At 33.4% G+C, this 72,089-nt stretch overlaps 2 protein-coding genes across 10 annotated transcripts in view; one reads left to right on the plus strand and one right to left on the minus strand.

The window, feature by feature from the left end:
* Window positions 1–354: 354 nt before the first annotated feature.
* Smu1 (Smu1 spliceosomal factor) lies at window positions 355–26,038 on the plus strand. Its single transcript, XM_075374968.1, has 11 exons — window positions 355–503; window positions 1,054–1,120; window positions 3,145–3,288; window positions 5,462–5,576; window positions 8,687–8,875; window positions 11,977–12,206; window positions 15,676–15,899; window positions 17,351–17,452; window positions 19,285–19,468; window positions 21,292–21,444; window positions 25,850–26,038. Exons 1-11 carry the CDS (start codon window positions 478–480, stop codon window positions 25,946–25,948), a joined length of 1,533 nt encoding a protein of 510 aa, XP_075231083.1. The 5' UTR covers window positions 355–477; the 3' UTR covers window positions 25,949–26,038.
* An 11,450-nt stretch (window positions 26,039–37,488) lies between these two features.
* The window catches only part of LOC142330108 (uncharacterized), a 68,730-nt gene continuing 34,129 nt past the window's right edge, over window positions 37,489–72,089 (minus strand). For 7 of the 9 annotated variants that reach the window (XM_075375181.1, XM_075375180.1, XM_075375176.1 and 4 more), the window contains 7 exons: window positions 67,318–67,359; window positions 64,206–64,241; window positions 59,519–59,554; window positions 49,432–49,476; window positions 42,440–42,599; window positions 40,094–40,246; window positions 37,489–37,666 (listed from right to left, as the gene is read on the minus strand). In XM_075375181.1, the coding sequence (XP_075231296.1) occupies window positions 37,652–37,666; window positions 40,094–40,246; window positions 42,440–42,599; window positions 49,432–49,476; window positions 59,519–59,554; window positions 64,206–64,241; window positions 67,318–67,359 (487 nt within the window). In that variant the 3' untranslated portion in view covers window positions 37,489–37,651. The remainder of the gene's footprint in view (window positions 37,667–40,093; window positions 40,247–42,439; window positions 42,600–49,431; window positions 49,477–59,518; window positions 59,555–64,205; window positions 64,242–67,317; window positions 67,360–72,089) is intronic. The other 2 variants (XM_075375178.1, XM_075375173.1) reach the window with 1 other exon arrangement.

Here is a 72,089-nt window from a genome sequence, read left to right on the forward strand (position 1 = left end):
TCTCTCTATCATAGTATCAACATAAAATTAAGTCCTGAAAGAATAATGCGACCAGGAATCAGTGCGTACGATTGTCATTTTGCTCTCTGAATGATAAAAAAAATACTCTAAAAATTTCGATAGCACAGTAAAGAGAAAAATATTAAGGAAAAACAATATAAATAATCGAGTTTCAGGCTTTAACTATTATTTGTTAAAAGATAATTATAAATAATATTCGAATGATTAACTAATTTTAAGCTGAAAGAAATTTCATTCATTACTGAATAATTGAAGTAATTAATTTTCATGTTAAATTTTACACCGTTTGTTTTTTAATCTTTTATGTTGGTATGTCTAACAGCTGTTTGCTGAGGTTTACTTTGTGTTTGTTGTGGGTAACGTGTATAGGTTACGTAAAGATTATTTCTTTATTACTTATCAGTAAAGGGTTCGCTACTGATTTCAATAAAATAGCGTTTTTTATTCTAATCTACAATGTCTATTGAAATCGAGTCGGCAGAGTAAGTTTTGCAATTATACATTATTTTGGTCTAGTTTGAGGAGTAGTATGGGTATTATAATCTATATTTTTATGGTCTTAACTGAATGAGTTGCTATTGTTTATTGACTGATGAATTAATTCTGATTTGAAAAATTATAAACATTTTATGGGTTTATTCACTATTTCCCAAGGTTAGTAATTTTGTAAATCCATGATATATTCTGCTTGTTAATCCATGATATATTCTGATTACTTTTTAACTTGCAGATCAGTTTTAAATTAGTTTTTGATCTCTTGAAAAGTTAGTATGTTACTGAAACTTACAATTATATGACCCAAATTTGTGTATCACCAATCGTCGTATTATGGAACAATTATTGGCAATGCCAGAGGCTTATCTTGGTAACATCCAGAAATATGGTTATTAATTTTAAATTAATAACCATAATCTAATAAAGCTAACCATACTAATTTAACCAAAAATTAATCATGGCAAAATTTAGTAAGTATTATTTTTTTAAATTTATTTTCCATTGTGTTGCATAATTAAAGTATTATTTATTTTACAGTGTAGTTCGTCTAATCCAGCAGTATTTAAAGGAATCAAATTTAATAAAAACTCTTCAAACACTACAGGTAATTCAGATAAAAAATTCTGTAAATATATTTTAATTGTCTTGTAATTATTATATTATTTTTATTCATGTTTGTATTAATAAAAAGTGTAACAAGTAGCATCTGAACTTCAAAATAATTGTTTGTAAAAATAAATTCTCATTTATTTACAGCCAGTTATTATTAATTTTGAACTCTTCTTTTCATATGTTGAGCCCTTTCATAGAGATCTCTGCTTCATTAGAATATATACATTTTGGATTAAAAACATTTTTTTTTGTGAAAAAAATTTTTAATATTTTTTTGGTACCAAATCAACGGGAAATAATAATTATTTTTTGTATATTGCTTTGACTGGCAGTAAATAAACATAATAATAGTATCAAATGATAATTGTGTATCTTGTAACCATGTATTATTGCGTAAACCAATATTTGATTACAAGTTTGTTTTTTTCATAGCCACCTATCACGTCCATTTAAATTCAATATCGTTAGATGTACTCATTCAATATAACCATTTATATGTAATTATTTTATTAATATAATTTAACATAACCTACACTCGCTTTGCTTGATAATCATAACTAATTTAATGTTTTGAGTATTTAAATAATAAATTCAGTAATTATTGCAATTATTTATTATTTTAATAATCAAAACATTACTGTTAATTAGTCAAGGTTAGTGAGCAAAGCGAGCATAGGTTAAGTTTTATTCATTTATCTGTAATTATAAGCAATAATGTTTATAAAATTTTAGTTGATTTGGGCAAGAATTTTTGGGTAGCATAAATTAAAAGGTTTCATCGTAGTCACCAACATAGAATGAAATATTCTGCTGCTGTTATTGCAGTCTCTAGCAGATAATATGGCATTTTTCAAGAAAATGTCCGCAGCCTGTCTGTAGTTAGTCAATTGTCACAGTTAATTATTAGATGGCGCCACTGAAAGGAGAAAATAAATAGTATTTATTTATTTTTTTAATACATACATAGTACACTGTTATCGTTAAAATAATACAGCGATATTGTAATAATAAAATAGTAAAATAAAATTTAGTATTTTTTGAGTACAGTAATTTACATATAATTATCATTTACTATATAACCTAACCTGTATTTCTGCTTTAAATGTGATTCTTAATTTACATGATTCCCAGAACACAGTAGCCATACACTTTCTGTTGGAGAAGGTTTGCTTGAACTTCTTTGGTTTACTGGGAGAATGAGAATGCATCCACTGTTTGGATTGTTCTTTTGTTTGTTCAGTTTCAAAATGGACCCATGTCTCGTCCCCTGTGACAATTTTGTTCAAAAAATCTTCTCCTTCATTGTGGTAGCGCTGGAGAAACGTTAGGGAGGCATCCATTCTCATTGTTTTGTGATGGTCGGACAGCATCATGGGAACCATACAGCATCTCGCATACAGTTTGCGGTACTGAAGTCTCTCATTCACAATGGTGTAGAGAGCTGACCTTGAAATTTCAGGAAACGAATCACTCAATACAGAAATTGTGAACCGACGATTTTCTCTAATTGCCTCATCCACTCGCTCAACGAGATCATCGGTTGACACTCGCTTCCTTCCCTGACTGCCTGCATCATGAACATCTGTACGTCCTGCTTTAAAGTTCCTGCACCATTGTCGCACTTTGCTGTCACTCATTGAAGTTTCACCATACACATTACTTATTCGTCAATGAATTTGAGTTGCATTACACCCCTCAGCCTGAAGAAATCGAATTACCGCACGCACTTCACACTTGGCGAGAGATGCTATTGCTGTAGACATGTTTACATGCCAGCTGCGTGTTCAGAACTAAACGAAGTGATGCGATGTGATTGAAGGCCATACTAGAGATGCTGCGCAACATATATGCGCAAAGGTTCATCCGATTTTTGCGCCGGTTTTTATTTCCCGACCGATAGAACCGTGAAAAAAATAACCCTCATAGTATGATTAAGTGTATATATGCGCATTTGTGAATGTTGTTTGTGTGTTTTTGTTTTAAAAAGTTTGTTAACATTTTTCCTTTTTTTTTTAGGAGGAGACTGGTGTATCATTGAATACAGTAGATAGTGTTGATGGGTTTGTATCTGATATTAATAACGGACACTGGGATACTGTACTTAAAGCTATACAATCGCTGAAATTACCTGATAAAAAACTGATTGATCTTTATGAGCAGGTAAATATTATGAAAATATAATTTTATTGTTTATATGTCTTAGGATAATTAAAAAAAAAAAAAAATCAGATTAGTTTATTTTGTTTCAATTCATGGCATTTTCTTCTTTTCATAATGAAAAGAAGAAAATACCATAACTTTGAGGTTTAAAAACAAGATGATTCATGCTTAATAATTCATTAATTCTTTAAGTAATGTACTGTTACTGATTGTGGCGGAGACATTTTGCAGCTTAAATTCTGCAATCTGTGTATTATTGCAAGCAGACTGTGTGAAAATAATGTCCAAATTGATTTCATATGGACCATATTATTTTCATATTCTGCATTCATAACTCATTAGTTCTTATAATTGGTATATTAATCAATCAACTGCAAAGTAATTTAATCAACAAAGTATGTTTTAGGAAAATAAGCAGGATAAAATTGGTTTTAGGTGTTCTGTGCTCAGTGAATCATGATGAGCCAAGGGGAAAGTGTTTATTAATGTTGGTACTGCAGTTATTCTTGTTTTGTGGTCATATTTTTGCTATTGATGACTTAAAACTGATTAAGTTGTAAAACACATATTTCAATTTGCCAATTTGTGTGATTAGATTGCTACTATATTACCCTAATAGATAAGATTACCCAGCCCTACAGAATATAATGGGAACAATCTGTATACATACACTCTAGAGGGAAAATCTGTAAATGATATTGTATTGCACATATAAGTACATTCTTTAGATTCTATTGTTTACAAACTATTCCACAAAAATATTTAAAAATATAAAAGATTTTTTTTCCACAAAAAAATTATTAACTAAGTATGGTTACTTCCATGTGATGTTAGAATTTGAAGTAGAAGAAACACAACTGGACCTTTTTCTGCTAGCAGGTACCACTTTTTTTTCTCAACAATAACAATAAAACATGAATTTTTACATTTATATAACAATAACCAAATAACATTTTTACTGAAAAAGGACCAATTTTCCATATTAACAATCAATCTTGGATTAGTCTTCTATATTTTTTTATTTCTACTCATTGATTTTATTCAAACATGGGTTTTCCAAATGTACCTGAGAGAGGTCCAATATAAGCATTATTGCTTATAATTATAAATATAATTTACCAAAGTTAACTTATGCTTGCTTCGCTCATTAACCTTGACTTGTGACCAAAGTGAGCATAGGTTAAGTTTGGTTAATTATATTTATAATTTCTCTGCAAATAACCAATGATTTAGAAATAAAAAAGAGGTACCTACCTGCTTACCTAAAAAGGTCCACATAACCAATCAACAGTCACTTTCCTCTTTCAGAAAAGATCGGGTTTACATAAATCACTGAAAGTCTACTTCATTTTATCTTCATCGACACAACTTTATTCTCTAATGCAAAGAAAATTTGAGATAATTTTGACCTGCACTGATTTAAATAAAGCAGAATTCAGAAAACAGGAATTTTATTTGCATATAAAAGTAATGTATTATAGCAAAATTATTGTCTGAATTTCTTAAAACCAGCCGTCAAATACTGAAGTAATTCGTATATAGAAAGTGTACCATAAAGTACTGCTAATAACTTTTCAATGTGTAACTGAAGGTTATCATTTTTAATTTTTCTCAATTCTTATTGGTAATCATGTTTTTATTGCATATTTGTTTAACTAATATTAATAGTTGATCTTGAACAGTGGTTTAATAAAAAAATTTAACTTGATTTTTTAAGTTTTTGTACTATATTGATTAAAATTAACCAGCTAAAAAAATATCTATGGTGGAAAAAATTGTACAAAAAACTAACCCCAAATGTAAAAATTATTAAACTCATATCACTATCTAAAATAGGCTTAGTCCCTGCTTAGCAGATGAAAGTTTTTTGCTATTGAAAAAACCTTTCTGCTAGTAGAAAATATTACTAGCTAAAAGGTGTAGTGTTTTGGGCTCCTTTTCAGGATCAGATTTTGTCATCTACATTTTATTATTTTTATTTAATAATTTGATTGTTGGCTTGTATAAAATTTTATTGCTTCATGTACTTTTATGGTTTTCATTATATTGTTGACCTTGAATCGTTTGAGTGTAGATTGTGAAAGCTAATAAAAATAATTGTTACTTATTATATTAATATAGCTATTAGTTTTGTAGATTTACCTACTGTATACAAATATTTGTTTATTTAAAGGTTGTATTGGAATTAATTGAATTGAGAGAGTTAGGTGCTGCCCGTTCCTTACTGAGACAGACAGATCCTATGATTGTCATGAAACAACAAGAGCCTGAACGTTATATTCATCTGGGTAGGTGATTTACTTATTCATTGTAATTAGCTTCATATATTAATCTATGAAATATGACACTTTTCATAATTGTGTTAATCATATCTGTGGAAGCATGTGTAGGAATTTTTTATACTCAGAATATAGCCATTCAAATTGTGAATATATTAGTTAGCGCAACTAAACTGTTGTTTTTGATCAGATCTGAGACACTCCTTAAAATAAAATACCTATTCTCAAGAATAGCAAGCATCCCTTGTCATAATTTTCCCTTTATGTTTTTCACTTGGTGGCAAGTTGATTTGCAAAAATGTATTCAACTAATCGAAAAACGTAATGGGAAAATTATGACAAGGGTTGCTTGTTATTCTGAAAGTAATATTCAGCTCTGAAAGTGACACTTTTGTTTTGTTTACCATTCAGATTAGCAGTATATTAAATCATTACACTTAGAAAAGCCAATTGTATCTTAGTAGTGTTACATTACACATGTCATAAAATAAAGCAAGTAAACTCTTGGTTTATTAAAAAAAGAAACTATGTATTTAGAGTTTTTTCTGTTTTATTATTTACGTGAAAACCTGTTTCATATATTGACATAAGTCAACTTTTCAGAAAAATTTAAAAAATTTTAATTTTAAAATAAAAAAAAAAGAGTTTAAAAAAGTGTTTATATGATTCAGTTTTATTAGCCTCAAATCTTTAACAGTCAATTTAAAGTTTTGACTTTGTTTAGATTGGCATTCTCAGACCCCTATTTCTAGTTTTACTAAATATATTAAATTTATTTTTCAAGTTTAAATAATTGTTTGTGATTTGCTTGAGTAATTTGAATGTTTATAGATAACTTGTGTACTAGTTGATTAATATTTTTACTAAAAGTTGTTAGAATTTGAAATAAATTGAGTGATTTGGCTATCTTGGGGAGGAGTGGATGTAGTAGAATATGGAGATAGAATGGTATGGTGAGCTATCATGTAGGGACAGAGCTAATAAAGGGCTATTGTAATCAAACAAAAAAGAAGAAAAATTACTTTTATTATTCTGTTTTGGAAGCTATTTTACTTACTTCATAAATTGTGTAATAGTTCATAGTATAGAATTAATAAATCACAAGATTAAATTTTCTATAAATAAATTTTATTCTGAAAAGTTGATATTTTTATGAAATAGGTGAGAACTCTTGATTATTTACATAATATATCATTTTTTTCCTCAGTGCTATTTACATAGTATCAATTGTTATTTTTCACTGGTTACTAGTTTTTGATGTCTTGTCATACAGCATGACAAAATTGCTGATTTCAAATTCAATAAATCAGAAATGGTGATAAAAATATGTATAGTTGAGTAAGTAATGCTTTGTGGCATATCTAACAATGCAAGGATAAAAAACAACTTGCTGCATTGAGTATGAGAGAATAAAAATTAATAAGCTGGCAATGGAAATCTCCATCCTGATATGATCTGATGTTCTGCAATACTTTTAACATCTCGGGGAGTTGCATCCTAGAAATTAAAGGTTATTAAGTAAAAAAAAAAGGCCAGTGATGAAAATCAAAACACTTCTAAATCATTTTAGGTAAACAAGATCAGGTGTAATTCAGTTGTATGTTGTTGGTATGTATGAGTGGCTAATCTGAATGCAGTAGTTAGTGTCTCTTAAAATTTATATTAAAAAAAACCTGTCATAATTTTATAATATGTCAGAAGTAACAGTATTACAAATGCTGTTAATGTACTCTACAATAATACCATCCATGTGGTTAACTTTCATAGGTATACTTAAAATGCAAAAATGAATCTCATTTATTTTTTGACAAATAACACTCATTTCATTTACATCTCTTAGTGTTATTTATCAGTGATACTTAATGACTTTATTTTCTATTTCAAAAGGTAATATTATAACTACTGTACTATTAATAGGTAATAATTACATAGAAAAAATCTGAATAAATTTAAAGATCCAGGAAGAGTAGATATATAAGAAATCACTTGCCTTTATTTTTATTGTTAGCAACATTTGATATTAGTGGTATAAACAAAAAGCAGTCACTTAAATAAATAATTAAACTATTGGGTTTTTGTCTGATTCTTTACTGGATCTGAAGTAATATCCGGTAAGTGTAAAATTTTTGCCCTTTTCCGAAGGACACTAATAAGATGCCCTTTACAAAAAGTGCATGAATGTCGTGTCCAAAATTATTTTTATAGGGTAATTAATTTTGTAACGGGCAAAATAGCCAAAATAATGGACATCATAAAATTTTTACTGAGAAGAAAATTATTTTTAATTGTGATATTATCCTTTTCCAAAAAACAAACTTTAAATTTACTCTTTGGATTTTTAACGTTTATCTTAGTTTGGTACGTGCTATAATCAAATTAAGATTGAATGATTAGAATTGTCAGTGATCAGTTTTGTTATTACAAATATTCTGTAATGCTAAACCAGCTCATTTGTTAAAAGATGTACAGTGGGAATAATTTACGTCAACCAGTGGATATTTAACAAGCAAAATTTAAACTTACAATTATGGAAGACTTTTGCAAAGCGGTGTAAATATCATACTGAAAAAATTAGTTATTGGATGATAATAAAAATAACATCAATCAAAGAAATGAGTGCAATATGGCAGTCTTATTCACTCAGTCTGATATTTATTATGTTGTTTTATATATGGCATTTGTTGTGACAGGAGTTAGTTGGCTGTTTGCAGCAGTCATAACTGGTCAGCCTACATTATTATGTATAGGTATTTGTTACTAGATTGAAATGACTTCATTTCTGGTACACTTTGGTTTTTGATTTCACTAACACTGTCATAATGTCAACTTAGGACAGAAAAGAAAAATTAGTCGCCGTGTAGTTATTTCACTATTCTATGAATATTTCATTCATGAAAGTAATTTTAAAACTTTTGAATAATTATTGAGTATTTGACTGTGGAAGTGAATTTTTTTTTAATAATTGTGTGTATAAAATACTGTAATCAGGATGGGTTAGGAGTTATATAAAATACTAAAAATCCTATTTGTTCGCAGCTAGGTTTGAGATCAGTTTTCAAGTGAAAATCTATTTGAAATAGTTCAGACTTGTTTGTCAAATAATTTTTATTTTGTTATAGAAAATTTGTTGGCGCGTTCGTATTTTGATCCTCGTGAAGCATACCCAGAAGGTGTTAGTAAAGAAAAGAGACGTGCTGCTATAGCACAAGCATTGTCAGGAGAAGTGTCTGTAGTACCATCTTCCCGTTTACTTGCTCTTTTGGGACAAGCTCTTAAATGGCAGCAGTATCAGGGTTTACTACCACCTGGTGAGTTGAAGAAGATTAATAATGTACACTACAGTTCATTGTATTAAAGCCCTCTGTTAAATGTTTGGAGTTTTGTTGTAAATTGTGTCATTTTTTAATTTATATGGTGTTATATATATAACAAGAGTTGTCTTCAGTTCAAACAATTGTTGATTATTATTGAATGTGTATGTTTAACTTGCAAATGCAGTGGTTGGGAAAGACAGCTGCTAAACTCTTCCCATGTATTTTCCAGTGTTATAATCATGTTGAACTATGCTTGAAGTATTAAAATTATATATATATATATATGTTAATTAGCTATAAAGATTATGTATCTTAAATGATGTTACATGTACATTTATTTGAATATGGATCTTGTAGATGTCTATATGTCATATAATACAAAAAAAAAACTGAAAAGTTAGGTAATTTATGAGAAAGTATTTATTTTACCTGCAATTAATTGGGTACAAAAAAATTGAAGAATAAACAAAAATGTTTGAGATTTACTATTTTGACTTTAATTACATTTTTAAAAATAGTAAATTTAAAAAAAAAATTTAAATAAATGAGAATTTGTAGTCAAATTAATTCATTTTTCTTTATTTTTCAACTAGGATACCTGTAATATAAATAATTATAATTATTTTACATTGATCAGTTGGTTGGAATAATTAATATACATGAATGACCAACATCTTAAAAAGGAGAAAATAGAAACAGGTAGAATGAAAATTAATTACTTTTTTAGCTACTATTTAACTAGTCTTCCCATAAGAAATTCACACAATTTAGAAATCCATTATTTATATTATATCATATGCATTGGAAACAGATGAAATAATTTTTCTATGTTTGACTTATGTCTTGTCAATAAAACACTCCGATTACACTTGAGTATTCCCACTACTTAGGATTTTATTACCGTTTTGGATAAAGCCAATCAAGATCTCTGGAACTCCTGTGCTATCATTGATCAGTTTATTAATTTCAGCATATACTAATTCCACATGCTGTTTGACCTAATAAGCATAGTCAAATTGCCCTTTTTGCCCAAAATAAATCCTTTCATTTTCTTTAAAATTCACTGCATTTCATAACAAAATGAATAATGTGATTACAGGTTATGTTCTTTCCATCACATATAGCATTGAGCCTTGTTATGTGATGTAGTTACAAATATGCATTTAATAATTCTTGTTTATAAAGTCATTCAATAGAATGATGGCAAGAGTTTTTTCACACCAAAAGACTTATTTACTCTGACCAACTTGCAAATTGACATTTAAAATTGTTTAAAATATAAAAAAATATATATATATGTATTTTGATGAAATAAAGCTACATATCATCACAGAAATGGATGTTCTTAATGGATATAGGCCTTTTTTTCAATAAATATGTGATAGTAATTTCATGTTTTTTAATTTGAAAATGTGAAATTTTTGTTCCTCTAACCCTGGTTTTTTTCTCCTAACCCATTTACGTATTATGCCGCTAGATAGCAATATTGATAGTACTAGTATACAAGCAATATTGATACAAAACTTGATAATGTATACTTGAAATAATAAAATTTAAAAGAAAATATACTACAGCTTGTTTTAATGGTAAATACTCTTACGTAAATGAAAGTACTGAAGATGAAACAATTTATTTAACTCTTCACTTCATTAAAAGATAATAAAAGCATTAATTTACAGGTGATTATACTAGTTTTATTAAAAAAGGAATAAATAAAACAGAAATAAATTGATAACATTTGTATTCTAAAATTACAACTATTTGGTGGCACTGGGGTCGTGATATTTTGAAAAATTGTATTTATGGTCCGTTTTAGCTCACATTTGGAATAAAGACGTATTTTACAAAAAAAAAAAATGGACCCGCTAGGTGATGCTGGGATTGTGATATTTTGAAAAATTGTACATATAATGAATATTTATATATATATATATATATATATATATATATATATATATATATATATATACACACACACACACACACACACACACACACACACACATTACATATACATACACATATACACAAACAAATAACATGTATGCAAACATGTCTATACAAACATATATATTATTTATTCATTGCCTTATATTTATTTGGAATTAATATTTAACTGTTGTACCGTTTTGATACCTTTATTTTTTGATAATTTTGAATTAACACTATTAAAACATTTTTTTTTTTTTATTAGTGCTGAATGTTTTCACATTATTATTGCAATTGCTCAAATCAATGAAAATAAAAACTCAAATACTAATAGATGATTAGAAAAACTGATCAGTATTAATTTCATTTTTACTGCAGTGAAAAAAAAAAAGAAGATTTTCATTCATGAAGATCAATTGCTTCATTTGATGAGAATTTTGAAGTTGTTTTTTCATAAAAATAAGAAGAATCTTCTTTTTATTAATAGATGACTAGTTATTGACTAGACTTGATATATCGTCTAAAATTTCACAGAATTTAACAAATGAAAAGAAAGAAAAAAACAAATGTTACAAAACTCCCAAAACAATAAAATTGTTAAGGTTTTTGTGAGAGTTTGCCATGAAATGAAAACATCAAAAATTAAAATTCACCAATTTATTTATTTATAATTTTTCAGAAAGACTGTCCGAATTAAAAAAGTACAGATATGTATGAAAGATGAAATAACAATTGATATATTTTTCCTACTTCATTTTCTCAAACACAAAAATATACTCTGTTAAATATTTTCTTTCTGCTCTACTAATATTATAACTAAATGATAGAACATTTTTAATATAAAACAAATACGAAATCATGGAGAAATAATTGGAGATAAACAATTTTTTTATATACTTGTATATGTGCTTAATTAACACAAATCATAATAAAAAATTCATCAAATATGTTGATTGAAAATGCAAAAACTCTTGCTGGCCCAATTTCATACTTTAAACAACTTCATAAATCCTAATAATTATGATTCAACTTAATGAATTAATTTATCAAGGTAAGCTTGTTAATTAAGCTCCCCATTCAGGATTATATCTAGTTATTTATGACTTTTGACAACCATTCATAGTGAAACACTAAAATTAATAAAGTTTACTTCACATTTTCTATAGGTACAACGATTGATTTGTTCAGAGGTAAAGCAGCTATAAGAGATCAAGAAGAAGAAAAATATCCTACCCAATTATCAAAACAAATAAAATTTGGACAGAAATCACATATTGAGTGCGCTCGATTCTCACCAGATGGTCAGTTTCTTGTGTCTGGTAGTGTTGATGGTTTTATTGAAGTATGGAATTTTACTACGGGTAAAATAAGAAAAGATCTTAAATATCAAGCTCAGGTAAGATGATTGATTACTATGTTAAATATTTATTGTGTTTCACTCTTTCTATTAAATCAGTGTAAAAATTATAAGTGTAATGCTAATTCTTTTATTGTTTCTATTTATTTGCAGTTTTACCTAAACTTATTTTGAAAAGTTACAAAAAAATTAAAGTTTACAGGTTTAGTTTTTTAACATACTCTCATCTCTGTTTCATAAAGCTAGTTGAAACATCTTCTTTTGGCAAACATTGTCACATAATCTTAATTTTCTTTGTGATTTTTTATCCCCCCACTCACCTGAGCAGGACCAACAATTATGTAAAACTCAGCCCAGGAGAGTGTCTTAATGAGCCTTCCCACCTGCCGGCAGTATGTCCAACATGACAGGTAAATCGTTGTGCCCAACTCAGATGAGGATATACCATAAATGACTTCCCCATCACCAGTACCGGGTCTTTTCTTCAATTTCCCCACACCTACTCTCTGGAGTCTCCAGTTGATCATTGGAACCGATATGTCCAGTAAAATAAGCAAAGGCATCCCTCTGGTACGCCAGGTACCTCTCCTGATTGCTGCAGCTCACTTGACCACTCTCAAAACAGCTTAGGTGGTAGATCGACCTCTCCAGAATCCAAATTGATTCACATGAATGCTGGTTCTTGCATTCAGTTCATCAATTATGCGAGACGCCAGCATTCTCGACATTAACCATGTCAATCGTGCACTTCATGTGAGGTGGCAAGATGACTGGATTGCCTCAGTAGATAACAAACTGTGACATGTCAAAGATACTGTGTTGCCATGGGATTCCTCCTACAGGAAGGTTTGCTGAGAGGAAGTGGTCCTCTGTTGATTGTGAATAGGACATACGACAGCTACTCATGGGTGTCTGATGTCACCAGAAAATGCACCGATATGCATATGATGCAAGTGCCACTTGACTATGCACCACATCCTTGTGGATTGCATACATTATGTGGCCTTCCGTTGTAAATTTAAATTGCCGAGGAATATTTGTCAAATCCTGGGCAATAATAAAGAAGTTTTGGAGTTGATATTTTTATTTCTTCGAGCTATTAGTATTTCAAACTTTTTAATATTGTTCTTACATTTTTTTGTACGGTAGTTGTATATTTTTGTTTAACATTTAATTTAAGTTTTTTATTTTGTCCTTGCTTTTAGTATTTTAATTTGACTTTAATCATGTTTTTAAATTTCTACTTTATGCTTTTATTTTATTTTAGTTTTTTATTCTATTAGGTTTTGTATTTATGTTTTATGTTTTGTTTTCCAGGCATTTTTATATAATTTTTAATTGTGAATTTGTTAAATTTAGTTCCTTAAAACACACGCATTGTGTTTGGGCAATGATAATGCCGAAGTGTTTTAGCATCTTCTCCACAGCCTTCCCCATGGTATTGAGCATACAAAATGGCTGATATTCAGGAACTGTGTTTCCACCTTTGCCCTTTGGTATGAAAACCAAACGAGAGTCCTAGCATTTGGGAAAAGTGCCATTCTCCATGCTGTGGTTATCTATGTCCACCATCTCCCGTGGTACCTGCCTAATTAATCCTTTTAGGATGGATGCCAGGATACCATCTGGGCCAGGGCTTCTCCTTTTGCCCAGCCTGAGGATCACAGAATTCACCTCATCCAATAAGAATTGCCTCCTCTCCACTGATGATGTTGATATGTCTCTGATCAACGAAAGGAAATAACCTGGCCATCTGGCTGCGCACTTAATCCTCCGTAAGAATGGACAGGCATCTCCCAAACCTTTTAGTTACGATCTGGTATGCCCGCCACCAGCGATTGTTATCTAAGTCCTCTAAAAGGTCACACCATTTCAAAATTGAAATGGAAATCTCTTGATTTCAAAATTAATGGCCTTCCTGTAGTCAACATATCGTTGGGTGGCTGCTTCATATTCCTCCATGCCTTTCCGCCTGAGTTCTGTTTAACTCTTCTTAGTGGTTGGAGTTCCCAGCACATCTGAGCAATTATGGGGTCCACCAGTACACCGGTGTATAACTTCGGGTACTAGTCGGGAGCAGGGCCATCTCCTACCCAATTACCTCTTGCAACAACTTCAGTGTCAGTCTGAGCCTTCTCTTATCCTGGTTACTATTTCAGACTGCCGATGCGAAAGTTTTTGTGGTGCCCTGCTGTCTAGCGATCCAAATGTTGGATCCTTGTCTCAAGGAATGTTGCAAAATGGTCACTGGCAGTTTCATCAGCCAGCATCCTCCACTCACATAAATTGTGATCCCAATTACAATCCAGAATTGTAAGATCTAAGACCAGCACATGTCCTCTGTGGTATCTTCGTGATTATTGGATAAATTCCTTGCAGTGAATTAAAACTTACTTTTTGTTGACTATTTCAATTTTTAGAACATAAACTAACTCAAAAATTTGATGAACAGCAAGGATTATGGTTTATATCATGATCTTTTGCTACTAAATATTTGTTAACTAGGGATTTTTTGTTAAATAAATAAAAAATACCTAGTTATTCTCATAAAGTCAATGTAGTATGGAGAGATAAATAGCGGCTTCTGAGACAATATTTATGTATACTAATATTTTCTAAAAACAAATCTTTTGACTCGTAGGACTCTAGGTGTATTCTAGGAAGAGTTTAAAGGCCTGGTTTCAACCATTAGTTTATTGCTAAACAGAAAACAAATTTACCATACAAAAAGTCATACCAAAGACAAACTGGCTCTGTAGTTCTTCATCTGCCCAGTATGGACTGATCTAGAGCCATTAGATCCAAAGTGAAAATGAAATGGGAAGCAGGCAAGGTGCTTATCCCACCCACAACCCCCGACAAATCATTTATGTTCAAAGTAGCAACAGTTCATTGGTGATTGGGTGGTCAATGATTAGCTTAAATATATGCCAAGAAAAATTTCTGTTCTAATAGAAAATAAAGAGCTATACAAGAACAAGTTTAAACTTTTTAAATTTCTTTGTATATCTTGGAATGGTATGGTATATGTAAATATTCAGTTGAACGTAAATTGTTCATCCAGATACTCTATGAAGAGTCTCGGATCTATATGACTGAGATCTATGTAAATCCAGTAAAGAGATTTCTAGAACCATCATATCAACTTTATTTTATATAATTTATCCATAAAAAAATTCAGAATATGGATTTTTTAATTTCAGTGATACATTTTAAAATAAGAACATACTTTAAGTATCATTTGATCGGTAGTTGTTATTAACAATAAAAGAAAATAGAATAATAAAAAAGTAATTGATGAAATTAAATTTGTATATCGGTATAATAAATTGTCAAATTGAGGTTATTAAAACTAATCTCTCTATTGATTTACAGTTGTTTAAAAAGCTAAGAGTAATTTTGTTTTTAGCCATCTATTAATTTCAGTTTAAGTAATATTACTTTAACTGAAATTATTTATAGTATGAATATAATTATTTAATGATGGTTATTACTAATTTTGTTTCAGGATAACTTCATGATGATGGAAGAAGCAGTTTTATGTTTAGCATTTAGCAGAGATTCTGAAATGTTAGCTAGTGGATCACAGGATGGTAAAATTAAAGTATGGAAAATTGCTACTGGTCAATGTCTTCGTAAATTTGAGAAAGCTCATTCTAAAGGTGTTACATGTTTACAGTTTTCAAGAGATAACAGCCAAGTTCTTAGTGCATCATTTGATACTACTATACGGTATGTATTTGTTGTATGCATGAAGTGTGTTCTTAAAGTAAGTTCTGTTTTGAATTTCCACCAATTTACACAATGTAGACAGATGGCACTTGCTTAGCTCAGTTATTTCAATCAATAATCAGCAGTTTAGAACTATAGTTTAGTCATTTTGTTGTTAATTGTTAATATTCATTCATTTTTTTTAAATGCTACAATTTGTGATCCCATAAAGTATAAATTACTAGGAGTAATCCTAGTTTTGACAGTAATAAACAGTTCTGCACCTGAAATTCACAGGTTAATTTGTGATGTTTATTGGGTGAATATTATGAATGCTGCTAAAAGTAAGTCAGTGATGTTCATTTCAAGAAGGGCGAACAAACATTCATGATGAATAGTTGCTGGCTGTCAGTAATAATGGATGAATTGATGGAAAATGTATGTGAAAAAATTTAAGAAACTAGTGCTTCATTGTGTCACATACATGTGTCTTTGATGCTTCTTGATCTTTCATTTATTAAGTTTTGACTGAAAGATTGGGCAATAAAAAATTATCTGCCAGATGGCAAGATCTTAACTAACACCATACAAGGAAATGTCTTGCTGCAGGGAATGTATTTTTGCAGCATTATGAAAATGAAGGAGATGAATTTTTTGATCACATTTTTATCAGAGATGAAATTTGGACTTCAAAGCAGCTTTATTGAAACTGTTTAATAGCTGAGAGGGCTACAAATTAGAGTAGATGATCAAAAACATTTTGGAAGAAGTCTACAGTGAAGTCGGTAATAAAGTTCAGTTAAATACCGATCAAAATGTGTACTAATGCATTTGCATCGGTAGCATCCTGAAAAAGGCCAAACTGATGACAGTTATATGTATTCAGATTTAGAGGGTCTACAAGACAACCTCTGATAAAGCCCAAGATGTTTTAGTAGCTGATGGATGTTTTTAATCTAAACATATCCTGTAAATCCAAAACTCTGATTATTTTTTTAGTTTGATCTGGTACAGCAACAGTACTTGAAGCTCACTTTAGTGAAAACATTTGTTTTCAAAAATTTGAGTTTTTGCTCAGTACATTTAACTACATAGTATTCATTTTATATAAATTATTAGAAATACTGTATATGTACCCTTAACTATAATTTCTTCCAACCATTATCTTTGCTGACCAATAATTAATCATTATTCTGGTGAAAACATGTTAAAGATATGTACATGTGTTGCTTGCATTTTTATTCTGTTAATTTACTATTGTTTAATCAGTAATCTTAGGAAAAGGAACTGGATACATCTCACTACTCTTAGGTACGCATCTCTGTGTAGTGATCCAGACTTTAAATAGCAGCTGATGTTAGCATTGTAACAGATAGTTGAATATAGTCTTTTGGTGAATGGCTTTTTTATTCATATATTAGATATTTTTGTAAATTTATTAAAAACAATTGTATTTTAAACCTTTTTTTCAGAATTCATGGTTTGAAGTCTGGAAAAACTCTTAAAGAATTTAGAGGACATAATTCATTTGTTAATGAAGTAGTTTTTACAAATGATGGTCATAGCTTACTAAGGTAATATTAAATACAATTTTTTTATTAAGTTTATTATAAAGACTAAGTTTATTTCACTTTAAGTTTGTGTAATGTAACTTTTTTTAAATAGTTTTTAAAAAACTTAATGAGAAAAAAACATGCTGAGCTTTGCAAGTTTAGCAATGATGTATGAATTGATAGGTCAAAAAGAAATTGGGAAATAAACACATGAAACCTTGTTCTTGCCATACATTTCATATAACACTTTAGAAGTTCTTTTTTTTATTTGTTTTAAAACTTTTATTTTTTCCAATATCTATTCAGAATTAGAGGTTCTATTTCCTGTAATTGAAATAAAGATGGATTTTGTAAAATTGTAGAATAGATTTCTGATATATAATTTGTCATCTCAAAAATAATGTTACAGTTTAAATATGGAGGCATATTGGAGATTATTCAAGATTAAGAGATATAATTTACAATTTTGCTGACATGTGGAATTGTACTTCTAATGAACAACTCAATTAAAATCTAAATAAAACTATGTCATGCAGTGGCATCCAATTTAAGTTTATTATTTTTGCTTATTTTATGTTATATTTATTTATGCTTATATTATTTTTTGTTTATTCTTGTAATTTATCAACCAACAGTCCCTGACTTGACATATTAGCAAATTTTTATTATATTGTTTGTTTAAATAACTAAACAAATTATAACATTTATATCTCATAGCTGTTGTAGTCATTCATTTTAATTTTAGCATAAATACTAACTATAAATTTGAATTCTGTTCGTGCCAATTATAAAAAATTACTTATACATAAATTTGAAGAAACGAAAACCAGAAACTTAATTATTATTGATTTTAATATAAATTTATCTTGATTTTAATTAAATTTATCTTGAGTTAACATTAAAATTTAAAAGAAAACATTTTTTGATTTCTGCAAAATAAGCTTCATTAAGAGTGTGATATGTGATAGAAATTTTAAAAATCTGAACTTTGTAACCTAGATTTAAATGGTTCACTCACATTTTTATTGTCACTACTTTATATGAATATAAATGTCTTTTAAAAAGGGTACAAATGTTATTTGGAAAGGAAAAGTACAAAGCAAATAATTGCAAAAGAAATTGTATTTGCCATTTGCAGTGCCTTAGATGGTTTTATATTAATCCAGGCTTTTACCTAAGCAATGCTGTGTTCGTAGTGTGTGTTTAAAATGGCTATGCCAATTCAAATTGCAAGATATAAGGTACGTTCAATCACTCACTCACATTGTGCAATAGGAGTAATTGCTGCTAAAATTCTATGCCAGAATGAAATAAATAAGCAAAATGTGGTTAATGATTTCATGAATTAAAGCCTTAAAGAATTATTAGAAAAATTAAACTGTATATAAATATTGTCCAGAAGTCATAATATCTGTTCTTCATGAAACCATTTACAAGCAGATTATGCTTTGAGAAATTATGCATACATCGGGTGCCAAAAATAGTGACAGATGGTGATAATATTAAAAATGAAGTGACTACAACACAAATATTTCTCATGTTTTATGAGGATGGAAGAAATAATGTTAGGACTTATGAAACATATCACCATACTCAACATAAAGAAAACAACATACAAATTAAAAACAAACATGATTTTTTAACTATAATAAGAAAACAAAGTAGTAATTCAAATTCACAACACTTATACTAAATCTCAAGTGTATAGTTAAATAAATTGATGTGTGTATGTAAAAAGATTTTTCAACAGTTTTTACCTTATTTCATAATTCAGTATTCCTGAAATCCTTATTTAATTATCAAAATTCTATTAGTAAATAAAAAATTTATTTTATTTTTTTTTTTATTTACAGTGCATCATCGGATGGTACAGTTAAAGTATGGAGCGTTAAATCAACAGAATGTACAAACACATTTAAATCACTTGGTGCTGGAGATGTTGCTGTAAACAGTGTGCATGTGTTACCAAAAAATCAGGAACACTTTGTTGTTTGTAATCGAACAAACACTGTTGTTATTATGAATATGCAAGGACAGGTAATATTATTACTTTTACAAGCATAAAAGTGAATTTAATTTTTACATATTAATTATACACATATATATATATATATATATATATATATATATATATATATATATATATATGTTTCAATTCAATTAAATCACCTACTACGGAATATTGAGATAAGACATGTCTCAATGAATCATGATTCATTATTTCGATAAAGACTGAGTATATGGGATTCCACGAAAGTACTATCATGAAAAATTAAAGTAAGGCATGTCTTATGTCAGTATTCTGTACTAGGTGTTTAATTTAATAGAATTTAGATTGCAATATTATTTATGTTTTTATTTTGTTTATATTTGAATGTAGAGTGATTTGTAATTGTACAGCTTACATGAAGTCAAAGAAAACTTACACAGAAGAAGAATTATTAATATAAAATTCCAGTATGTTGAAAAAATTGATGTAGAAGGTGTTGGATGACAAATGTAAACCTATTTTACTATAACTATTTTAAATAATGTATTTAATGTAATAACTATTTTAAATTTTAAATAAATGTCGATACTTTTTTACAAAAAAAAAATAGTAGTCTTGATAAAAGATTTTAACATTACAAAGATTTTAACATTTTTCAACCATTTATGCAACAAAATTTAAAACAATTTATCATACTATGTGCTGAATTATTATATGGGATGAAATTTCATTCTGTCATATTTTGAATTGATTGAAAATAAAACAGTTTAGTTATGAAAGCAAATTTAGTAATGAGAATGAGTGGCAATTTTTTAATGATCAAAAATATAATTTTATTAACTATTATTTTACAGTGTTAAATGTAATTTGTGGTCATGTATTTTTTTAACATAAAAAAAAAGTCTAACTTAATGTTGTTCGTATTTATAGAGTTTTAATGTTGTTAGCATTTGTTGAAATGTAATCATTTTCTTTAAATTTAAAACCTCTTCTTTTATAGCATACTTAAAAATTGTTAAATTATGTGTAGCTAAGAACTTTAAACCACATTTAAAAGTAAATTTTAGTGATTCATATAATATAGTTCTTGATTTTAATATTCATCGGTTTAAATAATCATTGTCATTGAAAAAGCAGAACCCCCCCCCCCCCCGTTGTGTGCTATGTTATTTTAAAACACAGTACTGCAATCCTAAAAGTGTTAAAGACACTTAAAATATCTGAAAGCAAGAAAAAGTCATGAATATGTTTTGACTAGTAGGCAATAAATTAAGTTTGATTTCCATTTTTTTATGTTTAGTACGAGACCAATTTTTTTTTTTTTTAATATTAATGACAGCAAAATTAAATATAAATTTATTAATTAAACAACAAATAAGTGATACTGCCTTTTAAATAAAAATAAAGGAAAAATATATTAATTGAAGTCTGTTTTCTAGTTTGAAAAATGTTCATTAGCAATTAGCATAATTATCTTTTAAAATGAACCATTTTTGTTTTTCTTGTTAAGGAATACAGTTCCTTTTGTTTTATAATATTTAGTAGATGTGCTATTCTCTGTAACTTTTTTGAATACGTCTCTTGTGAATAGATGGGATTATTTAGGAAAATTCTTAACTAATAAGATGAAGCAAAATATGTTTTTATTAGCTAGAAAAAGTAAAAGAAATCTGTTTTTAAATAATTTCTTAAAATGTTATAACTATTTTAATTATTACTTAGTGTATAATTAGAACTTTCAAAAATGTTCATTTAAGTTACTGAACAGAGCTTACCTCATGCATTATGCCTAGCTATACTTTTTTTAATGAACTGAACTTTTATTTTAGTTTTAATTAATTATTACTTTTTGTATATATTATGTTTTTAGATTGTCAGGTCATTTTCCAGTGGTAAACGTGAAGGTGGTGACTTTGTATGTGCAACATTATCACCACGTGGTGAATGGATATATTGTGTTGGAGAAGATCTTGTGTTATATTGTTTCTCTATTAATTCTGGAAAATTAGAAAGAACTCTTAATGTAAGTGTATTTTAAGAGTTTAAAATTTTATTGATAACTATTTTAATTATCATAGTTATCTTTTTTTTATCATAGTTACCCCATCCTTTAGTCTTTTATTTAGTGGTTGTGCTTAGTTTAGAATTATTTTATTCTATTCGTTTGACCCTTTTATTTTTATTTTTTTAAGTATTAATTAATAAATTTGGAGTTTTGGGTAGCGTTTTTATCATAGTTATGATTGTTAATTAATTAACTGCTAATCAATAATAATTGATTTATTAATGTAGCCTTAATCGGCATCTTATCTGTTTTTTGCATTGTATGTTTCGCATCTTTTTCTATTTTTTGAGTTGTTATACCCTAATTGTAGACAATGGTGTTGCTAAATATTTCCAAAAATTTTGCCTAAAACTTAACCACCCCTTTCTCTAAGGTTATAGCTAAGGTAACATAAAATGTTTAAAAAAATTTAATTGATGATATTTTGGTTTTGATTATTTTAAAACAAAAAATTGGATTTTAAATACATTTTAAAATAAAATACCTTATTATTATAAAATAAATTATTCTAAATTATGTAAAAAAATTTCATATTGATTTGTAATAGTCAAAAGAAATTGTTTTTTCTTTCCAAATACAGATTTTTTTTTGTATTGGTCTCTTCTACTACTTCTGCCTATATGCTCGTACCTACAAGCATGTAGAAGTGCAGTTATTGACTATCAAACTTCTTTAAATGTTCACACCAGTTCCTATGTATCAAGCGTGTCATTGACCAAGAAAATATCGAGATCTCACTGATTGCCACTACTTCATAAAAAATTTAGTTGGGTGTGCAACCTTTTATAAGTTATAAAACGTTCATTTCCATGAAAGTTGTGTTCTTTTCATTAATGATCCCGGTTGCTTTCATATAATTAGAAAATGTATAAAATTAAGTCAGCTTCTTGTATTTTCAAGCATCCAGTGAATTACTACATAGATATATGTTTTTTGATAGGTATTTACAGTGTAAGATTAAACTAGAAATTTGCTCCAGAAATATGTATTACTTTAGTCTGTTTTGGAATATAATGCATAATTCCTGTATAACATTTATAATAATTCCCATTTAGTTTTGTCTGGGATCAAGAAATGCATAAGTTATATTTATTATATATTAAACTAAAAGTTTACAAAATACTTAGTAATCTTCCATTGGTCTCTTGTGTGATCATATCAATTTACGGTATATGCTTGAGGCTTGTCTTATTAATGAGTTATATCCCTCTCTTGTTGAAATATAAAATACATTTTTTAATAATTATAATAAGATAATTTATTTTTTTAAATATATATAAATTATATGTAGGCGAGTGTGTGTGTGTATGTATATATAAAATATTTGAAGTAATATTGTACAGCAAATATGATTATCCGTTCTTATGAATGATTAGATTCCATAAGGATATAACAGTTGTAGATGACTTGACATGAGTTACAAGTTACTTCCAAAAATGGCAGAGCCATCATCAAAAATAACAAAAGCATCCCATGCCAGATTTACTAAGAAACATGACTGAAATGTTTCTTATTGTCTTCTTTACTGAGTCAAACATATAAGGATGCTGAATCTACTGAAAAAATTAACTAATATTGGCTGACAATGGACTTTCCATCATGTTCAGTACAAGGATTTGCTAAATAGTTAACATCACTGCTCTCAAAAAAGGGTACTCTAACTGGTGTTCTTGTGCCTTGTGAGGTGTAACAGCATCTTAAAGATGGTAGTAAGTGAAAGTAAATGTCATGCAGGACTCTGCAATGGAGCTGAGTAGAAGTAGGAGGTCTGTCCATCTCTTCTTGGTAGACCAAACCGGAGTACATAATGAAAAAAGTCAGGAGTATGAACTGAAGTTGAGTTCAATAAGAGAATTGGCTCTATAAAATGTAGAATTAGGTGCGGGGTTCGTGCTTCGATGAAGTCAGTTAGCTAGTTCAGAGGGCAACAATGTAGGACATTCAATATGTCTGGATGAAGCGTACATTGAAGGCAAAAACTGAGTTTATAAAAAACTGATGTAATTGTCTACCCAGACATTTACATTGATGACATCCCAATGAGGCTTGGCTTACTATGAGATGTAAAAGTTAGAGGGCAAAAGACGACTCCCGTTAAAGCCCATCAGGGCTAGGAATGGGGGGGGGGGTGACTGGAAACATCACAAAGTAGGTATCTTCCCCTATGGGGTTGGGATGTTCTTGCGCCTTGTTATGTTTACATGCATTACTTTACAGTTGTAAAGAGACTGGGACGTATAGTGTAATGCTACATGTAAGTGTGTCCCATTCTATTTTGAAACGCTGGATTATATGCAATGCTTCAAATTTTTTGTTAAACAGAGTGCGTCAATTAAACTTTGCTTAAGAACTAAAAACCTTCATAATTTTAGCCAAATAAAGCCTACAAGTTAGCAGGTTACATAAGAAGAAAAGAGCTTTTATAATTAATTAAAGAAAACAAAAGTCAATAAAAGGAAAAGACCTACATAAACAATTTAAATATCTACTCTAGTTTACAGGACACAAGAAACAAAACTAATCGAAAAAGAAGAAAAAAGCTTTTGTAATTAAATAAAGAAAACAAAAGTCATATAAAGGAAAAGACCTATGTAGACAATTTAAATATCCAAGTCTAGTTTACAGGAAACAAGAAATAAAACTAATCGAAAAAGGTTTAATCAGCTAATTAACAATACTTGAAAAATAAAAATTTCTTAATCGTTCAAAACAAGTTTTTAAAACTAAGGTAAACAATAAATCAGACTTAAATAAATATTTAAAAAACCAAAAGAAACTTTTTAAAAAATAACTAAGAAACTAACTTGAAGTATTTCATAAATAAAAGAAAGGCAACAATTTAACGAAGCTTAAAAAATAACTAAAAATCAAAGATGAAAAATGCTAAAAGAAAATTTAAACCAATTGATAATACTATAATATACGGAAAAAGGTGTTTATAAGCGGAACGAAAACTAACATAATATAAGTAAAAGTAAAAACAGAAATGGTAGAACCATAACGATAGTGGTGGGGTTGGTTTAAGTGTGGTGGGGTGGAGGGCTCCCATCACAAAAATTATCATGTTTTTTTATTTTTATTTATTTATTTACAAGTAGTAAATAACTAACTTTTCTTCTAATTTATTAAATAAAAATAAACAGAAGCCATAAATAACGAAAAGACGTATGTTAATAATTAAAATATCAAAGTCTAGGAAATAAGAAATGAGACTAATCAAAAAAGGTTTGAAATCAGTTAACAACATTTAAGAAAAAGAAAGCACTTCTTAGCTGTTCAAAGCAAGCTTTTAAAATCAACAAAAACAAGAAAATGGATTGACAAGTAGTAAATAAATAGTTAAAGAACCAAAAGGACTTTATAAAAAGTGAACTTAGAAATAACCTTAGATTAAAATATTTCATAAATAAATAAAGGCAGCAATTTAAAAAAGTATTAAATGAAAACAGATATAATATTATAAGTAAAACAGAAATGGTAGAACCATATAATGATAGCAGAGGGCTGGGATTAATCAACATGGGGTGAAGGGTCCCCATGCCAAAATTCAAGATCCTAATTAAATATTTTTTAAAGAAAATAAGTAACTATTGAAATTTAAGACATTTATATGTACTTGTATGTAACACTATTTTTATTGAAAATATTTTACTTTTAAACATTTTATATTATGATAAACAGTATGTAAATTTTTTATAGTAAATAATTTTAATATTTACTTGATTTCATTTTAAAACCCAAGATATTTAAAAAAAAATAAAATCTTTAAATGTGTATAGAGAAATTTGGTTTAGTTTGTCATTACAAAGTTTAAAATTAAATTATTATAATTAAAACACTTAGAATAGACAAATAGATCTTAATAAAAATTTACACAGTTATTTCTTTTATTCAAATTTGTAAAATTTAATCAACATTTTGGGGTGATAAATTATCATTTTTTTCGTAATTTCAGTTATTTTTAAATTTGTTTCTAAATCTATTGGAATATTTGTTTAACTATTACATGGTCGGCAACATTAGAAAATCCTAACTTATTGTTTATATAATATCTAAAATGTTGTGTAAACCTTGCCTTAAACGAATAATTAATTTTCCTTATATAAATTTTATTGGTTGTATTATTATTACATTTTTATTAATTCTTACCAATTTTGAAATATTACCTATATCTGAAGTAAGGAATTTGTTTTTCTTAAAAATTACGCAGATTCTGAAAAATTTTATAAATACATCTGATCATTTTCACATATTTATTAATTATAATTACCAGTAAAAATGAATATATATTTAAACATGTTTTCGTCAGCAGCAGTACTTAATCATTTTTTATGTATTTAATATCATTGTTTTATTTTTATAGGTACATGAAAAGGATGTTATTGGTGTATCACATCACCCACATCAGAATTTACTATGCACTTATAGTGAAGATGGATTATTAAGATTGTGGAAACCGTAAAACATTGTTTGCTATTTATTAATATTAATTATAACTTTATTGTATAATTATTTTCTTTTAGGTAAGACATTAAAGTGTTTTTATATCTTGTACTGACTACGTAAAAATCAATTAAGTAATAGATAAGTTGGTGGGCAGAGAGTATATTTTCAATTTTTTTCTATATTATTCTAAGGCAGTATTATGGAAACAAAAAATTATATACATGTTGAAATAATATTTTATATATATAATATATAAAATGAATGGTGTAATTAGATTTCTGACCAGTATAAGTTTTCCAAGTATTGATTTTGCCAGTCAGTTTCATCAGGATTTAAGTATCTTTTCATTTGTATTATTGTATTTATCAATTGTTTATGTTTAATTCACTCATGTTTATTGAAAGAATCTTTGTAAGAATTACTTCTTACTAAATGATAAAGAAAATAAAATGACCATTCTATTTATTAATTGTATGTATAAATTTACATACCTACAATTGAAAATCTATAATAATGTGTAGTTAAAATAATGGGTGATATAACTCAATTTTCTTTATAAGAACTATTTTAATTTAGTTTTTATTTTATTCAAATGGTGGACCAGTCTTCAAAATCAATGTTTTTTTTCTTCGTAACATTCATAATCCTTGACAAAAATTTAAGTTCAACAGTTTGGCTAGTGTTGTTATATACAGATTATTACACAAATATTATTGTTATACAGTTTAACAGACTATTATATTAAAATAACTTTTCTTTTAAGGAGAGATTTGAGGAAACCTGTTGAAAATAAATATAGGTTCAAGGTTTCCATAATATAATTAGAGTATACTTGTCTTCCTGCCATCTTTTGTAATTATAAATATAAAAAAGAAAAAAATATGTCGTTTAAATATTTTTAAAAAATATACTTCTAAGATAATATGTTCATTTCTTTTTTCTTTTTAGTTTTTCTTTGATAACTAATTTACTGTAAACGTACTGGTACAGTATAATATTTTAGCATTAGTTATTGTCATTTTATTCTTTTTTAAGATAATTCATGCTGAATTAGATTGATTATCCTAATTTAGCATATAATCTTACAGCAGTAATTCTCAACCTTTTTAGCTCCACGACTCCCAAATGGTAAAAAATTACATAAACCCAAACCCAATGAAACCTTAGTTAAAATATTTAGACTGTATTGTTAGTGACGGATATGAATATCCATGTATGAAGTGAAGAAACATGACCAATTTATAGGTTCCAATTTTATGTTTAAGTGCTCCTTGTAATTTGGTCTGCTTGCATATATATGAATATCCATGTATGAAGTGAAGAAACATGACCAATTTACAGGTTCCAATTTTATGTTTAAGTGCTCCTTGTAATTTGGTCTGCTTGCATAATATTTGCTGTTAGACCGTTATGTTTGAAGATGCATATGATACATTTGAACACGTTGTGCTCTCAGCAGTATAAAAGAGACATAAAAGCAAACCCTTGGAATTTTTGAAAGAATATTACATAGCCTTAACTGATAAAAATCTTATCTTGTAGCATTAAGGTAGCTAAGATGTCCAAACCCCATACAATTGCAAAAAACTTATATTGCCTTCTGTAACTGATATGGTCAGAATTTTAATAGATATGGAAGAATCCAAAAAAATTGAAAAAATTCTGCTTTCTAATGACACAGTATCAGGGTGAACGAATGACGTGGATGTTTATGTTTGTGATCAGATAATTCAGCAACAGAGTTCAGGTGAATTTTTTAGTATTCACTTTAAAGAATCAACAGATGTGGCAAATATTTCTCAGTTATGTGTTTGTGAATATGATTGAGATAGGGACAGATCAGTCAAAGAAAGTGTGTTGTTTTGCCAATCAGTACCTGGTCATGCAACAGGACTATGACTTTTTGATGCTTTTGTAACATTTTTATCGGTAGACATTTCAATGAGCTGGTTGTAAATCTCAGCTGGTAACTTAGTAGCCGCTACAATGTTTTCACTAAATGGATTCAGTACCCATCTCTAAGAAACCATTTTTATCTTACAGGAAATACTCAGCCAACTGAAATGTTAACTCAACGCAAATGCACCTTCACGCTATCCAAAATGTGAATAACACTGATAGACAAGAAAAAATTTTTAATGTTTCTCTAAGTATGATACCATTTCTTGAATTACTTTTTTGCGTACATTACAGATCTGTAAACGTTCATTGTTAGGAACACTCCTAGCAGGATCCTTAACTGGTCTGTGGTCGACAGCTGCTCTAGCGACCATCAGCTGATACGTTTATAGATAGTGAATGAGTTGTGCAATGGCCATGAGAGACACTTTCATGTTTACCAGGGTCGCTTCCTGCATAGGATGGTGGTGGACTGGCAGAAATTCTTCGTTTTGTTGGAGTCTGGGCTGGATGTTTTTTCTCGAGACCTTGTCGGTATGTCATTAGATTTCCTGATAGAAAAGTTCACTTCTGCAGTGTTGGCGGCGGCTGAAGCCAGCAGTCCTAGAAGTGGCCGGGAACATATATCTGGTTGGTGGTCTCGGAACTTGAAAGCAATAAAGTGGTCTGTGGATCGACTCAGAAGGTCTGCAAAACAAGAGAGTGATCGAGTTCGGCGTGTGGCCCTGACTGCGGATTACTGCAGAAGGAGGGCTAAAACTTTCTTTTAGCGAAGACGTTCTTCGTTCAAGAACAAGGAAAATGAGATCTCTGGGGGTGTAGTTAATAGGGTCCTTGGGCATATGGAAAATATGTCCTCTTGTCAGCTTTCATAAGAGAGCCGCTTGGCAGGCTGTTCTGGGAGTGGCTAAGCTGGGGCTGCTTTCTGTCTTGCTGGAAAGTGGTTTAGATGAAGGTGCTCTTAAAATCAGGAAAGGATCCTAGAGAAGTTATAGTAGTTATCAACCCATCAGCCTCTTGCTGGTTATCGGTAAGTTGCTGGAAAGGCTGGATTTTGAAAGGCCTTGGGAAAATATCAATATGAACTGTTTTCTAAATCTAGGCCAGTATGGCTTAATGAAAGGGGGTTGGCATTGAGGATTACATCTTAAATGCTCTTGCCGAGTTGAAAGCCCCCGACTAGATATGTTTTGGCAATTTTTACAGATATATTTCCTTCCTTGTGTTAGAGTTCTGTCCTCTATAAGTTGAACTGTCGCAATGTTCCTTTAGCCCTGCAGGCTGTAGTGCGTATCTATTTGTCTAACCATACAGCTCTCTTTAGAGATGTGTACATGGCTGTGGAAATGTCCGTCACCAGGGGAAACCTGCAGGGTTCCGTTGTCGGTCCCTTGCTGTGGAACTTGGTATTTGACGGATTTCTGACATTTCCAGAATAGGTCACAGCCCAGGATTTCGCCAATGACTGTCTCCTGTTAGTTCGTGATAATTCACGACTGCAGCTAGAAGACCGGCCGCAGGCGGCTTTGACGACCGCAAAGGGCTGAATGGACATGCAAAGTTTAAATTTCTGTGCCCAAGACGAAGTTTATGCTTCGCAAGTGTGCAGACAAATTATCGTATAGTTGTAACCCCCACAGTAAGTATAAAGACTATCTGATCAGCTGAGCTAAGGTACATAAGTACCTAGGTGTTTTGTTTTATGAGAAGTTGCTGTTTAGCAACCACATTAGGCAAGTAGCGGCGGATGCCATCTCTGTGATACACAAGCTTAGGAGGATTGCTCAGAAGGATTACGGGCTATCGAGCCGTCATTTGTACATGGTGTACCGAGTTGTCTTCGAAAGTATGGCTTCCTGGCCTCCTTTGTTGTGTACGTTTTGGCGCATAGGTTGGATATGACAAGAGCACGTATTCAGAATTTAAGAAGTGCCGAGCGCAAAGCATTAATAGTATGTAATTGTTTTTAAAACAACCTCCTACGAGGCTACCACCGTATTAGGAAACCCTTTCCCAATTGATTTAGTGGTGAAAATTCAGATGTCCATGTGGAAGTTGCAAAGAGGCAAGGCCGAGGATGGTATGCCTCTCCTTCGTTTTTAAGGGGAACGGGTACCCAGATGCTCTCCAACCACTCGAACTTGAACCAATTATTGGTTTCGGTTCCCCCTGGCAGCTGATGAGCTTTGCGTCTGCAGAGATGTCCAGTCGAACGAACATATGATGTTCGACTGCCCAGCTCTTGGGGGGGGGCCAGAACTCAGGCCACCCTGGAACTCAGAAGTCAAGGGGAAAATTTGCCACTCATAAGCGGCGAGTCAGTATGTCGTGAGCCGCATTTCGGACCATGTGGGTGTTTCTTGATGCCGTTGCTTTGTTCAACCGGCATCAGTAGTTTATTTAAGAGAAAGACTCCTACCTCTCTATGGTGGGAAGCTACCCCAGAGTTATGGCTGGCCATCAGCCAATTAAAGCTCCAAGCGCTTTAATATTGGTGGAAAGGTACTTGCTGTCATTCAGCGTCCTACGCGTGGCTGCAAATTGCTATCTTGAAGAGATAAATTTAATTTAATGAATGTCATATATTTTAGTAGGTGACGGGGTTGCGCCTACCCATTTCAGAATATATGACAAATGAGTGGTGGGACACATAGCAAGTGGTGTGTGGCATTATACCTATTTCACTCATGCAATTAGGTTAGCTCTAGGAGCTAGTTATCAGACTGGTCGCTAAACTGACTCGAGATTCAGTAGCCGTATGTGACACAGACATTCGGTTTTATGCTTTAATGAGACCGAATTGGTTGGTGGTGAGAGAAATGCCATGCAAATCACAGCAAACTCTGTATAGAACACTATTGGAACTGATGATATTAAATCCAGAACTCGGTTACTATGAACATACTGAAATTGATCAAATTATATCACCGGAAGAGGCTAAACCGCATTCAATAATGATCTTCGATGATGTAATTAAAGAATAGCTAAGCAATGTCGGTGAATTTTTTGCCAGAGGCCGTCAATGCGATATCGATTGTTTGTATTTAGCACAAACATATTCTAAAATTCCATACCAATTAATACGTGATAATTGCAATTTTTTAAGTTTATTCGGTCAAGACTAATTACAATACATTATAAAGAACATGTAAATGTCGTTTGAAGATTCTAAATCTTTATGCATCCACATTTGAAACGAAAGACATTATATATTTTCTAGTAATCGATGAAGATACCGACTAAAATAAGGGTTGTTATAGAAATATTTTCCATAAACTTTTGATCTTTGATTAACGCTGCACGATTGCTACTCTGAGACATATATTTTTATTTTTTACATTAATAAAGTAATCGTTTCCATATTAATTTTTTTTTATTAGAATCATTGTTGAGAAAAGAGCAATTAGTCGATAAACTGAAGAAATCTTTAAACGTAAAAATTCGGCTTATATTATGATTTTGTCCGAAGAAGATGCTTTATTTGCTAAACGCTTTAAATCGATAATCGAACCCGTTCAAGAAATTAAAGAAAAACTCGATAAACCAAAACCGCCAATACAATTGTTGACGGATACTGAAATTGATATCGGTAAAGTACTTCGTGGATTGCGTGATACATTATACCCTCAGTTAGAAAGACATAAAGAAACTTGTTGGCACAAAACAGAAGATTTAAAAAGTTTCTGCTGATGATTTAGTAGGACATTCAACAATGTTATCACCATCTGAAACATGGTGCACGTTTTTCATCCAAAAGAAATGAGAAAGCATATTATTGTCAATGGATTTTCTCTCTGGCGCAAGTGGATAATCTCTATGAGTTTTGTGCAATTGTTGAGGGTATGTTAAATCAACTTCCAATATATAACCAATTTCCTCGTCTTTTACACTTTGCATATTTGTAAACAAATATTCGAGATCATTTTCATTACACCAACTGAATCCATCTACTGGCAACAGTTCCATCATACATTTTCCATAAAGAGATCGGAAATCGTAATATTTAATAAATTTCGTCTGTTTATTTTCATCATAGTTGTCTATATTGGGATCATTTGCCATTGCATAGTGGTTGGGAATCATCGATACCCCGCTGCGAATGCCGTTTTCAAAAAACAAATACATATCAGGGTCTGTAACAAGTTCCAATTGTACATTTGTCGCTTTGAGTGCTGCAAACCGTGATAAATGTGGAGCCAATATATAATCACAGGGTCTAAATTTTTTGTGGGAATCATTTTATTCCAAAAATTTTCAAATACATCAGCCAACAGCATAATGTTCAATTTCATATAGAAATCATGGTATTGACCAAGCGTCTTAATTTTAAAACTATTCTAAACATTTTGCGCATGTCTATAATCATATTCAGAGATGTTTTCTGTCTTTAAATCATCATAAAATGCTTCGGTGGGTGGTAATTGCGTTTCATTGAAAACAGATGCTGATGTAATATATGTATAGGGATAAACACTTTTTCGAGAGATCAACATATTAAACAACTCCATTGGTTTTTTCTTTTCTTCGCAATTTCTTTGTATATTTCTTTTAAATAATTGATATGTTGTTGTTAAAAATCTTTTCTTATTCATACTATATAAATGGCAGTGATCAAATAAACTTTTCACCAATTCATCTAAGCTATAAGATAGAAATTGGTACGAATCTATAAATCGGTATGATATTTCATTCTTGCGTGTTTACAATTTAAATTGCTTCATGGGCCGGTCCAATAAATTTACTACTTGTATGTGAATGGTGTCTTACACGGTTCAGAATAATCTCATCTCCACGTATAACACATTTTGTATCATTTTCAAATTTTTCTTGATCTGTTTCACTCATAATACACTCTTTATTATTTGACAATTCCTTTTTGAAATATTCGCATTTATTACATAAATCAATGAGAAACCTTTCAACTACCTTGTCATCATATGTACTGGACTTGTATAATTTCGCTTCGGCAATACGACGGTTTTTGTCGATAATTACATAGCAATATCCAGATTGTTTTAAGGGTATGTGTTTTTGTAGTATTACTAGTACCCGGTTTGGGGTTTGCAATATGGTTTGGAATTATAAACGACTCAAAAACTGCATATATAACAAACGGCACGGGTAATGTTGAAGAATAGTCTTTAAACGATACTAAATTACCTCATCTACAATTCTCTCCTACACCAATCCATTCCTTTGGCATTGTAATTTTCTGAACCTTACCTTGTTTACAATCTTCAATATGTTTTGCAAGCTTTTCTTTAGCTTCCCTTTCACTTGACCAAGATTTAAAACAGTGCACACAATAAGGGCAATATTCACGTTTTCTAAATCTTTTATCATTACCAATCAACATCCTTGACAAACCATTATATTCGTTTGTCATATTTATTAGAGTATAATGGGAGCAAATTAATTTAACATTAGTTAATAACAATAACCTAATGACAATTTTTCGATCGCCATTCTCATGTTTTATATATACATCATTAGAATTAAATGATTCTTTGTCATCTTCAGTATCATAACACAAGACATTTACAACAATATCTGGGTTTTGTGCTTCAAATTTATCAATATCTTTAACACAAACAGGATATTCTATTGCTTTCATGTTTAATCGATTTTCAATTTGATTTTCAAATTGGATGAAACACGACACGTGTTATTTTGTTACATGCGCTAGAATTGAGCATAAAAAAAATTTTTCATCATCATTTTGTACATTTATTATAGCGCATTTATTAAATAGAGCTTTTGGTGTTTGCAAATATGTACTATTACCCCCATAAAGTGGATCGAATTCTGATATTGAGAGATCCAAGCTTAATATTTTATTCATAACCCACCCACTTCCCATTTGAATATATCTTTCAAAAGATTCGTTAATTTTTTCATAAGCATCCAAATACTCTTCATTCAAAATGGTTGGATTTTCACACACATTTAAAGCAAATCAAGTGCTGCTGTGTAAATTAACTTTACAAAAATCACATTTATCTCCCACGCATTTTTCCAACTCTACAACCATTATAAATTATTTAATATTGTCTTCTTTTTATTTTTCAACTTGTAATCTTATAACGTTAAATACCAGATCTTTCATTTCCATTAAAAATTCATAAATATCTACAAAATTTTTTTCACCAACATTCCACGAGTATTTTATTAAAGAACCACCTAATGCTTGTTTTGTATCTGGTATTTGAATATGCAACATCAATTGAGAAACAGATATTCTTTATTTAGTTTATTTAGACAATTTATTTTCCACGAAAAGTTTTATTTTTTCCAATTTGATTGATTTATAAAGACTTTTTCCACATGAAGTAAATAAATCTTTATTATATTCACATATTAATTCTATAGTAAATGGATTAGAAGTGTATTTTTTATATAATTGTGCAATATCACCATTTATATTATCTAAAAATGTAATTAAATCATTCTTCTCGGACAGATTTTTGTAACAAAATACTAATTTACTAGCATAATCAGTTCGTTCAAAATTCATAGTCTTATTATAATGAAAATAATTTTAATAATGATGTGTTATTAATGTTAGCGTGTAAAGTGGTGGGGGGAGAATAGACCAATCAGCGCTCGTGAAAAAAAACCTTAGGTTCAAACACAGGGGTGGTGGTGGGGATGTGCTTGAATGTAAGGTGGTGGTGAGGGGAATCTTCTACTTACATACTGGAGTAAAATGGTGGGGGGTGATTACAGGTGAATGTACTACTAATCTATTATTTTTTTACTTTTGAAGAAAAAACAGTCATGCTTTTTGGTGTGTTTTTTGTGGTAGATAGACGCTTTCGTGGTGAGAATTTAACTGGTAAGTGGCGGTCAAAGTCGTGAAAGAGGGGTGAGGCTCTCAACCAATCAGTGCTCGTGAAAAAACCTTAGGTTCAAACACAGGGGGTGGTGGTGGGGATGTGCTTGAACCTGAGGTTTCTATACTACTACTTCCACTTTGCGCATATGGGCTCTGAACCTTGTCTTCTTGGCGGCAGACTATTGTTCGCCAGTGCGACTTAACAGCTCTTATGTTCATAGAATTAATGTTCAGCTTAATAACACCCTGAGAATAATTGCCAGAGTTATCACTTCTTCTCCTGTGGAATGGCTCCCAGTATTGAGCCACTTACCGCCCCAAATCTGCGCCGTATGAACGCTCTTATAAGAGAGTTCAAGAAGATTATGTACAAGTGAAACCTACCAATACATGAGGACATTGAGAATGCCAATCATGGTCCCCTTCGATCTAGAAAGCCATCTATCAAAACAGCAATTGCTGCTACAGAGGAAGGATTTAACCTAAATGACGCCTGGCTTCAAAATGGACCACAAAGCAGAATAACCAAATCCCATGTATTACAAAAAAGCCGCCGGGATTTGACTTTCTACGTAAGATATGGTCAACGTTAAACAGAATACGAACTCAGTATGGTAGGTGCGTCTATTTCCTGAATAAATGGGGTAAAACACCGACGCCCCTTTGCGAGTGTGGTGTAAATCAAACTGTTAAACACATCACAGAATTTTAACCTAGGACAGCTTATGAAGGGATTTCTGAAGATTTCCTGATGGCGACTCCAGAATCAATAGCTTATGTTAATTTGTTAGATGTTTGTTTGTAATTTTTTTACTGTAATTGATGTTGTTTCTCGGTGCCATACACTAAATAAATAAATCTCTGAAAATCATTATTATATGATGAAGTGAGAGACACCGAGTGAAAAGATTTTGCTTAGGTATTAACCACTGTAAAGGATGATGAAAGGAGTTCTCCTTCATGTTGCGGCCATGCCAGCGACAAGATCTAAAAAGCATGGCTACGCTGATGACTGGGTTCTAGCAATAAAATGTAGATCATTTGAAGAGTCGTAGGAGGTTCTGATGGCTGACCTGGAGAAACTCGGAAAGTACTTCCTGAGATGACGCCTCCAACCAAATGCTAGAAAAAACAGAGGTGTCATGCTTCCATCTGAGTGACAAGTTTGCTAATAGGAAGTTTAAAATTCTATTCGAGGATACATGGCTCTTTCACAATAAGGCACATAAATACCTAGGCGTGACACTTGATAGAACGCTTTCATTTAAGGAGCACCTAATGAAAACTGCAGGGAAATTGAGAGCGAGAAACAACATTATACATCCCTGTGGAATGATTTGGGGAGCATTGGCTTCCACTTTGTGCACATAGGTTCTGAACCTGGTCTTCTCGGCTGCTGAATATTGTTCGCCAATGTGGCTTAACAGCCCTTATGTTCATAGAATTGATGCTCATCTTAATAACACTATGAGAATGATTGCCAGGGTTATCACGTTTACTCCCGTGGAATGGCTCCCGGTATTGAGCCACATACCACCCCCGAACCTGCGCTGTATGAATGTTCTTGTAAGAGAGTACAAGAAGATTATGGACAATCGAAAGCTGCCAATACATGAGGACATTGAGGATGCCTATCGTGGTCGCCTTCGATCTAGGAAGCCACCTATCAAAACAGCAATTGCTGCCACAGAGGACGGATTTAACCTAACTGACGCCTGGCGCCGAGAATGGACCACAAAGCAGGATAACCAAATCCCATGTAATACTCAAAGTCCGCCGGGTTTTGACTTGCCACGTAAGACATGGTCAACGCTAAACAGAATACGGACTCAGCATGGTAGGTGAGCCTATTTCCTGTATAAATGGGATAAAATACCGATGCTCCTTTGTGATTGTGGTGAAAATAAAACTTTCAGACACGTCACAGAAGTTTGCCCTAGGACAGCTTATGAAGGGAATCCTGAAGATTTCCTGATGGCGACTCCAGTATCAGTAATCTTTGTTTGTAATTTTGACTGTAACTTGTGTTATGTTTTGCTGCCATACGCCAAATAAATAAATGAATATTACAAACAGAAGATAATTCATTAAAATTCAACAGATTTGTTCATCATGATGTTTAATCCGATTGTTTAAGCCGATTTCATGTAGCGCATACTATATGAGTATGCTGGTTTTGTAAATTCATTATTTTCAAATGATTTAACAATCATTCAGTTTTTGAACACCGATATCATAACAATGAAATATTAAAAATAGAGGTTTTCAATAAAAAAGTAAATGAATCTTATAAGTGGTAGATGGAGAATTAACACTAAACAGTCCATAAATCTTTATTTTATTTTCATTTTTTTTTGTTTTACTTTATTTTAATTTATCTTTTTTTATTTTTTATTGTATTTTAAAAAATATTCTCGAACTCGTACATTACTCAAATACCGATAATTATTTAGATAAGGAAAGGAAGTGATATTTAATCTAAATCGAAATAATAAGTTATGATTCCGTGTCCGGGTTAAAAACTTTGTCCCGCCATATTTATTTAATATGTAGTAGGAAACTGTTTAATATTTGTCCGAAACCCTAACTGAAATAGAAGACGTCAGTGTTGAGCGATTTCCATTAAAAAGTCTAAAAAATTTACTTATACTTACTCCACCATAATATTCCAACTTCATCTATTGAACGACCGATTACGCATTTACTGCAGAGTCTTGAATTATCATCATAAATCTATTAAATTGATTTTGATATTCGCAAGGTATATCGATAATTTTTCAACTGAAAGACATTTGTTGATAGGAAATAAATAAAAAAATCTATAAATTCAAAAAATATTTATTTATATTTATTCATAATTTTCAATCCAGATAAACATACATCAATTACAATTCTTTTTTTCTTTCATAACTCTAATCATCAAATATCAATGCGGTCTGCTGTATTTTTCTCTTGTTTTTCCATTTTTACCTTTTATAATTATTTTTATTCTGGGAAAATCTGAAATAAAGAAATATTATATAAAGTGGACTGAAATAGATTCTTCTGCATTAAAACATTAAAATTACTCTTTTTTAAATGAACAAAGGAATAAGTAATCTGCATTATCGAGAAAACTAGAAAAAATCAGGACTCTCTGAATTCATATTCTAACGGAATTACTTAGAAGGTATCATGTTTAATAATAGCCAGTCAGTCAGTTTTTATAGTAATGAATAAGATCAATTACAGTATTTTCTTAAACTTACAGCTTAAGAAAAAGATGGCTAATAAAAGTTCTTAGGTAGGAGAAGATTGTCTATAATCATTTTCTGATATTTTATAACTAAATTATTCAGACAACTGGTTTCCATAAATACCTCGATTCAGGTTTTTCCCACACTAAGAAATTGAATAAAAAGTCGCAAAATATATTTTTTTATGCCTAAGTCTACGTTACAAACTTTTTAACTTGTGAATAGTAGTAAGCAACTACATGGCCCTGTGAGATGAGTATGATATGTAGTGCTTGTAAATAAAACAAAGTCTCGTTTGGACTCAGGAAGATCATTCCTGAAACGTGTTGTTAATTGAACTCCAACCATTTACGTACATCTATTATCCATTGTGTAGTATAAAAATGTATATAAACATATTTATTATAATATAATTATGTTTCCCTATAACATAATATTTTATTATAAATATATATATTTATGTATACATCCTATTTCAGTGATTACGTATTATTACACTAACAACTTGCAGTTAAACAAAACAGCTCTCTTCATATTTAGAATTGTAAGATTCTGAAATGACACAAAGACCACAAGAAAATGTAATTATACAAAGAAAAAAATTTAAGAGAAATGAAAAAGATGAAATCACATACATTCATGACTCTCAATTCATTTCCCAAAATAAATGCAATTTGCACAGAACAAGAAAAGTGTTTTATTGACAGAAATAAAAGCAACATATACGCAGGTGATGTTAAATAATGTAAAAGACTTCATATTTCAAAACTGAGAGATACTAGGACGTAGAAACAAGTGCCATTCCCGTAATTTAAAAATTACTACTATATTTTGCTTAAATGACATTGCTATGACTTTTCTAGACTTTGTAGAAAGACGCTTTGTTGTGACCTTTTTTGTTTAATGAAAAACATGTGCCGATATAAAGATCGTTTAATAAAACATATTCTGTACTACAAGTGTCATTTTCACTGTATTCATTTCAAGAACTGGCTCTGTCGTGAATAAATATTACTCTAATTTTGAAACTACGGTTACGGTTTTGAAACTACGACGCTTACCATTTGTGTATCGCAGACCAACTGCAAAACACAAAAACACTTGCATTTAAAAAAATACAATGTTTTATTATATAATACAAAATTATTAGCACAATAGTTCTTATTACTTTTATTAGTATATCAGATCACGGGCTCTCAAAGGTTTTGATAAAATATAGTACAAAGTATTTTATCATGCATTTACTTTTCCCTTAAAAACTATTGCAGTACAAAATGTACAAAAATTTTGTATTATACTTAATGTACCACCGAATTTTTAGTATAAAATCTATTTATTACTATTAAAAGAACGGTTCTCAAATTTTTTAATGTATTATAACAAAAAGTATTTAATCGTGTCTTTAATTTTCCCTTAATTTGAGGAAATTATTTGTTTATTACAACAATATGAATACCAGTTATTCGCCTAGGAAACTGAACACTCAGTTCCGACGGCTTATTACATGCCTCAGCGTTGTTATCTGATTCATGCATGAATGGCATCACATATATACGAAGAAGTATTTTCGTGGCCACTATAAAAGGATTGCCAACTTTTCTCCAGGAGTTAAGCGTCGTGGTAATTCTACAGATAAACGGATAAGGTGATTTACATATTTGCGATTGTTTCGAAAATGTTGTTGTTTTAGTTTGATAAAATCGAATTGCTGCCGGTCTCCGTGACGCGATTGGTAGCGCCTCAGCATTTCATCCGGTGGTCCCGGGTGTGAATCCCGGTCAAACATGACATTTTTACTCGCTACAAAAATTGTCATTCACCCATTTGTCATTCAACATTTTCATTGACTTATCCTAAAAAAATAATCTCTATATTGTAATTATCAATGAAATGGTTTAATTTGTTAAATATATGGTATTTATTCCTTCATAACCGAATAAATTTGAATACCCATTAAATATTAATGAAAAACCGGTGGAAATAACGCATAATCTTCAAAGAAATTAAACTTTGTTTTGGTTGTGTAATTCAGAAATATACGCTATATATTTCATATAATAATTTACAAATTGGTAGAGTTTTTTGGGATTTAATGAGTATTAAGTAACTAAATCTTTAAGAATAAAAATAATTATAAAAATTAGAAAAAAGAGAATAAAGTACATCTATGAGTAAAAAAAAAAATATTTACCTTATTATCAATTGGTTTCTGAGTCACTAAATACGTCAGACCAGTAATTTGATGACCATGTTTCCTTTTTAAATAACTACCGACAGTGAACCTGTATGATATATAGACAGGTATACGAGAGACTGAAACACTGAAGGGGTTATAAGTGTGTACCTGGAAATGAACAAACTTTTATATTAAAAATATGTAATTAAAGGATAATAACAAATGAATTTAATTAAGGAATATTTCTGCAAATATTATTAAAAATATTAAAATTTTAAAAGTTTGTATCTCTCTAATTTCTATTTCTTTGTCTAACAAAACTAGCAAAATTATTCCAGTTTGACTCGCTTCTTAGCATGTATTCTATTGTTGTCTCTGGAGTTATACCTCCATCGACCCACAGCTTCCTGCGACTATCTTTCCTGCCAGATATTATAAACAGCATCCCTGACCTCTTGTTCTGGCTTGCCTTGTGCCCTCTTCACCCTCTTTTTTGCGATTAGGTCAATAGGAGGTGCACCCGATAACACGCACAGGGCGGCATAGGACACTGTCCTGTAAGTGGACACAATACCTAGGAGCACACACCTGTTCGTCTTCGCTAGTCTCTCCTTGTTGCGCCTGATGGCGATAGAGCGCCATCAGGCCGGAACGGCATACATAAGCGAAGACACGACGGTGGTCGCCAGTAAACGGTGCTTTGAGGCCCGAGGGGCATTCTGCGATGACATAATAATGTTTAGACTTTTTATCATCCTTTCTGCCTTGTTGCATACATTGACTATGTGCTCGGTGTATCTACCGTTTTTCTGGAAGATAACTCCTAAGTACTTGATGTTATTCGCTTCTTCTATAGCAAGACCGTTGATGGAAATATTGAATGGTTCTAGCACTCTTCTACCCGTAAAGGCAATACACCGGCATTTTTCCGTTGACAGTTGCAGACCCCTGGATCTCAACCACTCCAGTATAGTGTCGATGGCCGCATACACCCTCTCCCACACCTCCAAGACCGTCCTTCCCTCTACGAGGACTGCAAGGTCATCTGCATAAGCCAGGAGGACCTGGACGCCGACAGGAAACTCCTTCTGAAGGAGTTCATCTATAATCACCAGCCACAACAACGGCCCTAGAACAGAGCCCTGCGGAACTCCACCATGCATTTGAAAATGTACTGTTTCCATACCCTGGAAAATGAAAACCACACTCCGGAGCACGACCCCCATTGAAACTTGAACTACTCTAATACATATAACTAGACCTATTATACAGCCTATTACAAATGTAATAGGCCGTGTCATAACTATCATCAATCAAAAAGCCTTTACAAGCTGTTTTTCCCTGCTTTCTTCTTTCTGTATTGCAATGAAACCATTGCTAACAAAGGTTTCCTCTCTCGAGTCAGAATAAAAACATATTGGTGTATGAATCACATCAAAATTTTGCAAATCGTACATCGGTTTGGCAACCAATGAAAATTACCACAACCAATCTTGTTTTAGATAAAATCAAGTTTGACTAAATTGATAAAATCAGCAGGCTGCAAGTTAAGTGATAACAGTTTTCTCTCTCGGTCTTTTTACATGAAGAGACATAACATCAACTTAGGGTTGAGCACTAAAAATATAATCGTCCTATTGCAAATATTTATATATATAATTAAAACTATATAAAGGATAGCCTCCTTTATCACTTACACTAGAAATCAAGATCAATATCTCGGTCTGATGTCAGAAACATTAGCGGTAATTTATTTGCTAATTCATTCAAAATTTAAGAAAAATTAGTTACAATTAAATGATGGTAAGTTTTGATAGAAATATTATGTACAGTTAAAATCACTAAAAAAGTGGAGTATTTTACAATAAAACGTAAAATAAATAATAATAGATAAACTAAAAAAAAATTGATTCCAGTTAAAAGCCGGAATATTGATTCTAGTTAACCCATACGTTCCATCATATTCATTAAAGCAATCATGATTTATGTCCGCAATTGAAAAAAAAAATAAACGTTAAAATTTTAATAAATATTAAACTTTGTAGGTGATATCTTATTACAGTTTAAATCATGTGAAATAAAAGAATGAACATAATGAAAATGTGTACTTAGTTAAGAAAGGTTTTAAACCGCGACCAATTAAGAAATATTTTATAGAAAAAAATTGTAAAATAAAAAAATAATTTAAATGTATCCATGTTAAAACTGTAATACAAAGTTACAGTTAATATAAAAAACCATTTCATTATGCTAATATCATTTACGTATCCAAAAAAATAGAAGGTCAGAAAAATTATTCTCTCTCTCTCTCTCTCTCTGTGCGCGCGCACACACACATACGATCCATATTAATCTACTTACGTCAATACTTGATCTACAGATGTAGGAAAAATATAGTTCAAAATGTGCTCCGCTAAATTTTTCTTCTTCTTTTCTTTCCATTTTGAACTCTTCCCCCGTCATGTTCCGTATGTAATTATATTTATCCTTTTCATTATGTGTATTTGAGTGTAAGAAGCAACTAAAAAATAATGAAGATGAGTTAAAATATTAAAACTGAATTAGAATTTTTTACAAAATATTTTAAATTAAATTTTGGCTTCATAAAAATAGAATACTATAATTTGCAATATTTTTACAAAAAAATTAAATTTCTCCCGGCTGTAAAGTTGGTATTGTATAAAGAGAAAAAAAATCATTATAAATTTAACTGTTCAAATCATTTAATATTCTTTTTGATATGGAAGTCAAGTTTAGAAAAAGTAAAGCAAATTGGAAGTATCATTTTAAGATTAAAGAAAACTTAATTAACAGACACAAAATTAATTAATCCTTTGCGGTCTTTAGGGCAGTCACACTGGTCACTATATTCCCCTTCTACTCATATCGTTTCATACGTACGTCACCGTTCTCTCAGGTCTTGTCGGATAGTCACAATGCCAACTACGTTTTGTTTGCGTCGATCTACAGCCATCTTGTCTTATCGGTTTAGCTAGGTCACAGTTGTTTTCGGACAACTGGTTATAACAGCCAGCAAGAGTAGTCGTTGGGCCCGTGGAAAAATGTTCGCGCAATAAATAAAAACCATGGGGTGAGCCCAAACAGGCGCAGCATACAGCATAATAGCTTCGCTGACACCTTTGTAAAGGATAAGCATAGTACAGTAATTCAACTCCAATCCGGATAAATGACTGTACGGTTTTCATAAAACGTATCAGCAGCCTTTTTTGCTGCATACTGTAGATGTTCCTTGAACCGAAAATTCTCATCTAGTATAACACCCAGGTATTTTTGAGTAGTAACGTACCGAATGGGGAGACCAGCCATCCGAACCCGGATTCGTCGGAAGCAGCCAATCGGCCCTTAAGTAACATCATTGTGGTGTTATCTGGGCTCAAAATCATCTTATGTTGGAAATCCCACATTCGGAGTGGCTCACAAGCACGAGCAGCTCGGAATTCTACCTCGTTACGCGAATCCCCTTCAATCAGTACTAGTAGCGTCGTCAGTATAAGCGATGACACAACAACCACATGGCAACCTTAAACGCAACATCGAATCGAATTCTATGATCCAAAGAAGGGGACTCAGAACACTGCTCTGAGGGCATCCTTTAGTTAAGGTCTTAAGAATCTCCAAGCCGCTATCATCATCACTCAGGGAAACGGTCCGATGGCTGAAATAACTTTAGAGCACTTCTAGTTCATTTCGTGTACACGTACGCTTCTGCATCTGAAACAGGGCTGAAGGCTACCATAAGTTGTTAAATGCTCCGGATATGTACAGAAAAATCCGTAATACATATTTACATGGATTAAAGGAAGAGATATGCATCACCTTTAAGTATGGCATCCTCAGTTCTCTTGCCCAGTCGCAAACCATACTGGTTGTTTATTAGCAAATGATCAATGGACAACTTAACATTAATACGCAAATATTGGACCTTCTCAAAAACCTTGCCAATCACGGGCAAGAGCATTAGTGGACGGTAAGAAGACCTAACAGTAGGATCCTTTTCGCCACCTTCGAACAAAGAAACCACGCTTCCAACACGCCGGAAAGTGACCGCCGAAGAGCTACCTATTATGGTAGAGAACTAAGGACCACTGGAAGCGCTTGGACGAGGAGCTTCACAGTGATACAATCATATCCGGTGGTCTTGTGCCGTGCCATGCTACAGATCACCTGCGCACTTCCGCCTCAGTAATCTCAGAAGATTGATATCGGTCTCAAAAATCGCGACTACCCGCCTGACACGCCAGTGGTATGAAACCTCACCCATCGTATTGATATCCGGGGGGAAATTATTCAGAAAAATATTAAGAACACGGTCCTTATCAATTAGCATACACTCGCTGTTTGACAAAACTGACAGGAGGACATCCTTCCTGTGCTTATGTCTCCAAGGGCTCTTTACACAACGCCCAAAGGATCTCTATTCTCTTGCTCCTGAAAGGAGGAGCGCCAGGAATTACGCTTGGAGGAACTAATGATATGAAAGTACCTAGCCCTCGTTCTGCGGTAATCTGCAATTAGGGCCGCGCGCCGATCGGGACCACCCTCTCGTTGCGCAGCCCTTCTGTGTCGGTTCACAGACTGCTTCATTGCTGTCAAATTCCGAGACCACCAACGAGATATACGTTCCTGGCCAGTGCCTCTAGGAATGGTGGATTCAGCCGCTGCCACCATTGCAGAAGTGATATTTTCTGCCAGGACATCTAATGGCAGGCCATCAAGGTCTCGAGAAAAAATATCCAGTCTGGACTCCAACAAAGAGGAGAATTTCGGCCTGTCCGCCTCCCATGCGGACTGGCCTCTGAAAGAGGCCAGAGAGGCCAGCTCTTTCAGTAGTTGTTAACGGCGTAGTTCAGGATGATCTAAACGGCTATATATCAACATCACTCAGTCTTCTGAGTACTGCCAGCTGAAAGCAATGGAAAACTACAGCTGCTTTTTTTTCCAAGAAAATATAGCTGTCTGCATTTTCATGTAACAAAGATAGAGGCGCCTTCCTTGGTAAAATATTCCACAGGTAAACTAGTCCACCGTTTGGATCTCCGGGTGGGGAATACTAAGGAAGGGATCACCAGAAAATTAAAAAATAACATTCTACGAGTCGGAACGTGGAATTTTAGAAGTCTAAAAAAGGTTGGTAGGTTAGAAAATTTAAAAAGGGAAATGGATAGGATAAATGTAGATGTAGTAGAAATTAGCGAGGTTCGGTGCGAAGAAGAAAACGGCTTTGGCAGGTTATTTCAGAATAGTTAACTCAGCTTCAAATAGAAAGCAGGCAGGAGTAGTTTTCCTATGAACAAGAACATAGGGCAGAGTGTAGAGTACTTCAAAATGCATAGCGATAGAATCATTGTAACAAGAATAAAATCAAAACCTAAACCGACAACGATTGTTAACGTCTATATGCGTACAAGCGCCCATGATGATGAGGTAGAGTGTGAATACCAAGAAACAGACGAAGCAATTAAATCCATAAAAGGGGATGAAAATTTAATAAAAGTTGAAGTTGGAATTCAAGCACTGGAAAAGGCAAGGAAGGAAATATAGTGGGTGAATACGGGCTGGGCAAACGGAAAAAAGAGGGGACCGACTTATAGAATTTTGCACGAAGTATAATTAATAATTCTCAACACCCAGTTTAAAAATCATAAAAGAAGAAGATACATATGGAAAAAACCAGGTGATATTGTAATGTATCAGATAGATTATATCATGGTTAAGCAAAGACTTAGAAATCAACTAATCGACTGCAAAGCTTACCCTGGAGCAGACATTTCAGAGGATATATTGCAGATCATGAATGAACGTAGAAAGTATAAGAATGCTAGTAATGGAGATTGTAAAGGAACTATCGACAATTAAGAAATACTATAAACATGAAGTGCAAAATAGCAAAAGAATTAGATTAAAGAAAAGTGTTCAGAAGTGGAAAGAGAAATGAACATTGGTAAAATAGACGGAGCATACAGGAAAGTTAAGAAAATTTTTGGTGTACATAAATTAAAATTGTTAAACAAAGATGATAATCCGATTTATAGCACGAAAGGAAAAGTCGATAGGTGGGTGGAATAGATTGAAGAGTAATACGGAGAAAATGAATTAGAAAATGGTGTTATAGAGGAGGAAGAGGAAGTATAAGGGAATGAGATGGGAGAAACAATACTGAGATCTGAATATAAGACTTCTGAATATAAGATCTGATTATAAGAATTAAAAGATTTGAATTGCAGAAAGGCTCCTGGAATAGACGGAATACGTGCAGAATTACTGCGTAGTGCAGGTGAGGAAGCGATTGATAGATTATACAAACTGGTGAGTAATATTTACGAAGAAGGGGAAGTTCCGTCAGACTTCAAAAAGAGTGTAATTGTCATGATATCAAGGTAAGCAGGAGCAGATAAATGAGAAGAATACATAGCAATTAGCTTAATCAAAAATCTTAACTAGAATTCTGTACAGAAGAATTGCGGAGAGTGGAAGAAGTTTTATGAGAAGACCAATCTGATTTCAGGAAAAGTGTAGGGACAATGGAAGCAATTTTAGCGCTCATATTAATAGTAGAATGAAGATTAAAGAAAAGCAAACCAACATACTTGGCATTTGTAGACCTAGAAAAGACATGCGACAACGTGGACTGGAATAAAATGTTCAGAATTTGAAAAAATTACGGTTCAAGTTTAGAGATAGAAGATCAATTGCTAACGTTTACAGGAACCAAATAGTAACAGTAATAATTGGAGAACATAAGAAAGAAGCCCTAATAAATAAAAGAGTCCAACAAGGATATTCCTCTCCCCCATTACTTTTTAATCTTTACATAGAACTTGCAGTTATTGATGTTTAAGAACAATTTAGATTCGGAGTAACAGTACAACGTGAAAAGAAATAGAAGCTACGATTTGCTGATGATATAGTACTTCTAGCTGCAAGTAAAAAAGATTTAGAAGAAACAATGAACGGTATGGATGAAGTCCTGGACATTAACTACCGAATGAAATAAAACGAAAGTAATGAAATGTATTAGAAATAACGAAGATGGACGACTGAATGTAAAAATAGGAAGAGAAAAGATTATGGAGGTAGAAGAATTTTTTGATATTTGGGAAGTAAAATTACTAAAAATGAACGATGCAGGAGCAACTTAAAATGCCGTATAGCACAGGTGAAACGAGCCTTCAGTCAGAAATAAAATTTTTTTACATCAAAAATTAATTTAACGTTCAGAAAATGTTTTTGAAAGTATATGTTTGGATTGTATCTTTATATGGAATTGAAACTTGGACGATCGGAATACCTGAGAAGAAAAGATTAGAAGCTTTGGAAATGTAGTGCAACAGAAGAATGTTAAAAATCAGATGGGTGGATAAAATGATAAATGAAGAGGTGTTGCGACAAATTGACGAAGAAAGAAGCATTTGGAAAAATATAGTTAAAAGAAGAGACAGACTTATTTATAGCCTACATATAAGACATCCTGGAATAGTAACTTTAATATTGGAGGGACAGGTAGAAGGAAAAGATTGTTCAGGCAGGCAAAGTTTGGAATATGTAAAACAAATTTTTAGGGATCTAGGATGTAGCGGGTATACTGAAATGATACGACTAGCAAGTAGATAGGGGATCTTGGACAACTGCATCAAACCAGTCAAATGACTGAAGATAAAAAAAATTATAGGCCTATCTATTAAAACTTCATAAAATTTAAAACATTGAGATTACTGTATATTTTATAAAACTATGTAAAAATTTAGAGTTATTTTTTTGTTACTTTACATAAGAAAGTACTTTTCCTTTCATTTATAATTTTGTATTGTATGAAAATTTCCAAAACAATCCATATTTAATGATTAGTCTTTGGTGGATATATTAAACCAGAATTAAAGAAAAACACACAACAATTAAGAAAACCTTTATACAATCATCGAAGAACATGAAACAAAATGAAGCATAAAACATAAGCAGATTCATTATTTCCATTAAGGTGAAAAGTCAACTAATCGTCTTCAAAAATACCATCGACAACATTATAATTAAGAAATTCGTTTTGTTACCTTTCATAATTAATTTTTGTGTAACAATGTCAATGGAGTTTTCTTAACGAAACGTTCTTTTTCTTATTCCTGTATAGTCTCCGGGAATTACCGTTCAGGTATTATTTCAGAGGATGATATATTTGAGTGTAAATGAAGCGTAGTGCTGTACAGTCTCAGTTCGACCATATTTGAGATGTGTAGTTAACTGAAACCCAACCGCCAAACAAGACCGGTATCCACGATTTAGTATTCAAATCCGTATAAGAGTAACTGCCTTTACTAGGACTTGAACGCTGGATCTCTCGACTTTCAAATAAGCCGATTTGGGAAGACGCGTTCACCACTAGACCAACCAGGTGGTTTTCCTAACGAATCTGGTTAATGAAATAGACACGGTTTTTTCCATATCTGGAATAATTTTTTTTTTTATTACATTGTTTTTTCTCGTAGCAAAATCTGAATAATGCCTCTAATGAAGTATCCTTCATAGGTAAGTATATTCTTACTCTTTTTGAAAGATTTAAAATATAAAAGGCAAGTTCAACTATTCAGTTTTTACTCATCAAATACCATTGTTTCGTAAAGCCTTATTTTCGTACAACAGTAAAATATAGGTTTAATACTTTTTATCTGATCCTTTTGTAAATATAGCACTAATTTTTTATAATCTGAGTAACAGATTTTAATGCAATAAATAGTAAAGTAAAATTTAAAACACCGGGCTTTCAATTTGAAAGTTCAAATATTTTTTGCAAGCAGCAATAAAAGTAATTTGTTATAATGAATATTTTTAGATAGCAAGAAAGTGATTTGAAGTCTCTGCAACATCTGTAAAAAATTACTTTAAGCCAATAAAAGAAGTAAAAATTCGAACACAACCTGTCTATTATGGCTCTACCTAAAATCCCTTCCTAAATCAATTTTATTAATTATTCCATTTGATGACAAAAAATAGTTGCTATTTAGAATCAGGGAAAATTCATCCACCGACCATCACTTTGTTTCGTCAATTCTTTACTCCTTACAAAGTTTAGGGAAATTGTTTGATATAAATCAGTCGAAAACATGTACTCTTTTTCGAGAATGCCAGAGGAACAAACAAATATTCACCAGAATTAATTGTCTTTCACCTAGCATATTATGGTACAAACAAATCTTTATTTTGTTTAAGCCATTTCGTGTTTCTCTTAGCCAATGAAAATAAAAAAATAATCCAGTAACGGTAAACAGTATATTAATGGATATTATCTAAAAAATTGTGCTATAAGCACATCAAACTCAAATACCAAGTAAATTAATACTTACTTCATATCATTATCTTCAACAGCATACTCTAAACTGGTATAATCTCTGAAACACACACAAAAAATTGATACGTAAATATTAATCTAATTTTACTGTTCGACTTATTTTGATACCGACACACCTTTCTAATGTACTGTTTGTTTTACCTAATAGCAATTTAATACGAAAATTGAAAAAAAAAATGAAAACGACTTGTTAAAAGCAAGAACCAATAGATTTATTTAGTAGAACGAAAATGCAAGTAATGATAGCTGTTAAAGGAGTAAAAAGATTTACTCTATTCTAAGAGAAAATCTTAAATAACACAATCAAATAAGACTGTAGAATGAAATCTATCCAGTTAGTAATTTATATTTAACTCTTAATATTCTGAAAAATTCACGATCTGATAATGTTCTTTATCGATTATTATCATGCGACGGAGAGGTAATTAAGATATATTCTATAAATGTAAACGTTAGATAGGAAATGATAAAATTATTTAAATCCACAAAAGAACATTCTTTAACTTCGCTTCTCGGCCTCCGGCGCCGTGCTGTATAACTTGTGTTTACTGCTACCGGTAGTGATTTGCTTCTACAAGTGCAACGGTTCTGAGTTCACGTCGTCGTGGCTGACAACGATCAGTAAACCTGCGTTGTTATGGAGTTTAGGCTACAGGCTGAGTAGTGTGGTGCAGGAGTGCCACTGTCAGCTAAGTAAGGACGTTTCCTTTGTGTTGCATCACGCTGTTCTCAGGTTCGTGAGGCCAATAATTTTTTTCGATCCTTTGGCAGGTTCGGGAAACGATTTTCACCGACCTCGCCCGTGGTCTGATCTAGGAGCTGTTAGCATTTGACGTTACGAGCGGGTCTACGTGAGAACAGGTGGCCTTGCTCGGGATACGTCACTGCTAGACGCTCACCTTAACTTGTGTTAGGTGATATGTACGTTCAGACTGTTACTGTAGTGCCTGGCAGTATATTCAGTGTTTTTATTTTTCTGACGCTACAGCGCAATCCGGGGAAGATTACTTAGAGGACCTTGTTGCTGGCGACCCCTTCCTGCCGAGAAGGTCACTCGGTAGGTCTCCGCCAAGACCACGGTCCTCCGATAAGGAGGTCTCCATAAAGGCAGCACTGCGCCCAAGTGCACCAGCGGACTGCACTAAAAATCTTACCGAAATCTCTTACCGAGCTATGCGGAAGTTTCGCACAGCTCGTAGCGGACCATTGAATGATCTTGGAAGTTATTAGTGAGTGGCAGGCGAAGCAGCTGCTGGAGGCCAACGTTCGGTAGAAAAAACGAGATAAAGGCTCAGTTGCTGGCCGAGCGGAGGGTGCAGATATTGGTATATGATATGCCAAGAGCCATAAGAGTAGGTGGGTCCGAAATCCTCAGGGCCGTGAACGGTCACAATCCTATCTTGTATATGGCCGTCGAAGACTTCCTTAGAGAAAAAAAGTGGTTTTGCAGCTGGGGAAGAAGGAAGCCTTAAAGAGTCATTGGGTTTTAGAGACCTCGCCTAAGATCCGGCAGGTCTTTGTGGCCGGTGGACGTCATTGGCCCGGTGTTCGAATGGACCTCATGTAGGTTTTTTGATCATATAGAAGTCACCCGATGCTTCAAATGTCAGGGCTATGGTCACACCTCTTCCTGCAGCAAAGCGCAGTTGGAAATGTGTGGTCACTGTGCTCTTCCGGGACACAGAACAGCCAATTACCCAGCCAAGTCTGCGCCTGCCAAGTGCGCCGTCTGTACTTAGGTGAAAGGCAGCGAAGCTGGATATCGGGTCGGGGGGTAGCCAGTGTAGGGCGTATGAGATTGCTCGGGCGAGAGCCGTAAAGAATACAGCTTATGGCGACGCCTGAATTGGGGGAAGCCTTTGAGGACGGATCTCAGTTGGCTCAGATTCGTTGGGTGCCATCTGGATGCCCCATTCGTCTGATAAGCAATTCACCGTCGGGCGAATCACGTGGTCTACTCTCGATATCGTACTGGTGTCGAGATACTACTTGCTTGGATGGAGTATCGATGACTTGCTGGCGAAGTTGAGCACGATTCTGGACGGTCTCCTGGTTGCTCTCGACGCTAACGCCAAGTCTCCCGCGGGGGGTTCACCACTCATTGACCCCAGAGCCCCTTGTCTCGAACAGTTCGTTCGAGACAGAAACCTCTACTTGAATAACGACGCAGAACAACCGCCCACTTTCTATTCCTAACTGGGATAAAGTTACATCGACGCTACTTTGTTGACGGGCGACTTGCTACGAAGTACAAGTTGCTGGACTATCTGGCCGGAGAGCAGTTTGAGCGATCATAGGCTTATAAACTTTGAGATCGTTTACGGAGGCGGTCTAAGAACTCCAGATTTGGGTCGCTATAACCTAAGGGGCCTGGATCAGGACAGGCTGCTGCGCGAGTGCACAGCTGCCTTGCAGGGGTTGGAATGGCGCATGGAGCACAGGGAAGAAGTAAATCTGTTAGCTGAACAATTCGGCTGGGCCATCAAGACTGGCTGCGGTAAGGTTCTACGGCAGCCTCGGCCAGTGGACAGACCCTTAAGCAGTGGTCAGTCAGGTGATCGGGGAGTGCCTGGAGTCGTCATGACCTCTGCTTCCGATTCAGCCGTCTGTTTAACGGGGACGGGAAAAGTGGTGGTCCTCTGATCTTAGCGTGCTGCGCGCAAGAGTTAGTTCGGCTAGGAGAAGATTCCAGCGTCGCCCCCTAACGGTAATTATCGTTGATGACGTGTGCGCTGCGGGTCTGCGAATCAAACGGCGCGCCCTTAATGAGTATGTTTATGCCATCAAGGAAGCAAGACTCAAGTTATGGCAAGACTCCATGCGCGAGTTGCAGCGCAACCGCTGGCAGCTCGCAAAATTATGTTACCGGCCAAAGCAATTGAACGAGCTGTCCAGTGTTCGATGCGGATTTAATAGTCGTGACCACACGTTAACATATGTGGCGACTTACCAGGCGTTTCTAATTACTCTGTTTCCAGATGCTCCGGAGGGTGAAGCAGAGGTCGGCGTTAGGGCGGGGGCTATGCCCTTCCCTGGCGGACGGGCTGTAAATCTCTTTGATATAGACCGAATGGTTTCTCGAACGCACTGAAAAAATTGCACCGGGAATTAACCAAATTGTACCGGATATATTATTCCATCTGTTGCCTCTCTTAAGGGCTTGGCAGGCTGTTCTCGGAGTGCCTAATCTGGTGGCTGCTTCCCGACTTGTTGGAAAGTTACTTTGATGAGGAGGGTTCTCTTTAAACGAGGAAGGGATCCTAGTGAGGTCGACAGTTATCGATCAGCGTCTTGCCGGTAATCGGCAAGTTGCTTGAAAGGCTGGTTGTGGAACGGCTCTGGGAAAGCATTGAGGTGAACTCTTTTCTAAATCGAGGCCAGTATGGCTTCACGAAAGTGATTGGCACTGATGATTGCATTTTAAACGCTCTTGCCAAGGTGGAAATCGACGACTTTGTTTCTATCCTTGTGTTGGAGTTCTGTCCTCTAAAAATTGGAACGCCGCAATGTTCTGTAGCCCTGCAGGCCGTAGTTCATGACCATTTGTCTAACCGTACGGCTCTATTTAAAGATGCGCACCAAGCTGTGGAAAATCCGTTACCAGGGGAAGACCGCAGGGTTCCGTTCTCGGTCCCTTGCTGTGAAACCTGCTTTTCGACGAATTTCTGGGATTGATATTTCCGGAATGGGTCACGTCCCAGGCTTTGGCCGATAACCGTCTCATTTTAGTTCGTTGTAATTCACGACCACAGCTAGAAGATCGGCGCAGACGGCCTTGTCAACCGCAGAGGGCTGGATGGACATTCAACATTTAAATATTTCTGTGCGCAAGACGAAGTTTTTGCTTCGGAAGGGCGCAGAAAAATTATCGTACAGTGGTAACCTTCATATTAAATACAAAGGCTGTGAAATCAGCCGAGTTAGAGTACATAAATACCTAGGTGTTTTGTTGGATGAGAAGTTGCTGTTAAGCAACCACATTAGTCAAGTAGTGGCGGACGTCGTCTCAGTAATGCACAAACGTGGAGAACTCCTCGGTAGAACTACAGGCTATCTGGCAGTGAAATGTAAATCGTGTATCGAGATGTCTTCCAAAGCAATATCTCTTACGCGCGCAGGTTTGGGAGGGTAGGTTTGATATAACTAGAGCACTTATTCAAAATTTAAGGAGTGCCCAGCGTAGAGCCATAATTTTATGCATTGGTATTAAAAAAAAAATCCCGCGAGGCTACCACGGTATTGGGATAGGCTCTCCAAATCGATTTAATGGTGATGGTTCGGGTAGCCATGTGGAAATTGCTAAGAGGCCTGGAGGCCGAGGTATTTGGGATGCGGTTTCGGGCCGGACCAGTACCGAAACGGAACGGTAATCATAATGCACCGCATCTAATTTTCGTTCAGTTACCCATCTCCCGCCTGTGGAAGATTTTGTAGAGCTTCGCGATGGAAGCATGGCAACTGGAATGGGATACCACAACTTACGGAAGATCCCTGTACAAATTTATACTGGATCTGGGAGGATGGTATATCTCGAGTTCTTTTTTCGAGGGCAACAGGTTCACAGGTGCTCACCAAACATACGAATTTGAACCAATATCTGTTTCGGTTCCGCCTGGCAGCTGATGAGCTATGCGTCTGCGGTGAGGTCCAGTTAAATCAACACCTGATATTTGACTGCCCTCCTCTTGCGGGGAGAGCCCCGAGACCGTGCCACCTTGGAACTTAGAGGTCATGGGGAAAATTGTCCATTCACAAGCGGCGAGTCAATGTGGCGAGAGCCGCATTATGAGACCGTGTGGGAGTTCCTTGATGCGGTTGGTTTGTTAAACCGACATCATTAATTTACTTAAAGGGAAAGACTCCTACCGCACTGCTGTGGGAAGCTAACCTAGAGATTAAAACTGTTACATGTTGGATTCTTAATTTTTTTTTTCCGTTGAACAGCATATTTACTCATTCCTGACGCGATTTAAATTATGTTTGTATCAGAATAAAATATTTACTTATTCATAGATTGCAAAGAATGTTCAGTTACCACAGAACTTTTTAGAGCTAAACCAGAATGAAAATCAACATTAAAAAAAAGAAGAAACTGCATAATGTATCTACTAGCTGGTATTCTATTCGTATCAACAACAGACGAGAAGAGATGATACTCTAACGCATTTGAAATTTACGAAATATATTACTCGTTTAGAAATCTAAACTTACTAAAGTTTAGAAATCATAAACTAAATGCGCAAATTTTACGTGATGTGTCGGAAGTTGGCACTGATCATAAAAAGCATATGAATTGTGTAGAGAGAGACGTCGTATACGCTGTAAAACAGAAGGAATCACGTGGTCCAGCAAGTCATTCCTACCTTTAATGACAATTGAGCTTTTATAAACTTTGTTAAGTAATACTATATAGAAATACGAAATTCTGGCATAATTGAATTAAAATACATTTTTCAACCATAACCTATAAGTGATTGAACCAGTCGCTGATGATGGCTAAAATAGGACTGTAAGCAATGTCATGTTAATTGAAACGAATAAAATTTACAAAAAAATGGTTTAGTTTTTCATTAAAAACTATCTGGTCAAGAATTACGTAACTTCCTGCTCTGCCCATGACAAATTTTTATATTAAATACATTATTGAGTTTTTTACTAAACGTTTACTACCAGTAAAGTACCACTTCAAATATGAGTTTCCGCCTGACGATCCATGATATACTCGTATATATGTATTTATTATATGTATATATTATAATGTATATATTAAAAGTACTTTATTTTTTAACATTATTTGAAAGAAATTAGTTGACCTTGGTAATTAAAGTGACGGTTGGTTTAGAAGAGAAAAGATACCCTCAGACATATTGAATTATACTGTTGAAGCTGATATTCAGATTACTCGAAATGTTCTTGTTCTATCATATACAATTTTTATTTTCAATTTTATATATCTGACGATCATACCAGGGTAAGTCAATTATTATCCGCAATTATTAGTCAATTATTAGTCAATTATTAGTCAATTATTATTCTTGTTTATGTTGGTAGTACTGTCGTGTTGCATAGATGACGCATGCGTAATTTAATTGTTGTTATGTCTGTGTAGGTCTAATGCTGCTAGGTTAGTTCCATTATCGCTGCCCTGCCGTTAACCATGGCTGCTCCGCTTTCTGTTAGCAACAGAGAAGAGCAACGTTCAGTGATCCGTTTTTTTGTGGTCCGAAGATGTATCAGGGGGCGAAAATTTATCGAAGACTTTCGGTACAGTACGGGGCAGTGTGTTACCGCAACAGAGTGTCTACGAATGGATTAAAAATTCAAAAATTATCGTACAAGTGTTACGCACGACGAAGGAGCCGGACAACCGTTTACCGCCACAAATGAGAAAAATATTGAGCATCTACGTGACATGGTTTTCTTAGACAGACGAGTAACTATCGATGAAGTGGCACATCGTCTTCAAATTAGTCACGGTTCTGCCTACGAAATCATCCACAACATACTTGGGTTTCATAAAGTCTGTGCAAGATGGGTCAAAACAAATCGCACAGTTGCGTAAACGAACGCGCTTGGACATCTGCCAAAAACATTTGGTCGCTATGGTAACAAACGGGACATCTTCTTAGACAGAATCATCACTGGACGAAACACGGATCCATCATTACGAGCCGGAGAGTAAACGGCAGAGTATGGGATGGAAACATTCAAATTCGCCCTGCAAAAAAACGTTCAAGACCCAATCATTCGCAGGAAAACTGATGCTTACGGTTTTTTGATACTCACTAGGCCCAGTATTGGAACATTATGAGGAAAGGGGCACGACAATAAACAGTGCGAGTTACAGTGAGATGCTTCCTGCCAAGCTGAAGCCTGCAACAATTCGAAGCAAACGCCGAAGACTGCTGTCGAAAAGTGCTGAATTGTTGCACGACAATGCCCGTCCACATAATGCTATCCACAATGCTGAAACGCTACAGAAACTCAACTTTGAAGTACCGGCTCATCCTCTGTATAGTTCTGATCTTGCCCCTTCTGACTACCACCTATTTGGTCCACTCAAAGAGGCATTAAGGGGCAATCGATTTATTTAGGACGAAACAGTGAAAAAAGCGGTTGCTCTCTCGCAGCTAAACCGTAAACCTTCTTTTATGAGGGCATCAGGAAGCTTGTCCAACGATGGACAAATGCGTTGATATGCAACGGGACTAAGAAAAAAAAAAGATGTACATGTAAGTTTCCTATTTGTATTGCAATAAAATGTATAACTACATTGTGGATAATAATTGACTAACCCCCTCATTGAGCATTCCGGTTTAGTTTTATAAAAATGCTAGCCATGTGTATACAGGGATTGAATGCATGTTCAATTGTTATTTTACTTAATCTATTTTATCTATTCATTTCCTATTGTATTCATTTTACCTATTTCATTTATTTATTTCATTATTTTATGAGATGAATTTAGTGAAATCTAGCATGTATGGAAGGTTTTAAGTCAAAATTTAAGCAAGGAAAGCCCTTCATACTAAAGCTAGGGAAGTTGCATGAAAGGTTATGCAGATCATGGAAAGGAAGGTTTCAAACGATTAAAAAATCTTCGATTCAAACCCCCCAAAAATGTAATTGGGAATGTAGGATTCTTAATTTAGACGGATTCGACGGTTTCTGTTTACAATGAAGAACTTTTGATAAAGATAGCTGTCATTTGTTTTGATTTCATGACTTTTTTTTGTCATTTCAGATCAGAGAGCAATGGCAAATGATCATGGAAAAACTGATGCCGGAACAACATTAAAAATTGTGGAAATATATTTCCAAAATCAATCTTCTATTCGCCAGACGTATAGAGCACTTTGTAAATTTTTATGGTGCACATAATCGTTCATCACGCAACTTACTCGTCGAACTATTGATAAATTTCGAAAAACATTTACTCTACTCAATGAAGTACCTACGTGATTTCTTTCATGAGAAGTTGCTGTTTAGCAACCACGTTAAGCAAGTAGCGGCTGACGCCGTCTGTGTGATGCACAAGCTTACGAGGATTGCTCGAAAGGATTACAGGCTCTCGGGCCGTTTGTACACAGTGTGCCAAGATGTCTTCACACGTATGACCTCTTACGCGCGGTCCGTTTGGACGCATAGGTTGAAAGAAATCGAGCACTTATTCAAAATTTAAGGAGTGCCCGGCGCAGAGCCTTAATTGTATGCACTAGTGTTTTTTATAACAACCTTCTGCAAGGCTACCACTGTATTTTTAAAGGCTCTCCCAATCGATTTAGTGGTGAATGTTCGAGCGGCCATGTGGAAATTGCGAAGGGGCAGGGAGGCCGTGGTATTTGGGATGTGGTTTCGAGCCGGGCCTGTACCGGAGCAGAACGGTGATAGTAATGCACCGGTTCTAAATTTTAAATTTCGAACAGTTACCCATCTCTCGCCTGCGGAGGAGGCTTTACAGACCCGCGATGGACGTATGGCAGCAAGAATGCCACGCCACGACTAAGGGAAGGTTTTTGTATATATTTATGCAGGATCTGGGGAGATGGTATGCCTGTCCATCGTTTTTAAGGGCAATGGGAACACGAGTGCTCTCCAACCATGTAAATTTAAACCAATATTTGTTTCGGTTTCGCCTGGCAGCTGAAGAGTTGTACGTCTGCGGGGAGGTCCAGTCAAACGAACACATGACGTTCAACTGCCCAGCGCTTGGGATGGCCAGAACTCAGGCCACCCTGGAACTTTACGGTCAAGGGGAAAATTGGCCACTCACAAGCGGTGAGTCAATATGGCGACAGCCGCATTGTCGGACCGTGCGGGTGTTTCTTGATGTGTTTGCTTTGTTCAAACGACAAAGAGTGTGAATAAAAGTAATTTGCCTAAAGGAGAAGATTCCTACCGCGCTGCTGTAGGAATCTGTCCGAGAGATATGGCTGGCTACCCGCCAGATTAAGGCTCCAAGCGCTGTAAAGGCGCACAGGTACTTGCTGGAATTCAGCGACCTAGGCGTGGCAGCGGATTGCTGCGTTTGACGAGATAAATTTTATTATTCATAGTCATACATGTTTTAGTTGTTGACGGGATGCGCCTACCCATGTCAGAGATATATGACAAGTGGGTGGTGGGACACGTAGGCGAGTGGTGTATGGTATCACGTGTTATAATGTGTTATATATATAATTTATTTAAATTTTTTAAATTATTCAAAGTGTCTTTTTAATTTCTTAAAGACATTTGAAGAAAATGTTGTCGACTCGCTCAGTTAGTTAGTCTGCAGTTTACAAAATAATTAAATATCAGATAAAAAAGTTAATTCAATTTTTCTTATAATCTCAGTGAAAAATTTGATTACGTTTGACACTACTTAACTCTGTGGAGTCAGAAACCTGCTTACAATAAGTAAGAAAGCTTAAGTCTTTTAGTAGTATTAAAAATAAAATTTATTTCACTTAAGCGTAATATGAGAACTACTTTTGCGGAAATCAGAGCAGTATTTTGGCGGACGGGAAAACGCCTTTTTATGATTCCGCTGCTACATTTAAGAGAAAATTTATCCTTGTAAAATATATTCCCCCATCCATGTATAATGTGAGACTGATAGATTTTCTTTTACAGAATCACTGTTATTTCATCGGTAACATAGTTTGTGCTCATATAATTCCGACAACGTCTTCAAAATTGTTATTTCTTGAACTTTATTTATATGAATATTTTGTTAAATGTGATATGAAGAGTCGATAAAGGTATATTGAGTCTAAAGAATTTGTGGAATAATAATCGAGATAAAATTTTGAGATTCTTTTAAAACTTATACAGTAATTAACATTCACAGGAATAGTAATTCACGAAATTATATTGAGAAAAGATAGTCAAAATGATTTTTAGCACTCTAACCCAAAACAGATTTTCAGAACACTTATTTATACACTTTTATTTAACCGTTTAGCACGCACGATTTACGCCAATTTTCTCACGGGACATTAAATGATGTCCATGAGTATATTTTATGTTATGCAAAACTATAACACATCAGAGAAGTAAATGTTATTAAGTAATATAATTTTGTTAATATAATTACTTACGTAACTCTGAAGTAATCCAGCAGAGCAGTGTCACTACTGAAAATTAATGAAAAAAAAAAAAAAAATTAAAATACATGTAACGTTAGAGTTATTTTACCTCTATCAGTAAACTACTGGTAAAAGAGTTCCGCTTTTATTGGAAAGTAAGTAGTCATTAAAAGAGGATAAATTAATATATATTTTGTTTCTTCCTTTGCTACAAAACACAGGTAAGAGAAATATTATAAAGAAAGATTTTCTGGTACTTCCAGTATTGAAATGAAGAAATCATAAACACATTTCATTTGATATCCAATTGTTTATTTAAAATCATTTCTTCATATGCCTGGTAATGATACTGTACTTTATTAGCCATCACAAATTCTGGATTCATAAAATATTTCATAAGAACTTATTAAGGCGATGAGTAAATTAAGCGGCTGTATAAAATACTTAAAATATATGATGTAAATTTATATTTGTAAAATGTTACATTACGTTCATTTCTGTTTGGAAAAAATGTTAATTATATTAAGTAAAAATTAAATTGTTTATTTTAATTTATTTACATTTTTTCTGGCCAAGACTGAAAAAACATGACATTTTCTATTTTGTTTTATAATTTTGTACATAAACATAATTGAATATGTTTACTTATTAAGAAAAAAACTAGTCTTAAATTTCGTCATAAACAGGAATGTGTTCCCATACTCTCCTGACATGTTTCTCATATGTTTTTAATAACGAAATGAGGCGGTATTGAGGTCGATGTAGCCTTTTAGGCAAGGACTCTGATAAAACTGTAAGTCGCATTGACATGTGGACTTAATTTTTCGTATCGTCCAAGCAGGCTCTGTAACTTTCGAAGGTGATATCACTGTACGCTATGTTTCTCTTTTCCCTTATCGCTTTTTTGGTCAGCTTATTGTAAGCGGTCCGAAAAGTGTAAAGCTTAGCTCTCTGTCCAATATAATCCATAATCACAATACCGTATCTTTAAATTTTACAAGTAATTTTTGTAAAATCTCAAAGTGGCAGATCAAATCTGGACATCTCATGACCTCGTAAATGTCGTTGGTTTGGATCTCGTAGCTATCGGTATCCATATTTTTTATATCGGTATTTTTGGACCACGTTTCCCTTCATCACCGAGTAGTGAATATTTTACTTATGTTTAAGACCGACGTAGATGCGATTATCGAAATAGACAGTATCCTTCCACATTTCTACACCAAGTTTTCTTTTTTTATACCTCAGTCTTTGAATGCAGGCTTGGCGATGGATTTCTCATCTGTTTCCGATCAGTTGCTAGTTTGAAACTGATTCAACTTCGAACGCTTTCCATGTATTTGCCTAAGACAAAGTTATTTATTACCTTTTAAAAGTCATTCTCGAAATCATTCCTCACTTTTATCTTAAAGCGGTATTGAGATCTCTGTAGCCTTTTAGCCAAGGATTTTCGTGAAACTGTAAGATTTTACTCAACTTTTTCCCGAACAAGCCATTTTTGATCACCTTAGAACAACATAATGGCAAAAGTAATAGTATTTCAAGAATAGTGACATCAGTGCATTGTACATTCTAATTCCGAAGGGGAAGACACCCACCATGTGACGAATCTAAACGCCATACCAACCCCTCTTTATTCCTTATCTTAGAGGCTTTACTAGAGGTCATTTTCAAAGGCCTCAAGACATATTCCATCTTGCCTCAGTCAGGATGCCACCAAAGCGAAGGCCACACAGAACCGGATGGCTTTCCGTTTGTCGGCACAAAAGGCAGGTCGTTGTCTAAATCGTGAGATGGAAAGAATAATCAACGTTTATCTTGAATTCGATTATTAGAAAATCGAATTCGCGTTGGTGTTATTATTCTACCCATTCGAATTGTGAATGAGGATGTAACGAGATTACTATAGCCGTAGTAATTATTGGTATCAACATAGGCTATCTTAGCTGCTTTTGTGGTATGGGATATCAGCTTAATCATGTTTCTTTAACGAGTCGTTATACCAGCTCTTATTTCTGACTCGATGAACATGTACATGTTCGTCTAGGTGAACAGTTCTAACTGAACTTGCGTTACACACAGTATAGCGTCTAAAGCCAGCCATGGAGCCAATACGTAATGGGCTGCATCTAGATTGTATGTGTTTAGGCATAGCGATTCAAAGTTTTCAAATATGTCCACCAGTAACAAGACGTCACGTCTCAAACAGATATCATTTTATTTACCAAACGTGTTTCAGCCGATGTAATTCCATACATTTTGTGCATGTTTGTAATCGTCTTCATCTTTGTTAGAGTTGGTTATTCCAATGTATAAATGTTCTTTAGAAGAACATTTCTTTAGAAGAATGTTCTTTAGAAGGTCATTTCTTCAAGCTTCGAACTGGAGTCGGTGTAGTCGTAAGAATATACACCTTTTCTTGTAACTAGTGGCAATTATTGTTCCCTGAAATACTTCCAGATATGCTGGAATGCGTATTCCGGTAAGTTGGATGCCAGTTTGTCAAAGCTGGCCATAATAAACTAGAATGTGTCTACATTCTTTACCGATATATTTTCGCAAATGATTTTAGTAAACGTAATGAATTTTTCAGTCGTTTTCGGTATCACGTATATCATTTGGTCGTCATATTCCAGTTCTTTTAAGATGAAGTGAGAATTATAGCCTAATACATTTTTGATGAAGGCTGTGGTACTGGTTTCCTTAGTTCTGCGCAAGTTGCAACTGTTACACAGTGCTACTCTGTACCAGCCGGTAAACTTGCAATGGTCTCCCATCTTGTTGACGACTGGAACGGGAAATAAGTTTTGGTAATTCTTAAACGATAATGTAGACGGTGTACCAAATTTCCTCTGTTGTGGCATTTTAACATTAGCCGGTTTGTTCATCAAACATCATCAGAGGTGAACCTGCATTTTCCTGTCACAATCGACGTCTTTTCGGAAGAAGGTGAAACATCATTTGCATTATTTCTATTTTATGATCAATTTTCGTCAGCTGTGATCGAACTACATGTGATAGATTTAATATTTAATTATAGTGACTGCTCTTTTCTATGTTAATGAACAGCAAATCATAATTAACAGATTCTTCCTCATCGCACACTTTTATAGGTTTTATTTCATTGTATTTCTTTAGTACATATACGTTTATCGAAAACTTATTAGCTTTCTCAAACCTGGCTAAATCTATTATTTCAGTAGGATATTTAGCCATGAATGTCATATTTATCTTCCAAAACGTAGTATCGTTCAATTAACCATTGAGGATTCGGTCCGGTTACATGTTTATACAATATAGTTTTGATGCAGTACTTCATTTTGACGTTTATCACAGCTTTCTTTTCTTTAATTTATTTAGGGAGGTATACCTATGTTGAATCCCTTGAGGGGAAGTATTTGTTTATGCGGACTACCAGACTGTCTATGCTCAGCAAAGACCACCCGCTTTCTTTAATTATAAATTCCTTCTCTTCGTTTATTATTTTATTGAAAGGCCTTACCTAGTGCTTTGTCAATATCGGCTTCGTTGATTACTAGTATCAATTCTGTTTTAAAGTTTGTATCTTTTGTTTTGTGTTCTTCGTTACTGTCTACCATTTTTCTTCGTCTTTCATGTGTACATTCTAGGAATAGATTGAATTTTATGGGTTTTTTTACATTCTTTAAGCGACTCAGTAAGTAGATTTACAACATTCTTTTTAAGGCTGAGTAGGAATCTGTGTATAGCTTCTTCGCTAATTATTTTATTAATATGGTAGTATGTAACCAGGTCGTTATTGAATGCGCATTCGATTATGTTGACTAATGACGGTTTACACAATTCTAACCTAGAACTTTTTGTTTTTGATTCCTGAGGTGAACCGTTGTCAAGGATTGATCTTACTTTGTCTTTATTGTCCGGTAACCGCACCCCTTTTGTTTATGTTTTTACGGAGCAAGAAATCGTCGACGCTAATCAGATGTCGACTGTTATCCACCTTAGTAGTAATAAGAAATGCTTTTTCAATCCCCTTTCTATTTCACCTACACCATTTTACTCGAACATCACACGATGCAGATTTCTGTATCACCTTTATTCCAAAGTACCTTCGTTTTCTGTATTAAACCTTTGTATTCCAGAACAAAGTTGTAGGTAATAGGACCGGTCTTTTAATTGAATTTTTAAGCAGACTTTCTATATCTTCCCCAATGTTGATGAGGAATGCGATATCTTTTGCTTTATTATCGGAAAGTTTTTTGTATTGAAATAATTCCAGGTTACATTTATGACCGGGTATAGCCAAGAGACTGAATACAGTTGATTCACATAGATCACAGAAATCTAATCAGAGATACACAAGATGCAGGATTTAGATCTATGCAGATATACCGGATCGAGGTCCCCCACCACACCACCTGATGACATCATACCCCTGTCGTCCGGCTCGATCGCGACAACCTATGACCTTGAAGTGTTTAGTACCAGCTCGTTTTAACTACTGCTGAAAAGTTAAAGTAATTTTTCTTTATTAATAGCTTTTAATTTTAAAAAAAATATGAAAAAATTACATTTCTTAATGATTGCATAGTTTTTTCAAAACAAATTAGATTTCAAAAACTTTACCACATTAATAATTTGGTTACCACATTAATGAACTAATGTTAAGGATTTATATTTTTTGAATATAATTAAAACACACATGTAATTAATTTTTTACCATGTATAAGTAATAGAAAGATATGTACAATCCATTCTGAAACAATGAAAAATTAAATATTACATTACACCATTGAAAGGGATCCAGTGGAACAAATTAAATAAAATATGTAAAAATTAGATGAAATAAGTGTATAAATAAATAAAATACGTACTTATAAATAAAATAATTGTTTCAAAATTTTTAAAATTTATTTTGTACTATATGCAAATGTGGTATCAATTAAAATATTCTGGGTTCAAATTCTAGTCAGGTTTCATACTTTTCAAATGTTAAATTTATTTCTCGAAATTGACTTAAACTATCTGTATCATGACAAAGAATCTTATTTTATGTTTTCTTTTGTTTTCTGCCTGACTACTCTCATACTCTCCTTATTTATACTAGAGATTATAAATTCCTTACTTATAAATTTTATTTTGAACGGTGAACCTAAATAACTTCATCATGATATCCTCATGATATCTCATCCGAATCAAGGTCCAAAAATATATATATATTTTTTTCCAATAAAAATATAGGAATTGCAGGAAAACTTTCTGTAAGTTTACGAGTTACAATTATTTTACTGTTTTAATAATTCAACATACTTTGTATTCTTCTCATATATCTTACTACTTCTTAGTTTGTATGTTTAAAAGGTCATTCTATCTTATACTGGCTTCTTCTATTCTCTGGAAAAGTGTTTTAACGTAATTAAAAAATTAAATTAATTTAATTATTCTCAACGTCGTTTTTTCTCTTCTCTTTATACATACCGCATTGGTTTGTTTTTTATTATATGCACGTTGGCTCTTATTTCTTTCTGTAATAATTATTTATGAATATATCTATTCATTTATTTATTAAAAATAATCTTAACTATAATGTTAATAAATATGTGTAAGACTTTTGACCGTGTGTACGTCGAAACTGAAAATGACTGTCAAACCCAAAATGCTCAAGCTTTAATGTTGATCGATGAGTTTCCTGCGTTCAAATCTCATTACAATGTTAACTCATTGAATGGAGTTGTTTGTCCCAATCTTTGTTATTACACTGAAGAAGAAACATTAAAGAAATTCTTAAGTCAATGTGTCACACAAAGCCGAAGGTTGAAGATGAGGAGAAATGGTAACGTTCTTTTGATTTGTGTTCATGCATACCACAACCAATGCAATAATTTAATGCTAGAGTTTACAACACACTGCACTTATATATGAAAGACAAGTAATCTGTATTCATCGAATGGAATATCATGAAGGTCATCCACGCAAAGATTGCCCAGTTTGCATCAACTGAAAAGGGAATCGCAAATGTCGTTCAAGGAACTGTCCGGTTTACACAATGGAAATGATTATCCGGGAGGTTAAAATCTTGCATAAACTATGTTAACCTGAAACAATGGAAATTGTCAGCAGTCGAACACCTCGACCAACAACGATTAATACAAAAGCGGATTTTACTCTTTCATCATCCTAATTATACCCTTAACTGTTTACGCTCTTTTTATAATATTACTAGTTGCGTCGGGTCACTATGACCTAAACATTCGTAAATTTATATTACAATATTCAAATTAAAAAGAAATGAACGCTTATATTCGAAAAATAAATTATTTTTTATTCAAATAAAAATAAAAATCTCTTTGTTTAAAACAAAATAATCAAAGAAAAACGTTAATTACAAAATCTTGTAAAAAATAAAGAAAGATCTTCATTTTTATTGAACTTAGCTGTCGGAAAAATATAATTATTCCCGATTGATTGAAGACAAACTTATAACTTATCTGTAAATATTTTTTCAAATAAAAATATTTGAACTGAGCCGGACATCTACAAGTAAATAATGCACAATTTGCCTGGTGTCAAATTGATGTCCTGAACAATACATTTGTGTATATTTTTTCTTAAATTTATTATTTCAGAGTTAGAAATTCTTTATTTCCAACACTTGGGAAGTAAGACGTCCGCAGAACATCGTTAAACAGATCCTTAATGTAGATGGTGCCTTTAAAGGGTAGCATGACAAGCATCTTGTGCGTCACTAGTCAAAGCCCGGAGATTTCCTTAGTCGGTGATTTCTTTAGCTCATTAATTTAGGAATTTTCCTTGTAGAAAACACCCTAATAGGGAAGCTGATTGGCGTTGGGCTCTCAGGAAGTCTTTAAAATTTACATCATCAGGACCCTCGTCAACGTGGGGTTGGAACGTTACTTCTAGGTTAGAAGCAAATAGATGAACCTTCACTCTGTCATTCCTCGCCCATGATCAAGTATGTCTTTGTAGGGAAGGGAACGTTCCTGGGGAACGTTGTAGTCCCTTCGTAAATTTCCAAAAAGTACATCCGTCTCCATTCAATTGAGAAAGATTACCGATGTTCCCCTTGAGTGTCTCGTCTCTGATAATCTTCAACAAAATCCTCATCATCCGTGCCGTTATATTATGAAGAATCCTGTATTCTGCCCTCCTGAATTACTTCTAATTTCGCTAACATACCGCTTTAAAACAATTAGATCTGCAACTTTCCGCGGATAGGTATTGTCTCTAGGGTGTGGCACTTTGAAAGTTTATAGCTGTAACAAAGTGGCACATGCGCATGCGTAGGTTTTGTAAAAATTTACGTATATTTTACTTTTTTTTTTCTAATAAAGAAATTGTTATAGTATGTGAAATATTAGAAAAACTGATTAATTTTTTGATAGAAAGACGTGTGAAAATTTATTTTACGTAAATGTCGGAAAGCAGAAAAGCGGGATAAATATTATTTATACCGCTTTAATTCTCCCGCTCACCTGTGACGTCAAATGACATAGCAAGCGACTGCAAAAGCTGTACATCAGTGCTACCAACTTTTGAAATATTAAAAAATAATTAATATTCATAGCAAAAATTAAATTAGGTTGGCAAGCCTATGCGATTTCAAATCTCCCGTTCCAACAAGACGAGGGAAAAGGGAATCTACCACAGGGAAAAAAGGTAAAGTCTATGACGGTGGCTGCGACACTAGCGCTCTTAGCGGTGACAAGGGGTACTAGTGGTGCAGTAATGCTATTTTAGCAATACTGGGGGTTTTTATGTAATAGATCCTTGAATATATGTATATATTTATATAAATAAATAACTGTACTTACGTTACATAAATTCTGTCTGGTATATCATCCCTAGAACGATTTCTAAAACAAAATTTTCATGGTAATAATACTAATGCTCTTTAATGTGTATTTCCAAAAAAAATTATTTACAGTACATAGAGACTATTATTTACCCAATACCTCTCTCTCAATAGTGAGATGCCATTTAATTTTACAGTACATAGTGCAAGATGCCTGGTAAAGTATAAAAGTACTCTCACTCAATTGGCTTAATGTGATTTTTCCACCTTACAAGACATCACATAATAATATGCACACTGAGTTTTGTATTTTAATATAACACTTATAATTATTTATCAGTTTCTTGTTGCGAGACGTAAGATTTAAAATGAACTGTAATGTACCATTATAGCATGTTTACAACTGGATCTTAATTTAGACTTTTCTTATCTTTGATTTTATTTATATCTTAAAATATTTAGACTACCCTCATTATGGTGGAATGTTTTGTTTTTCTTCAGTCAAAAGAGTAACTATCTTAAAGTTTCACAGCTACCTCAGAAAACTTCTTGCTCAGCGCTGGGAAGTATGTATCTAAATTCCGATCAATATCATGTTAGTTTCTTACTGACAATTTTTTTAACGTTAAAAATATAGTCTAACTTTTTACATGTAATATTTTCTTTCTTTTTCAGTAAATCAAAGATAACAAAAAGAATATGTTGAGCCTCCATTTTATACTACTTTGTGAAAATTAAGTAGTTTTATTACACAAAATTATACATTTATATATATTATAGGATTTTGACTTCCGCAAGGAACCCTAAGTTTTTCTATTTTATCGTTTTTTATTATTATTTTTTTATTAATTTTAATTGTAATATTATTATTATCTCTTTCATAAGCTAACTAATCGTATTTTTCCATTTACTTGTACTACAATACAAATCCAATTTTTAATAAATAATTTTATAATTTGATTAAATAATAAATGTATAATCATCATCTTACGTCACTGTTTTAATGAAATAAATTGAAAAAAATTGCATAAGGAAGCGGTTATGCGTGTCAAGCGTAATACAGTGACTACACAGATTTGTATTAAATACATTTAAATAAAAATGTTATAATAATTTTTTTTTTTTTTAAATAAAGAATACGAATGAAACGACACAATTTTATTGTGTCGTTTTTTATTAATTTTTTAACTAAGTTGTTAATTAATTAAAAAAGTACAAAAGATACATAAGTGTCCTTAATTAATTTAAAGTGATACATAAAGTTCAATCACCTTTGCTTTATAGTTGAAAATTATCATTTTTTTTAAAATGAGAAATGCATCTTAAAAAAGAAATTTATTGAACTTTTAATTATTCCAGCATAACGATGAACATAAATTAATTTACTTCATTAGATTAAGTTACGAATCAATTTATACTTAATTAATAAATTCTACTAATAAAAAAATATATAAATTACATTCTATGTATTAAGCAGCTGCTAGTTCTTTCTTCTTATAACTTGACATACAGAAGTTAATTATTCATACTTTACGCATAAGCTAAGTATTGATAGTCCCATGTTTAATTCTTATAATTTTTATTATCAGGAAGTCTTTATTTTTATTTAGTAATTTTATTTTTTATTTGGTTTATTAAGGTATATTTTAATAATTTTTCCACTTAATATTCCAAAAACATATATCAAGTACACGGATAATGACACTAAATTACCTTTTTTTTACGTTCTATTTTTTATTAATTATTACCATAAAAAGTAAAAAAATCTTTACTAATCCGTTTTAAGGTGATAATCCGCACTAATTAATCTTAAATTACATTTTATCAGTGCCTTTTTTTGTAGTAATTAATGGTAATCCTGATACAATTAACATTAATTAATTATGAAATTAAAGAAAAATATGGTTGAATACAATTATTGGGAAATGTCAATGGTTAAAATTGTTTCGGATGGTTCCGCGTTATAGTTATTATTAAATTGTTTTGAAAACACTTTACGTGACAACACGATCACTAGATTATACACCACGAAGGTGGCTAGGAACAACTTCTTCCTCAGGTCTCACTCCTGATTCGAGTCAGTTGGTTAGAGACAGCTGTGATCACCAAAAACAGGAAGCAGCAAGGATGGCCGACAGCATCCGAAGAAGCTCCACCTGCAAAATTCCGTCATCGATCTTCACGGATTTCGACCGGCGGCTATCAAGATGGTGACACCAGTTTGATACGACTTTGAATGATGTAGATAAATATATATATTTTTTTTTTTATTATCAAAAAGTTCATTTCACAATAATTGAAAAAAAAAAAATTAATACTTAAGTTTAAAAATAATTTTCTAGGAGAGAAATAAATAGATTTTTAGCTTGATGGACAAGCAATCTTCTTGCTTGTCCATCAAAACTGGAAGATTTCTGTGCCAAGACGAGGTTTATGCTTCTCAAGGGTGCAGGCAAATTATCATAAAATCAGTACCCCCGTATTAAGTATAAAGGCTGTGTAATCAGCCGAGGTTAAGTTCATAAGTACCTATGTGTTTAGTTTAATGAGAAGTTGCTGTTTAGCAACTAGATTAAGCAAGTAGCGGCGGACGCTGTCTTTGTGATGCACAAGCTTACAAGGACTGCTCGAAAGCATTACGGGGTGCCGGGCCGTCATTTGTACATGGTGTTCCAATGTGTCTTTGAAAGTACAACCTCTTACCCGGCGTCCGTTTGGGTACATATGTTGGAAAGAAAGATGGAGCAGTTTTACAAAATTTAAGGTGTGCCCAGCGCAGACCTTAACTGGATGCACAGGTGTTTTAAAACAACCCCCTACGAGACTACCACTGTATTAGGAAAGGTTCTCCGAATCGATTTATTGGTGAAAGTTAACGCGCTCATGTTGAAATTGCAAAGAGGCAGGGAAGCCGACGTATTTGGATGCAGTATCGAACCGGGCCTGTTCCGGAGCGGAACGGTGATCACAATGCACCGGTTCTAAATTTCGAACATTTGCCCATTGTACGCATGCGGAGGAGGTTTCTCAGCCTTACAATAGAAGCATGGCAGAAAGAATAGCACGCCATGACTAAGGGTAGATCCTTGTATAAGTTTATACTGGATTTGGGGGGATGATATGCCTCTCCTTCGTTTTTAAGGGCAACAGGAGCCCCAGTGCCCTCCAACTATGTAAATTTAAACCGACATTTGTTTCGGTTCCGCATGGCAGCTGATGAGCTGTGCGTCTGTGGGGAGATCCAGTCGAACGAACATATGATATTCGAATGCCCATCTCTTGGGGGGCCAGAACTCAGGCCACCCTGAAATTTTGAGGTCAACAAGATATTTGGCCACTCACAAACGTCGAGTCAATGTGGCGAGAGTCGCATTGTCGGACTGTGTGGGAGTTCCTTAATACGGTTGCTTTGTTCAACCAACATCAGTAGTTTACGTAAGGGAAAAGACTCCTACACCGCTGCTGTAAGAAGCTAATCGAGAGATATGGCTGGCTACACGCCAGATTAAGACTCAAAGCGCTTTAGTGGTGGACAGGTACTTGTTGGCATTCTGCGGTCTGGGCGTGGCAGTGAATTGCTCTCTTTGACAAGATAAATTTAATTATTGATAGTCATATATGTTTTAGCAGTTGACGGGGTGCGCCTAGCTATTTTAGTGATATATGACAAGTGGTCGGTAGGACACGCAAGCGAATAGTTTATACCACGCTTATTTCGCTCTCGCTTTTAGATTAGCTCTTAGATCTGGTTAGGACACTGGTCGCTAAACTGTTTCGAGGCTCAGTAGTCGTTTGTGGCACAGACATTCGATCTTATGCTTCAGGGTGACCAAATGGGTTGGTGACGGAAGAAATGCCAAGCAAACCAAAAAAAAACCCTAAGGTATGAGTAGCGTATTTCGGTCGATTTTCGGCAGCTTGTTGAGTCTTACCTTTATGAATGTAGTACTATTGTTACTGAGCTGGCGTTAAAGTATGAGGGCGCTCACCGTGCCGTAGATTCAATCGTTGATCGGATGTCGGGCAAGGTGTGGACCAGCTGGTGGAAGAAGTCTGGGAGTATGCGGGTTAGTCCCACGCCGTTAGTCCAGGCGCCGGCTAACAAAATTAAGCGGGCCACCGTTAAGGTGGTTCCAGTAACGCCTCATCTGTCGGCTTCGTCTGCGTTGACGGAGCTAACCCTGTATAATGTCCTAGACCTGCGGAAGAAAATGTTCCCCATTTCCCAGGTCACAAAAAAAAGACCATTGAATGGTCCTGGAAGTCGTAAACGAGCAGCAGGCGAAGCGGCTGCGGAAGGCAGAGGTTGTTAAGAAGAAAGGGCTGAAGTCTCCGTTTCTGGCCGAGCGGTAGCCACAAATATTGGTGTACGACTGATGCCAAGCGCATCAGGGGTAGAAGAGCTCAAAGTCCTTAAGGCGATACACAGCCAGAATCCAGCGTTGGATATGGGTGCCGAGGACATCTTCAAGGGGACCAGAGTGGTCCGACAATTGGGACGGAAAGAAGCCTGAAAGAGCCACTGGGTAATGGCATTTTACGCGGCATCCGTTTGGGTGCATATGTTGGAAAGAAAGGTGGAGCAGTTTTTCAAAATTTAAGGAGTGCCCAGCGCAGAGCCTTTATTGTATGCACTGGTGTTTTAAAACAACCTCCTACGAGGCTACCACTGTACTGGGAAAGGTTCTCCGAATCGATTTATTGGTGAAAGTTAGAGCGGCCATGTTGAAATTGCAAAGAGTCAGGGAAGCCGACGTATTTGGGTGCCGTATGAGCTGGGCCTGTATCGGA

The sequence above is a fragment of the Lycorma delicatula genome, chromosome 9 (assembly GCF_047948215.1).
Source record: "Lycorma delicatula isolate Av1 chromosome 9, ASM4794821v1, whole genome shotgun sequence".
In the NCBI taxonomy this organism is placed as follows: Eukaryota; Metazoa; Arthropoda; class Insecta; order Hemiptera; family Fulgoridae; genus Lycorma; species Lycorma delicatula.

What these genes read in the sequence shown, in the direction of transcription:
- Smu1 (XM_075374968.1), top strand. Translation starts at nt 478, where the DNA reads ATGTCTATTGAAATCGAGTCGGCAGA. An exon ending in ATTGAAATCGAGTCGGCAGA is followed by an intron (nt 504 to 1,053) that starts GTAAGTTTTGCA and finishes TTTATTTTACAG; the next exon opens with TGTAGTTCGTCTAATCCAGC. An exon ending in TGAACGTTATATTCATCTGG is followed by an intron (nt 5,577 to 8,686) that starts GTAGGTGATTTA and finishes ATTTTGTTATAG; the next exon opens with AAAATTTGTTGGCGCGTTCG.